Source organism: Papaver somniferum, chromosome 6, assembly GCF_003573695.1.
Source record: "Papaver somniferum cultivar HN1 chromosome 6, ASM357369v1, whole genome shotgun sequence".
Classification (NCBI taxonomy): Eukaryota; Viridiplantae; Streptophyta; class Magnoliopsida; order Ranunculales; family Papaveraceae; genus Papaver; species Papaver somniferum.
Window position 1 is genome coordinate 16,082,608 of NC_039363.1, and position 72,089 is coordinate 16,154,696.

At 37.4% G+C, this 72,089-nt stretch overlaps 3 protein-coding genes across 6 annotated transcripts; all 3 read left to right on the forward strand.

Annotated features, from left to right (window-relative positions):
• Window positions 1-34,139: 34,139 nt before the first annotated feature.
• On the forward strand, window positions 34,140-34,547 carry LOC113290548 (dirigent protein 23-like). The gene has a single exon (XM_026540139.1). The coding sequence runs from the start codon at window positions 34,140-34,142 to the stop codon at window positions 34,545-34,547; it is 408 nt and encodes a 135-aa protein (XP_026395924.1).
• Window positions 34,548-44,953: 10,406 nt separating this feature from the next.
• LOC113290549 (dirigent protein 23-like) lies at window positions 44,954-45,352 on the forward strand. The gene has a single exon (XM_026540141.1). The coding sequence runs from the start codon at window positions 44,954-44,956 to the stop codon at window positions 45,350-45,352; it is 399 nt and encodes a 132-aa protein (XP_026395926.1).
• A 2,910-nt stretch (window positions 45,353-48,262) lies between these two features.
• Window positions 48,263-52,152, forward strand: LOC113287038. 4 transcript variants are annotated; one of them, XM_026535698.1, is made up of 4 exons: window positions 48,263-48,398; window positions 48,979-49,465; window positions 49,858-49,952; window positions 50,136-52,152. In XM_026535698.1, the coding sequence occupies exons 2-4, from the start codon at window positions 49,246-49,248 to the stop codon at window positions 51,963-51,965; spliced, it is 2,145 nt and encodes a 714-aa protein (XP_026391483.1). In that variant the 5' UTR covers window positions 48,263-48,398; window positions 48,979-49,245; the 3' UTR covers window positions 51,966-52,152. The 4 variants fall into 4 exon arrangements, with proteins under 4 accessions (XP_026391483.1, XP_026391482.1, XP_026391485.1 ...); XM_026535697.1 differs by having other exon boundaries at window positions 48,989-49,465; XM_026535700.1 differs by having other exon boundaries at window positions 48,989-49,465; window positions 50,139-52,152.
• Window positions 52,153-72,089: the final 19,937 nt, after the last annotated feature.

Genomic DNA, 72,089 nt, shown 5'->3' on the forward strand with positions numbered 1-72,089 from the left:
GTGGCCAAAATTAAGGTTTTGGGCCAAAGGTTTGGCGACGTTGGACGGCTAGGATTTGCATCTAGGATGGAAGGGTGGCCGTTGATCGTCGCACACCTTCGTTTTGGTAGCGCATGGGGAAGGCTGGCATGGTATGGCGCGGAAAGGTGGTTGGCACGCCATTGACACATGTGGCATGGCATGCCTTGGCGTGGTTTGGCGTGGCCAAAACTAGGATTTTGGGCCAAAGGTTACCATGCGTTGTTTGGCGACCTTGGACGGCTAGGATTTGCATCTATGATGGAAGTGTGGTCGTTGATCGTCGCACGCCTTCGTTTTGGTAGCCGCATAGGGAAGGCCGGAATGGTGGGGCCAAGTCCAATGGCGCGGATAGCTTGGCATAGTGGGGAAATGGTTTGGTACGAACGGCTTGGCATGGTGGGGCCAAGGCAAGGTGCGGTTGGCTTGGCATGTGATAGACGCATTTATGTGTCTAATATAGCTCATTTGTATATATTGTTAGTGCTCAATTTTGTACTTATTTGGTTATTTTATTTATTTGTAGGTGTTTTTAGAAGAATAAGGATTTGCGGCGAAATTGGCTGAAAATGCGGCGTTTGGACCTCCGTTGATAGAGTACCGGAAGCGCCCCAGAAGTGTACCGGAAGTACCCCAGAAATACCCCGAAAAAAGTGCGGAAAATGCCCCAGAGGACACTTGCTATACGGATCCTTGATTTTGGATAAGGGGTAACCTAATTACTAAGGGGTGGCCCGAGTCGACTTCAGCGGTTCTTCGCCCGTCTGGTACGGGAGGTAAAATTCTAAACACCCGCGAATCTCCTGCAAGCGGGTTACTGGACTCCTTAAGGTGAATATATGCTGAGGACTTGAATATGGACTGTTTTTAAATTCCTAGTAAAGGGCAAGGACTGGACCATATAAGATAAGGGTTCGGATTTCATCACCGCTCCCTTCTTGCCCGCCTTAGGAAAACGAAACCTAAAGCGAACCTAAGCCTAAAATTTGGACTAGAAAGAGACCTATAGGGTATCGAGCTTAACAGGACAATCATTCGAAAAATATTGGTTACTCTTTTAAGCACACTTTGAAGTTCTTGACGGTTACTGCGAGTTGAATGCGTGACTGCGCCGCATTGGATCGGTGAGGTTTTGGGTATCAAAGCTCCACTGAGCTTCCCTCGCCTCGATTCAACTTGCTTTAACTCGGATTGATTCCAGAGGGGTTTGCTTAAATTGTAACGAATTCCCTTTCAAAGGATTAGAAGCTGGTCTAGAAACAATCTAAGTGGAGCCATCATGCTTGTTGTTTGCTAGAAATCTTTAGGTTTGCTGTGGTAAAGTCGAGTCAGCCTGCTGTGTGTTTGCTAGAACCTTCCTGTTAGGATTTTTATTTCTTTTTGAATTCTTTTTAGTGTATGCCCGATTTTGTTAATAGGGCTTGGAAAAGAGATACTCTAGGTCGATTGATTAGCGAAAAACCTAGTAGTTCTTCTGATTTAAGCAGGGAGCTCGAAGACTCTTCTTTGGAAAGCCCTGTTTTTGGAAACTTCAGTTTTGAGAATTTATCTCTGAGTGACAAAAGTACCCCTAGTACTCCAGTTGTGCCAACGATGGCAACTTTGAAAGATTACATGTTCCCAACTAGGACCAACCGAGCTTCATGCATTAAATTGCCAGCCACTACGGCTAATTTCGAGATAAAACCTAGTATTCTTCAGATGATCCCTATATTCTTAGGAAAAGATGATGAGAACCCTTATTTTCATATTAGGGACTTTGAGGAAATCTGTGGGACAATTAGGATAAAGGACCTTACCGATGAAGTCTTGAAACTTAAGATGTTTCCCTTTTCTTTGAGAGATAAAGCCAAGACCTGGCTTAACAACCTACCGTCTGAATCCATAGAAACATGGCAGGAACTTATCGCTGCCTTCTATATGAAATTCTACCCTAAGCATAAAACTGCAGCTGTTAGGCAGAAAATTAGTGCTAGTGTTCAACAAGAGGGAGAGTCTCTTTATAGGTTTTTAGAGCGATTCAATGATCTCCTATCTCAGTGTCCTCACCATGGATTTGATAATATGAAACTTGTACAGATTATTTATGATGGTTTAGACTATTCGACCAAAGCCATGGTTGAGTCTATGTGCGCTGGTGAGTTCACTAGTAAAAATGCTGATGATGCTTTTGCCTTCTTAGGAGCTATCGCTGAAAAATCCCAACAGTGGGAATCTTGTGTTGAACCCCCTAAAAGACTCTTGGTCAATAGAAGTAGCACCAATATGGTAGATACGAGTTTTGCGTCAGATGTTAAGTTTGCTGCTTTGTCCAGAAGGTTAGAAGCTTTAGAAATGGGTCAGTCTAAAAATAGGTCCCTTGTTGAACCTAATAGAGCCTCTCAAGTCTCTAGTTGTGGAATAGAGCCCGATAATTCATTTTGGGAAGGTCAGGTTAGTGAAGAGCAAGCCCATGCTGTCTATAACAACTCTAGGTTTGAGAACCGTCAGAAGTTTGACCCATACTCAGAAACCTACAACCATGGTTGGAGAAACCATCCTAATTTCTCTTGGTCTAAAGGCCAGAGTCAAGGCCAGTCTAGCAATTCTCAGCCTCCCCCAGGTTTTGGTTTTAAGAACTCTTCAGGTCAAACCCAGTTTCAGAACACTTCCGAGAAAAAGATCTCTACCTTAGAGGATACTCTCACTATGTTAGCAAATACCATGAAATGCTAACAAAGAACCACATGAGCTTTCAACGGGAAACTAGGCAAGAATTGAAGAATAATTCCCAGAGTCTTGCCAAATTAGAACTTCAAGTAGGACAAATAGCTAAGTTCATAAGTGAGAGAGAAGATGGAAGGTTCCCTAGTCGTACTGATCCCAACCCAAAAGGAGAGAAATCGTACAATCATTGAATGCTGTCACAACCCTAAGGAGTGGAAAGAAAGTTGACAACAAGGTCGCCATGCCTGATAGTGAACATGCTGTAGTTCACCCTGCTGAGCCAGAAAATGAGGAGACTGATAGAGTCTCCAAAGAGACCAATGAGGGTCCTGTTGAGCCCGACTTTGTTCCCAGAGCCCCATTCCCACAGCTGCTAGTTCCGACTAAGAGGGAGTCCAACTTTAATGATATATTGGAGGTTTTTAAGCAGGTTAATATCAACCTTCCATTATTAGATGCAATTAGGCATTCCTCTTATGCCAAGTTCCTTAAGGACTTGTGTACGCGAAAGCGTAAGCTCAGTGTGCAGAAGAAAGCCTTCATAGCTAGTCATGTGAGTTCTATTATTCAGAATACCACTACTCCTAAGTATAAAGACCCAGGGTCCCCTACCATTGCTTGTACAATAGGTAAGTACCGTGTTGAGAAAGCTTTGCTTGACTTAGGAGCCAGTGTAAATTTACTTCCATATCATGTGTACCTTAAGCTAGGACTTGGTGAGATGAAACCTACCCAGATAACACTTCAGTTAGCTGATAGGTCCGTTAAAGTTCCTCGTGGTGTGATCGAGGATGTTCTCATAGAGGTTGACAAGTTTATTTATCCAGTGGATTTTGTTATCTTAGATACCCAACCTGTCCCTGACCCAGAGAACCAAATACCAGTGATTTTAGGTCGCCCGTTTTTAGCTACATCCAATGCGATCATTAACTGTCGAAATGGTATTATGAATTTGTCTTTTGGTAATATGACTATTGAGCTGAATATTTTTAATATTAGTAAGCTACCCTCTGAACTAGATGACTCGAATGTAGAAGAGGTGAACATGATAGGAACACTAGTCGAGGAGTCATTACCAAACACTTTGTTAGAAGATCCATTAGAAAATGCCTAGCTCACTTTGGGATTGATTTTGATGATGATAATGTAATTAATGAGGTGAATGCTTTGTTAGATTCAACCCCTTTGTTAGATACTAGTAATGGATGGAAACCTAAGTTCGAACCACTACCAGTTTCTAAGTCTACCCTATTCCTTCTTTAGAAGAGCCTCCTAAGTTGGACCTAAAACCATTGCCAGATACCCTGAAGTATGTGTTTTTAGGCCCGTCTGAGACTTTACCTGTGATTGTTTCTTCCGACTTGGATATAGATCAGGAAAGTAGGCTAGTAACCGTCATTCAAAACAACAAGGAAGCTTTAGGGTGGACCATAGCAGACATTAAGGGTATAAGTCCTACTGTTTGTATGCATCAGATCTATTTAGAGGAAGACACCAAACCTTCTAGGGAGATGCAACGTCGACTAAACCCCAATATGAAAGAAGTAGTTCGAACTGAGGTTCTTAAGCTATTAGATGCAGGAATTATCTACCCTATTTCAGACAGTAAGTGGGTCAGCCCCGTTCAGGTTGTTCCCAAGAAATCTGGTATTACTGTAGTCCAGAATAATAACAATGAGTTAATCCCGACCCGAATGACCACGGGTTGGCGTGTTTGTATTGACTATAGGAAATTGAACAAGGTCACTAGGAAGGACCACTTTCCCCTTCCCTTCATCGACCAGATGCTAGAGAGATTAGCTGGACATAGTCACTACTGCTTTTTAGATGGCTACTCTGGATATAATCAGATCGTTATTGCCCCAGAAGACCAGGAGAAAACCACTTTTACCTGTCCCTTTGGTACCTTTGCGTATAGACGCATGCCTTTCGGGCTATGTAATGCCCCTGCGACTTTTCAGCGTTGCATGATGAGCATATTTTCTGACATGGTAGAACGGTTCTTAGAGGTCTTTATGGATGATTTTTCAGTGTTTGGTTCGTCTTTCGATGAGTGCTTGCATCATTTGTCATTAGTTTTGACTAGGTGTAAGGAAAAGAATTTAGTGCTTAATTGGGAGAAATGTCACTTTATGGTTCGTTCAGGAATTGTTCTAGGGCATATTGTATCTTCAAAGGGTATAGAGTGGATAGAGCAAAGTTGACCTTATTAAAACTTTACCGGTCCCAAAAACCGTAAGAGATATTAGGTCATTCTTAGGACATGCTGGTTTTTATCGTCGTTTCATTAAGGATTTTAGCTTGATGTCTAGACCTCTTTGCAATTTGCTTGCAAAAGATGTTAAGTTTGTTTTTGATGATGCTTGTTTAGAGGCTTTTGAGAAGCTTAAGTCATTACTCACTACCGCCCCCATAGTCCAGGCACCCAACTGGAACCTACCCTTTGAGATCATGTGTGATGCTTCAGATTATGCTATTGGTGTTGTGCTAGGTCAGCGAGAAAATAAGTTACTTCATGTGATTTACTATGCTAGCAAAACTCTGAATGATGCCCAGTTGAACTATACCACTACCGAGAAGGAACTATTAGCCATTGTGTTTGCCTTAGACAAGTTTAGACCCTATCTCTTAGGTTCTAAGATCATCATATATACTGATCATGCTGCTTTAAAATATCTTTTGTCTAAGAAGGATACTAAACCTAGATTGATTAGGTGGATTCTGTTGTTGCAAGAGTTTTCTCCAGACATTAGAGACAAAAAGGGTGCCGAAAATGTTGTAGCAGATCACTTGTCTAGGCTAGTTGTTAGTTCCCCAGATGATTCCCTTCCTATAAGGGATAGCTTTCCTGATGAACAATTGTTCTTTGTTACCCAATTACCTTGGTATGCGAATATAGTGAACTATCTTGTTATGTTTTTTATGGTCGAATGCCCCAACATTGGGGTAAACAAGATCGTTCTAGATTTTTAGCTGAGGTTAAGCATTTTTTTGGGATGATCCTTATTTGTTTAAGTATTGTCCAGACCAGATTATTAGGAGATGTATACCTGAGAGTGACCAGTCCAGTATTATTTCCTTTTGTCATGATCATGCTTGTGGGTCACTTTAGTGCTAAGAAAACTGCTGCTAAGATATTGCAGTGTGGATTCTATTGGCCTTCGTTGTTTAAAGACTCCCACAGTTACTGCGTTACTTGTGAACGATGCCAGAAATAGGAACCATTTCCCGTAGGAACATGATGCCCTTGAACCCTATTTTAATTGTTGAGGTCTTTGATGTGTGGGGTATTGACTTTATGGGTCCGTTTCCTAATTCTTTTGGTAACCTATACATCCTTGTCGCCGTAGACTATGTCTCTAAGTGGATTGAGGCGGTTGCGTGTAAAACCAATGACCATAGGGTTGTGATTGAGTTCTTGAAAAATAATATACTTACACGTTTTGGTACACCGCGAGCTATAATTAGTGATGGAGGGTCGCACTTTTGTAATGGACTTTTAGACTTCTGATGAAGAAATATGGTATTACACATAAGTAGCTACCCCGTATCATCCACAGACTAGTGGTCAGGTAGAGGTTTCCAATAGGGAGATAAAACGTATATTAGAGAAAACAGTTATCCTAATCGGAAAGACTGGTCGTCTAGGCTTACTGATGCCTTATGGGCTTACCGTACTGCGTTTAAGACCCCCATTGGAATGTCGCCTTATCGGCTTGTTTATGGCAAGGCATGTCACTTACCTGTTGAGTTAGAACACAGAGCTTATTGGGCTGTTAAGCAGCTAAATTTTTCACTTGACAAGGCAGGAGCCCATAGGAAACTCCAGCTCAATGAGTTGGACGAGATTCGTATAGATGCTTACGATAGTGCGAAGGAGTATAAGAACAAAATGAAACTTGTGCATGATAGAAACATATTACGGAAGTCATTTTCTCCAGGTCAAAAAGTTCTTCTGTATGACACACGTTTGCATCTATTCCCCGGGAAACTGCGCTCTCGGTGGACCGGTCCTTTTGTGGTCCGTACTGTTTTTCCTCATGGAGCTGTTGAGATCGAGACACTGGATGGTAGTAGTTCTTCAAAGGTTAACGGTCAGCGATTGAAGCCCTTTTTAGAGCCTTTTCCTACAGGTGATGTTGAGGAGGTCCCTCTGGAGGACCCTGTTTACCCTTGATTGACCATCGAGGCGATTTGTATGTTGTATAATTTTTGCATTCAGTTTTTGGTTTCACTTCACTCAGGTCTATCTTTCCGAACTCTCTCTTTACTATTTCCTCATGTTACTTATATTCTTGGTACTGTTCTTTCATGAGAAACATTGAGGACAATGTTAGATTTAAGTTTGGGGGTGGGGAAGAAACTTTTTGTTAGCTTTTAGTTGCAATAAATAAACTCCAGAGCCTAGAAATTTATGCCTATTGAGGATTGCACTAACTAATCTAAGTGGATGGAAGCATTTTGATTGTAGGAGTTTGAGGAACCAATCTGATTAGATGGAAACATCTAAAGAGTCTATTCATAAAAGCACAGAGCTCAGGTGTTAGAAATAACATGATAGTTTCACCATATCTCGTTGAGTCCTTTTCACTTCTATTTTATTTTGTTTTTAAACTATGTTTCTCTAAGTGATAGGTGGGGCCCACGATTCAAGTTGTTACCAATGCTAGGGTGAATTAGAGTGATTGAGATACCTGAAAAAAAAAAAAAAAAAAAGTTGAAAAAAAAAGAATGAAAAAAAAAAGAAAGATGAAAAAAAATGGTAGTTACCAAAAAAAAAAAAAAAAAAAAAAAAAAAAAAAGAAAAAAAGATTGAGACCAGACCATTTGACCAAAAGGAATAAATTCAATAAAGTCGACCACTGGTACCCTTGTATATGCCAGTTGTGTTGACCTAGAGTTAGGTTATCGACCACTGGTACCCTTGTATATGCCAGTGTGTTGATATTAGTCAGACTAGTATCTCAATCCATTAGGATAGGTTCATTTTGGCGGAGGCCTTCAGACAGATATGGGAAACGTCGTTCACTTAGTAAACATCAAAACCATCTATGTTTTCTATATCCATCTTCTTGATCTATCCATGTGATTAGTTTTGACTCCGAATATGATGTCCATAGTGCAACTATCTGAGTAGAGCTCTGTCACTTTATATGAATTTTAGTATGCTTGAGTGCAAACTCGTGTACACAATTGGAATTTCGCATCAGGGTACTTCTTCCTGTAGTCAATAAGTATGCCAACCAAGGAGATTCTTTAGTGCCTTCCAAGGTTCTGCGTAGATAGCTAAGGTCTGGAGTACAGGTTTTGTGGGTATATCTCTGGTAAGCCCTCCCGAGACTATAACTCGGCCACTAGGGCCACCTAGGGGTTTAAAGGCTTATTGCATACGCTAAATGCAATCGACGATGCCTGCGACAGTGAGTTAGGATTTTATTTTGTAGTTTTGATTTGCTCGGGACTAGCAAATAATAAGTTTGGGGGTATTTGATAGACGCATTTATGTGTCTAATATAGCTCATTTGTATATATTGTTAGTGCTCAATTTGTACTTATTTGGTTATTTTATTATTTGTAGGTGTTTTTAGAAAATAATTTGCGGCGAATTGGCTGAAAATGCGGCGTTTGGACCTCCGTTGATAAGTACCGGAAGCGCCCAGAAGTGTACCGGAAGTACCCAAAAGAAACCCCGAAAAAAGTGCGGAAAATGCCCCAGAGGACACTTGCTATACGGATCCTTGATTTTGGATAAGGGGTAACCTAATTACTAAGGGGTGACCCATTTCCAGGCAGCTGCTAAAGGGACACCAGAACTGGATAGGGGGAGGTCTTCTTCAAATTTCAAATACTGGTTTTGGCGGGAAAAGCCATGCATTTCGCTGTTGATTTTTGATCCGATTGTTGGAGCTGTTTTAGGGAGATTAAACACCGGAAATTGATTGGGCTGGACGTGATATGGATATAAAATTCTAGTATGGATGATTTCATGGGCTTAATTGGGCTAGAATATCCGGGAGAAGCAATCAAAGTTAAAACAGAGAGACGTGTCCTGTTGTGCACTTTCAAAGATTTTTGAGATATTTCTGGAGGAATTTGACGATGGATTAACATGTACATGGTCTTATTAAAGTCTAGGGAAGAGTTTGGTAGCTATTTTATAGCTAACAACACGTGAAAAAGCTCAACAGAAGGGATTATTCTCTCAACAGCGCAGAGAAGAAAAAGTCGGAATTTTTACGAGTTATTTGGGATTTGAGGGCTATATAAGAGTGGTTTCAAGTCATAGAAAAGTTTAGAAACCCTGAGGAGAGAGTTTAGAGTCCAGGAGAGCCGAGGAGAAGCGATTACAGAGAGTTATTGCTGCTGCTGCTGCTGCCATTAAAGCTTCTGAAGAACACGAAGAACAGACTGCTCAGAGCAGTCTTATTTTCTGCAGCGTCAACAGCAGCAGCGGGGTGTCGTTGTTTTACAGCAACAGAAAAGTATCGTTTAATTTTCAGCACTTACCTCTTTGTAACAGTGACGCTGTAACACTTTTACAGCGTTGCTAATTCCTATTTCATCATATAATCATCAATAAAAACACCTATTAAGCCATGAATACATCTTATGATCATGTTTTTGGGATGAGGAGCTAAACCCATTAGCCAAGGCGACGGAGGAAGCCATTGGTCCTTATTTATGGTATAATTCTAACTTTATTATTTATTTGCAATATTATTACATGATTATTTGCATGGAACTTTAATTGAAAAATTGATTTTTATTGAATAATTGTGATTCATTTTGATGGAGCATGCTTAGTTTAAGACTCTTGATGTTTCATGCTTGGTGTTTACATTTATTACTTCAAAAATCTACAAAAGGCATAATATTAGAATCACTCTAAAAGAAAAATTGCATGAATATTAATTATTAGAATTTATCAAATAATGGGTCAATGGTGGAATCCAAGTCTTGGTGTTTTTCTCTAAAGGTTTGAACTATTTTATTTATTTGTGTGTTTAATTTAAATCTAAAAAAAAAAATTGTTTTCTTCACAAGTCTGAAAAGACCCCTTTTTACCACTACTACTACAATCACTATTTGAAAATCATCAGCATGGTAAGGCCAAGGGTTTGGCATGTCATTGGCGCACGGTGTGGCTAGCATGGTTGGGGCCAAGGCAAGGTGCGGAGATGTGGGTGGCATGGTTTTCCATTAGCACAGTGGTGCGGCTGGCATGGTTGGCATGCCTTGGCGCGGAGATGTGGCTGGCATGGTTTTCCATTGGCACAGTGGTGCGGATGGCATGGTTGTCATTCCTTGGGGCGGAGATGTGGGTGGCATGGTTTGCCATTGGCACAGTGGTGTGGTTGGCATGCCTTGGCGCGGTAGCATGAGAATTAGGGTTTGGCATAGATGATGTCGGTCAATGTTAAGGGTTCTGCCGTGGAACATGACACATAAAAAAAAGGTACCCTGGTAATTCTTACATAGGCATGCTGATCGATTCAATAAATGTGCTAATGGTTATAGTGGTGTCATGTCAGTTGTACGGTTTTACGATTTTAACCCTAAGATAAAAACCACCATCAACATATGGTCAGCATGCCTTTGGCGCGAAGATGTGGCTGGAATGGTATGCCATTGGCACGGCGGTGCGGCTGACATGGTTGGCATTCCTTTGGCGCGGATATGTGGCTGGCACAGTGGTGCGGATGGCATGGTAGGAATGCCTTTGGCGCGGAGATGTGGCTGCCACGGCACGTTGGTGCGGCTGGCATGGTTGGCATGCCTTTGACGCGGAGATGTGGCTGGCATGGCATGACATCGGCACGGTTCTGCGGCTGGCATGGTTGGCATGCCATTGGCGCGGAGATGTGGCTGGCATGGCATGTCATTGGCACGTTGGTGCAGTTGGTGTGGTTGGCATGCCTTTGGCGCGGAAATGTGGCTGGCATGGCATGTCATTCGCATGTTTGGATAGCATGCGTGGTTGGCATGTGTAGAGATGGCGCCAGTCAGTACCGAGGGCTCTGCCGTGGAGCATGGCATATATAAAAAAAAAGGTACCCCGGTAATTTTATGCAGATATGTTGAATGGTTCAATAAATGTTCTAGTGGCGACATTATTACTCACGTGTGACGTCACTGCTTGACTAAGGTTTTACGATTTTAACCCTAAGCTAAAAACCACCATCAACATTAAGTCCTCTGCTTAGCTCGGAACAGGGGCTTTGTTGCGAGGTAAGCATAATATGGTGACAGACAAGGACAAAATCTAAACGGCAAGTCATGAAGAGATGGTCCGGAAGATCCGTCTAACCTTTTTTGGGAGATAAAGAGAATTCTTGATTCTTGTGTTGGTGGCTTTGCATAGATTTTTCTTGTGGTGCTGCTAGCTAGGCCGCGGAGTGGTTGTCGTTGCTGGAATGGCTTGGCAAGCCGTTGGCATGGTGTGAGTGTTGGCCTGGGCTTGGTGTGGCGTGGTGCTGGGACGACATGGTGTGGGCATTGGCACGGCGTGGCGTTGGCTTGGCGTGGCACGGATTGTTGGCACCGTGGAGCTTGTTCTTGCGGGCTCAATTACCTTTTTCCATATATATTTCAAATAGGGAATCCTTTCCTTATTCAAATTCCAAAAGTGTCACTCCTATAAAATGGGTTTGCTCTCCTTTTATCTTGTATCTTTGTTCCCACGTCCTTGTGCTAGTTTTAGAGTGGTATCAATAGAGCGGGCAAGCATATTCCAGGTATGTATTCCAGCGTTTCTCTTTCAATCTTTTTTTTTTGTACTGGTGCAAACCCTAGCCATAGGTGTATCCTACATGAATTTGTAGAAATATTTCAAGCGTGATCACCGCAGTAATGTTTGCCACCTCAATTACTATGCAAAATAGGCATGCACGGGCAGGTGACTGCCACCAATTCCTTTCCCACGAAAACCTAGGTTTTAGGGTTTCCTCATTTTCCTTGGGGTGACCGTGTGCATAGTTTCTGCGGTGTGGAGCGCTTTCTTGGCCGGGTGCGTACTTTCCGCAACAAGGTATGGCTTCGGCAAGGGGCGTGCTTTCCGCGGCAACGAAGGGTTTGCCAGTCCCCCATTTCTTCGGTTATGAGCGTTATGATTTGCAATTTAAAACAGATTGGTTCGCGTCCAAAATGAATTCTCCGTCGTTGATAAAGTGGTTTTCATGCACTTTGTAGTAACTTCTCTTCTTACCCCTTTCTTTTTTGTAGTTGGAAGCGTAAGTATCTCAAGAAGGTTTCTTTAGGATGTCTCCTGAGAAAATCCCTGCTGCGTCTTTGAAAAATATTGGCAGATCTAGGCCAAACATGGATGATGAATTTTTCACAAAGTCCGCCACAGCTAGGAGAAATCATCCTAACTTTGTGCCCGTCCTTCTGACCGCTTCAGTGGGTGAAGGAGACACCCAGTCGGTTCGACCAGGTTGTGTAATACGATTTTTCCCTCAGAGGCAAGAATATCCTGCTTCTTCAATTGACTTCAGAATCTGTCAGAGTCCATTGCGTTCTTTCGACAAGTGGATGCAATTCATGATAAGTCAGGACTGCATAAAAGCAAATTTGATCAAAGCGCAAATCATTGGCGTTGTCACAGCTTCTACGGCGCTTCAAATCAGGAAAGATATCCCGAGCTTAGTTGCTATCGTCTCTCGATGGTGTCCGGACACTCACACAGCCATATGCAGATGGGATGAAATGACTCTCTTTGGAAAGTGTGGCTGTCTTGTTGAACCTTCCCATAATAGGGAATCGTGATATCACCTTGTCTGAAGATGAAGAACAAATGCACGATTCTCTCGTTGCGAATTCAAAAGGTTTTGTTCGGAAGGAAAACGAGACGAGGTGTTTCTACAGCTGGTGGGTGTCTCAATGGTTCCCAGATGAGTCAGAGTCGGATCAAAAGAATAGTACATTTCATGTCGCGGCATTCTTGGTTCTTTGGTTATCCAGGGACATTTTTGAAGACGGCTCTGGTAGGAAGGAAATAAGAATGGTCTCATTAAATTTTCTATCAGATTAGCGAAATGTGTTGTTCTTCCCATTGGCGGCTTCTTTCTCGGTTCTCTGTACACACATTTGGATCATCTGGTTGCGGACATGCGTGCTTCAAACGGCTACATGAAAGTGGACTCGTACGTCCACGTTGATTTTCTTCAAGCGTGGTTGTGGAAGCATTTATAGAAGTGCTCTCCCAAACCGCTGGCTTTACTTCCCGAGTCTTGGGGTGGTTCTAGGATACTTCGCTGGGTGAACAGGCGCCTAAGATCTGGCTCGAACCTGGTTGACTTCCTTGAAAACTCCTACACAATCAACTTTCGTCCATGGGCTCCAGTGCACGGCTCCATAGTTCAAATAGACACTTTTTCTTCTGTTTCGAATACATTTTTGCTTTCCGAAAAGAATACGAGTATTGGCGGGGTCGTGTTCATGCGAAGTTTCACGCCTGGTTATGTACCGTCTTTCTTTCGAGGATCTTGTCAGGCAGTCTCTTACAACATTGACAGGGCGGCTCGACATGTGGGATTTGACCAAGAGGTCCCTCTCCCTCGTTAGTCGGTCGTTCCAGAAAACTTTTTGCCGACTGCTCTTGATACTAGTGCTCTTGCGCCGGGTATAAGTCTTCCCTTCTTGATATCGGCACGAAATCTGACAATAACTTCCAAGTATAACATATTCTGGCAGGATGAGTTCCTTTCCATTTATGGATTCGTGAATGACATAGTGAAAAATACCTGTGGTAAGCCTTTTTTTGCAACTTTAGCAAGAAATCCATTGTTAAGGGATCCTTCCTCGCCCAAACAGAAGTCTTCTAACACGGACACGGACAATCCCCAAAATAAGGAGCGAAGGTTGAAAGATCGCGCGGGTGGTTTTCGATGAGATTCAACGACCCTTGTGACTTTCAGTTCTTCCAACGTTCTGGTATGTATTCTTTCTCTTGCCCAACTCAATCGGATTGCACAGTTCTTTTGTTACTGAAAATATTTCCTTATTCCTTAACTAGGGCGTGAACGCCTTTGCCCAGCTTGCACGTAGTCAGAAAAAGGTGGCTCTCGCAGCAGAGGGTGGCACTTCTCAGCCTCAGAGAACGGCGGCTCTCGCGGCAGAGGGTGACAATGCCGAGCTTTCTTGTGGTGAGAAAGATCTCGAAAAGGAAGGAAGCTCGGAATCTAGTGATGATGAAAATAGCTCTTCCAACAGCAGCGCCGAGTCTTCTTCTAGTCAGCCTGAAAGTGAATCAGTGAGTCTTCCACGCGTTCTTCTTCTTCCTTTCTCTCTTTTTTTTTTTGAAAAATGTCTAAACCACGATATCGCAGGGAGAACCCGCTCCTAAGGATGGCCCTGAGGCGGAAAACCGTGGAGATACAGCTTTGTCTCCAACCATAGCAGTTGCGCCTGGCGGTCCAGAAATAGAGGTCGATCAAGATTAAGATGTTATTGCGGATCAAGTAGCGGAGAGTGCTCCAGCAACCGCTGGCGCCATTGTAGTTAGGAATCCCTTGCCAGTTGCCGGTTCGGTTGCGGGTGCCGTTTTCGCTCATCCATACTTAGTTCCTTATCCATATCATGTATTGATCGGCGGGTTCAGCGTGCCAGCCAAATACGAGATGTTATATACCAAGATATGGGAAAGGTATGGACACATTTCCACAACCGAAAAAGGTTACTAGTCAGTTTGCGCCGGTCAAGCGTGTGGATGAAGCTTTATCTTCGATTGACTATATGTGCAAAGTGACTGGCCATATCGTTTCTGAGGACGTGGTCTCAAGATGGAAGTTCCATCGTGATGTGTGCGTACACCACGGGTTCAACGTTCCCTGGTTTGTTGAAGGTTTCTCTGAGATCGAAAAGTGGAATACTACGGTAGCTAAAGGCCCTTCCACGGATGAGGTCGCACAGCAGGAGGCGCAAATCGAAAGGTTGTCCACGGAGATGAAGCTAAAACGTGCGGCTCTCGAAAGCACGAAGGTGGCTTTCACCAAGAAGAGCAAGCCATTACTAGATGGTTTTCCTTGAATGTTCTCCTGTATTTTGAACTCAATTATTTAGGCTTCTTACCCCCCCCCCTTTTTCGAAGGTGAAAAGAGCGCCTAGCTTATGGTTTGGTTTTCTAGATTCTTGGGTTGATAGATAATTGTTACCTGTGAGGGTTTTGGATTATTCTTTTGGAATGAATTGTTTTTTTTTTTTTGAATAATGTTGTTTTGGTTATGACTATATGTGGCATAAATACCCCAGGAGAGTCACGGAGTTGTGAATGTTGTGTTGTCAGTAGAAAGTATGGGATGAAACATGGGGATAGCATGGCTGTCGGTTTCTACTATCTATGTGAAAATCCTAGGTAGTAGAACATGCAACTCCTCTGACGAGACTTACTTGCTTTTTAGAGTCTCCCAACAAAATGATCTCCCTGATGTAAATCAGAGTTTGGTGGGCGGCTGACTGTGAAAACTCCCCAATCATTCCTAAGTCCCCAGTCGTTCCATAGTCGTCTGATAACGAGGCGGCGGCTAGTCTGCTTCCATCATCTTGATATCTGGGTTGAAAAGATGGAATCAGAAATCGGGAATTGATACTGTGACCGATAGATTAATCTCCCACTGTGGTCGCCAATTGTTTGAGGGTGAAAACAGTTTCTGCTGATTTTGGTAACTTCGTGTTTGTGGGTGAGAAACGAGTATAAACCCTAAACAATGTATTGCAAGGGAGTAATTTTGATTCGAGAGATCACTCTGTACAAATCCGGCTTAAACGAAGAAATTTCCGTTCCAGACTTGCTTCTCACAAAGTGAAGGAGAAGGGTTGGTCTTAGGGAGGGAAGCGAAGAGATTGTTGAGACCAGAATAGCTGATTCTGGAAAAGCAGTTTTTGACGACTTGTATCAGAAAGTGAAATGCTAGCATATGGAAATCTAACAAGTGATTTCTGAGTGTTGTATGCAAGTCACAACGAAACGTACCATGGCCTCGTAAGAATTGGAAACGGTTGAGTAAATGGAAGAAAGCGGTAACGGGTAACGCCTGGAATTGATGTTTCTATAATGAAGGGAACGTTTCACCATTACTTCTTGTATTCACTAACCGCCTCACTCTTATGACACTTTCTTGTAATGGGCATAGTGTACGCCGCACGCTATAAACCGCCAGACCAATAACCTGATGAGCATCCCCCAGTTTGTAACATGTTTTGATGTCTCGAGCGTTTTCGTGGAAAACGTGTATCATGTATCTATTGTTTGGCAAGTTAAGATTGAGAGGCTTGTCGGTTATGTGGTGACTTTCGACGGCCGAGATTTCGCATCTCGAGAGGAATGTTAGCCGTTGATTATGGTTACCTTCAGTTGGTAGACAGTGGCGTGGCAACAGTGCTGGCATGGCTTGCGCATGCTCTTGGCGTGGCAAATTAGGGTTTGGTTTCGTGACCAACGAATTAACATAGCTAAGTATGTGATGTGTCCAAAGAGTTGGCAGCGTAGCCAAAGGTTTCCACAATTCGTTTGGTGGAAAGTTTGTAAGGATAAGATCTGCATCTCAGGAGGAAGGATAGTCGTTGATTGTTGCAACCTTCCGTTTGGCAGTCAGCGACATGGAGGCATGGCCGGCATGGCTTTGGCGTGGCCAAGAGTTGGCACCGTAGACAAGAGATTTCCATAAGTCGTTTGGTGGCAAGTTTGTATGGCTAAGATCTGCATCTCAGGAGGAAGGATAGCCGTTGATTGTTGCAACCTTCCGTTTGGAAGCCAGCGCCACGGAGGCATGGCCGGCATGGATTTGGCGTGGCCAAGAGTTGGAACTGTAGCCAAGAGATTTCCACAAGTCGTTTGGTGGCAAGTTTGTACGGTTGAGATCTACATCTCAGGAGGAAGGAAAGTCGTTGATTGTTGCAACCTTCCATTTGGCATCCAGCGGCATGGAGGCGTGGTCGGTATGGATTTGGCGTGGCCAAATTAGGCGCGACCAAGCTAGGATAGGTTTTAGGGGCGGCCAAAATTAGGACTTGGCATTGGGCCAAAAGTTGCCATGTGTTTGGTGGCGAACTTGGACAGCTGAGATTTGCACCTCGGAGGGAAGGGTGGCCGTTGATTGTTGCAACCCTTCGTTTTGGAAGCCAACGGCATGGAGGTATGGCCGGCATGGCTTTGATGCGGAGATGTAGCTGGCATGGCATGCCATTGGCATGGTGGTGCGGCTGGCATAGTTGGTATGCCTTTGGCGTGGAGATGTGGCTGGCATGGAAGGCCATTCGCACGGTGGTGCGGCTGGCATGGTTGGCATGCCTTTGGCGAGGAGATGTGGCTGGCACGACATGCCATTCGCACGGTGGTGCGGCTGGCATGGTCGGCATGCCTTTGGCGCGGAGATGTGGCTGGCACGGCATGCCATTGGCACGTTGGTGCGGCTGGCATGGTCGGCATGCCTTTGGCGCGGAGATGTGGCTGGCACGGTGGTGCGGATGGCATGGTTGGCATGCCTTTGGCGCGGAGATGTGGCTGGCACGGCATGCCATTGGCACGTTGGTGCGGCTGGCATGGTTGGCATGCCTTTGGTGCGGAGATGTGGCTGGGATGGTTGGCATGCCTTTGGCACGGAGATGTGGCTGGCATGGCATGCCATTGGCACGTTGGTGGAGCTGGCGTGGTTGGCATGTCTTTGTAGCGGAAATGTGGCTGGCATGGCATGTCATTGGCACGCTTGGCTAGCATGTGTGGCTGGCACGTGTAGAGATGACGCCAGTCAGTACCGAGGGCTCTGCCGTGGAGCATGGCATATATAAAAAAAGGTACCCGGGTAATTTTACGCAGACATGTTGAATGGTTCAATAAATGTGCTATTGGCGACATTATTACTCACGTGTGAAGTCACTGCTTGACTAAGGTTTTACGATTTTAACCCTAAGCTAAAAACCACCATCAATAGTAACAAAAACGTTTTGAGTTTAATCAATAACTGATGCACGAAGAGAACAATTTCGTACTAAAAAATTTCTTACTAAGATTAGAGAGAGTTGGTAATGATTTAATAAGAAAAACAATAAAAAAACAGAAAGTGTTTGAGAAAAAAACTGAATGTTGAAACTCTCTAATAAAATTTGGAATTTTCTATTGCTAACCGATCAAGAAGATATTGCAATTTCCATATGAAATTTGGTGTTTTCTTAATTTTAAAATTTGGATCTTTGAAAGTCCTAAATTGATTCTTCAAAAAAATTGTCTTTCAACCTAACTGAATGAGACATAAAGTTTTAATGCAAAATAATATTGCGTACAATAGCTACCTTTTATATTCGAGAGAACATAGCTATCTTTTTATATTCGAGATGTTCTCTTTATTTTTTAGGAATACTGCTTTCATTTTATTGTTTTTACGAATCTAATTGTTCCTATAACATTTTATTATCTACTGAATCTACTAGTTTGCTCCAAACTTTTATTTTTATGAATTTAGTTAGTGTGTTTGGATTCAGATGTTCTTAGGGACGCTTAGTATTGGTAATGATGACTCGAATTTTCAGTTTGAAGAATATACAAATCCAGGTTGAAGAATATGCAAAAGCCAGAAGGGGTGAAAAACATTACTTCTTTACCAGTAGAAACATATGGAAGGTGTTTGACAAAAGTGCTAAACGAGTAGAACGAGTCTAATATTTGAGATGAAATTATAATTGTTGGGTCAATCCTGTCGTAACCGTAAGAATAAAATGAATAAGCTCGTATTTTTTTTAGAAATCATGTGTTAATGGAAAGTTAACGTCATTAGATAATTTATTCCTATCAATAATTACAAATCTAAAAGCTAATAACAAGTTAGGTCAACGGTTTTACTTAATGGACAACGGCAAATTTAGGTACCAACCCTTAATTTTTTAAATATTGGGTACCAAACCAATGTGTTGGACATTTGCTGGGTATCAAACGTTAAATATGTTGGATTAACTTCAACATAAAAGTCACTAACAAGCTGGTTATGACAAGATTAGGAAATTGATGTAATTCTAAGGGAATTAGAAGTCATCTAGTTCTAAGAAAAGGAAATACATGTAATAAGGTAATAGGACTAGGAAAAGGAATTCATAGTTCTATATATATATGATCACCAAAGTTGTGGTTGATCATATGAGCAAGATAAGAGCTTGTGTTTAGTTTTGAGAGATTTTCTAAACATAAATAAAGAGAGTTGTATTTATATAAGCTAAGTTTCATCTTGTAGTTGCCATTAATTGGTATCAGAGCTTGTTTCTGAGCCATGGAAAACAAAACCACCATTGTGGGTGCAAAGCAGTTCACGCCATCATCAATACAAGTTCCAATCCTCAACGCCACAAACTACACACTATGGGCCATGGGAATGAAGGTACTGATGAAAATCTACAAGGTGTGGGATATAATTGAACCAGGAACGGAGGATGCAGATAAGAACAACATCGCTATAGGATTACTCTTTCAAGCAATACCAGAATGTCTTGTTCTACAAGTTGGTGAACAGGAAACTTCAAAAAAAAATTGGGATGAAATAAAGGTACGTAATCTCGGAGCTGATCGAGTTAAAGAAGCCCGTGTGCAAACCTTAATGTCTGAATTTGAAAGAGTGAAGATGAAAGACACTGATACTATTGATAGATTTGCAGGAAAGCTATCAGAGATAGCCTCAAAAGCTGCGTCACTTGGACAATCCATTGATGAAGATAAACTGGTAAAGAAGTTTCTCAATAGTTTTCCAAGATCCAAGTATATTCATATCATAGCTTCTCTCGAACAAGTCTTAGATTTAAAGAAGACTAGCTATGAAGATATAATTGGAAGATTGAAAGCATATGAAGAGAGAATCTTTGATGAAGAAAACAATGGAGAAACTCAAGGAAAACTCTTGTACACAAACTCTTACCAACAAAACTCTGCGACAAGAGGAAGAGGTCGTGGAACAGGTGGTAGAGTAAACAGAGGCCGAGGAAGGGGAGGTAGGTCTAACTCACAAGATAGAACAACAAGTCGGAATGATCAAAATAAAGGGAAAAAAAAAAGAAGGATAGATCAAACATTATTTGTTACAGATGTGATAAACCATGACACTTCTCCTCTGTATGCCCTGAAAGAATACAAAAGATGGAAGAAGCAAACAAGAATGAAACAAGGGAAGCAGATACATCTCTTTTCATGCACGAAGTTGTATTCTTAAACGAAGGGAAACTAATACCAAAGAATTACAAATCAAAGGATGGTGAAGAAGTAATATGGTATTTAGATAATGGAGCCAGCAATCACATGACTGGTAAGAGACACTACTTTTCTGAACTCAATGAGAAAATCAAAGGACAAGTGAAGTTTGGGGATGGATCTTCTGTAGAAATTGAAGGGAAAGGATCAATTCTATTTCAGAGCAAGACCGGAGAACAGAAGCTTGTCACAAACATCTACTTCATCCCAAACTTACAAAGAAACATTCTAAGTTTAGGACAACACTACAGAAGTTGGATGTGATGTTAGAATGCGACAAGATTATCTAACAGTTCATGACCCAAGTGGAAGACTTTTAGTTAGAGTCTCACGCTCACAAAATAGACTCTACAAGATAAGTCTCATGATTGGAAGGCCATTGTGTCTGAATATGAGACAGGAAGATCAGACATGGAAGTGGCATGCAAGATTAGGACACATAAGCTTTAGAACTTTAAAGGCAATGTCTCAGAACAAGATGGTTCGAGGGCTACCACAGATAAACGATGAATCAAGGATCTGTGAATCATGTTTAGTTGGGAAACAAACGCGTCAAGGTTTTCCAAAAGCAACAACATTCAGAGCCTCAAAGACATTAGAGCTTCTTCATGCTGATTTATGTGGTCCTATTACACCACAAACCCTTGCAAATAACAAATACATATTTGTTATTATAGATGACTTCTCAATATATATGTGGTCTATTCTTATGAAAGAAAAGAGTGAAGCATTTGACAGATTCAAAGCTTTCAGAAATTTGATAGAAAAAGAGTTAAAAGAGGAGGTAAAAATGCTTAGAACTGATAGAGGAGGAGAGTTCACTTCCTTAGAGTTCAACAAGTTCTGTGAGTCAAATGGAATCAAAAGGCAACTCACGACACCATATACACCACAACAAAACGCAGTGGTGGAGAGGAGAAACAGGACTCTAATGGAGATGACAAGAAGTTATTTAAAGGCTATGCAGGTACCTGATTATCTATGGGGAGAAGCTGTACGACACTCCACATACCTAATAAACAGGATACCTACGAAAGCTCTGAAAGACATGACTCCATATGAAAGTTTGCGAAAGAGAAAACCAAACATAGATCATTTAAGAGTGTTTGGTTGCAAAGCATACACAAAAGTTGATTCTGCAACTCTTAAGAAACTGGATGATCGATCTCAGACTCTTGTGCATCTTGGAATTGAGCCTGGATCCAAAGCTTACAGATTATTCAATATAACAACGAAAAGAGTAATAGTGAGTCGAGATGTGGTATTCGATGAAAAAGCAAACTGGAACTGGAAAGAAACTAATGATGGACCAAGTAGGGATCCAGGAATGTTTCACATGAGATGGGGTCAAGTAATTGATGAAAGCGAAGGACCCATAATCATCAATACCAATGGAAACAATGATGTTAATCAAGAAGAAGAAGAGAATAATGAAAACACTGAGAATAATGAAGTAGTAGAAGAAGAAGAGGAGATCGATGAAATAACTCAACCCATTCCACTGCGAAAATCAACAAGACGGATACAAAAGCCACAGTATCTGGAGGATTATGTTCTTCAAGCTTCAAAAGAATGTGAGATTATACTACTTTCTGTTAATGATGAACCAAGGAATTTTCAGGAAGCAAAGGTCTCGACTAAATGGACACAAGCATGTAGAGAAGAAATTATTTCAATCAACAGAAACAAGACTTGGTTTCTAGTTGATAATCTAGGTGGGGTAAAAGTGATTGGCCTCAAGTGGATCTTCAAGGTTAAAAGAAATGTTGATGGAACTATTAACAAATATAAGGTAAGACTTGTAACTAAGGGATACGTTCAAGAATCAGGCATAGACTTTGATGAAGTTTTCGCACCAGTTGCTAGACTAGAGATAATTCGTCTCTTAATAGCAGAAGCTGCATCAAACTCTTGGAAAATACATCATTTAGACGTAAAGACGGCATTCTTGCATGGCGAATTAAGTGAAGATGTGTATGTTGAACAACCAGAAGGTTTCGAAGTAAAGGTACAAGAACATAGAGTTTACAAGTTGACAAAAGCTCTCTATGGTCTAAGACAAGCCCCTCGATCCTGGAATACAAAGTTAGATCAAATCTTAAAGGGAATCAGATTTTTTAAGTGCTCTAAAGAAACATCAGTATACAGAAGAGAAGAAAAGGGAACACTTCTTGTGATTGCAGTCTATGTAGATGATCTATTTTTGACTGGCAACTCCCTTAAGGTGATCAATGAGTTCAAGAGAGAAATGTCATCAAAGTTTGAGATGTCAGACCTCGGAAAACTCACTTATTACCTTGGCATAGAAGTCCATCAAGGAATAGATGGGATTCAGATTAAACAAGAAGCTTATGCAAGGAGAATTCTGAAAGAAGCAGGACTTGAAACTTGTAATCCAACTAAGATACCAATGGAGTTTAGACTTAAAGTTTCAAAGGCACAAGAAGAAGCAGAGATTGATCCAACGAGTTATAGAATAAATGTTGGATGCCTAAGATACTTATTACACACAAGACCAGATTTGGCTTTCTCTGTGGGAGTAGCAAGCCGTTATATGCAGAGTCCACGCAAGTCTCATGGTGATGCAATAAAGCAGATATTGAGATATCTAAGAGGAACAATCAGCTGTGGATTGAAGTATGGTCGAGGAGGATCAAAAGGAATTGTTGGGTATAGTGACAGCAGTCATAATATTGACCAAGATGATGGAAAAGGTACAACTGGTCATATATTTTATCTAGGAGAAGCACCTATTACATGGTGTTCACAGAAGCAAGACACTGTAGCCCTCTCATCCTGTGAAACTGAGTTTATGGACGCAACAGAAGCAGCTAAACAATCAATATGGCTTCAAGAATTATTGGGTGAAATCAAAGGAAGAGAACCTGAAAAAGTTCTCATCAAGATTGATAATAAGTCTGCAATTGCACTCACTAAAAATCCAGTGTTTCATGGGAAGACGAAACACATTCACAAAAGGTACCATTTCATACGAGAATGTATCGAGAAGGAGATCATCAACGTTGAACACATACCAGGAACTGAGCAGAAAGCAGATATATTGACAAAGGCATTAGCTCGGATCAAGTTTGAAGAAATGAGGAAATTAATAGGAGTACAAGATTTTTCACAAGCACAGATGAAGCTTAATGGGGAGAATGTTGGATTAACTTCAACATAAAAGTCACTAACAAGCTGGTTAGGACAATATTAGGAAATTGATGTAATCCTAAGGGAATTAGAAGTCATCTAGTTCTAAGAAAAGGAAAGACATGTAATAAGGTAATAGGAATAGGAAAAGGAATTCATAGTTCTATATATATATATATATATATGATCACCAAAGTTGTGGTTGATCATATGAGCAAGATAAGAGCTTGTGTTTAGTTTTGAGTAATTTTCTAAACATCAATAAAAAGAGTTGCCTTTATATAAGCTAAGTTTCACCTTGCAGTTGCCATTAAAATAATCCTTAACAAATTTTAATATCATAAACTTAATACACCTTCTGTACATGAGAACAGATTTTGAGAGCCGATTATGGCAAAGGAATTTAACAAATGTTGAGTTCCTCTCATAATTAACAGTTGTCAAAGGAATTTAAAAAATGTTGAGTTCCTCTCAGAATCAGCAGTTAGATTTGAGAGTTTACTCAAAAGGGGTAAAAATAATTGATGAGTTTAATAGTCGCAAGTTCTACAATTCAATTTGAGATCCGAACACTAAACATAAAAAATTAGGTACCAAAAAAAAATATGAAAAGAAACAAGACTGTTGAGTTCTCCTCATAATCAAAAATTAAGATTCGAGGAGAAACAGAAACAATCCAGACACAAAAGAAGAACAATGTTTGGCACTAATCAATTAAATCGAAGAAAAAGAAAGTAAGCTTACGTTTTTGATGATTTAGCCATAATCAGATCTCGATTGAGAGAGGGGTGAGAGATAGGAGAGATCGAGAGAGGAGAGGTGTGAGTGTGAGATATTTAGAGAGAGGAGATTTGAGATGTTTTTATAGAGAAAATTGTAGCCGTTATGGAATTTTTCTTGAGGTTTTGGAAGTTTATGAAATATTTGTGTAGTGGAGGAAATAGCAGTTGCTAGTAGTGATGATGGAAGGGAGGATGTACAATAATTTTTTTAATATAATACTCGATAATATAATGGTCTCATTAAAATAATAAAATTTTCTAATCCCGACTCGAACCCTTAGTGTTAAAATAATAAAATTCGATAATATTATAATATAATACATTTCAAAAGTTCTCTTAGACATTAATAGGACCATAATATTATATAAAATAATAATTCCATTAAAAAAATAAAAATTAATTTTCATACACATTAAATTTTCTTAGTGTTTGTAATGCTTGTATTTAATATAGCATTAATGTTTCTATGGTAACCATAATGCTTTTGTAACTTTAGCACTAAATCGAATGGTAAAATGAAATGAAGTGGGAAATTTGTTGTTCGGTCCAAATCCCATGTTGTTATTAATTCTAGGGTCCTACCGGATTTTATTGTTATCAAGGGGTCCAAAATACTTTGAAATATGCAAAAGACACCTCTAGCCTTGTAATGAAACGCGTGAAGCAGCCGCCTTCCCCTGAGATCCCATTTGTCTCTCCACAAAACCAAAATAAGAATCAAAACTCATTTCAAAAGAAAAAAGATAATAAAAAAAATAACTAGGGCTATTTAATGTTTGGTACCCCGCATATGTCCAACACATTGGTTTGGTACCCAATATTTCCAATATTAAGGGTTAGTACCTAGGCCTACCGTTGACTGTCAAACTAACTCGTTGACTTAACTAAATTATTATTTCCGTGAAGGAATTTACGTTTTTACCATATTAGCTTTATTAATGTTAACAATGCCTAGAATTGTTCAAACTCCTGTTTAATGAGATTGCACGTGTCTGAAATTAAACATGACACTCACATAACGGCCATGATTCAAAAAGAATTCCGAAAACCAAACCTAAAAGAATTTTCACATCATCTTCTTCTTTTCTCTCTACAACTCGATCCAATTAAGAAAATCCAGAAGGCATGCCTACTCGTATCATATCATCTTATTACTTAATCTCATCTCTAATTAAGCATTGTGGTAAAAAAAAGGATCGATCTTTGGTGGAAAATCAGTTATAGTTGAAGGCTGTAACAAAAACGTTTTGAGTTTAGTCAATAACGGATGCATGAAGAGAACAATTTCGTACTAAAAAGAGTTTCTTACTAAGATCAGAGAGAGTTGGTGGTGATTTAATAATAAAAACAATAAAAAACAGAAAGTGTTTGAGAAAGAAAACTGAATGTTGGAACTCTCTAATAAAATTTGGAGTTTTATTTTGCTAACCGATCGAGGAGATATTCAAATTTCCATCTGAAATTTGGGGTTTTCTTAATTTTACAATTTGGATCTTTGAAAGTCCTAAATAGGTTCTTCAAAAAAAATTGGCTTTCTACTCAATTGAATGAGAAATAAAGTTTTGATGCAAAATAATATTACGTACAGTAGCTATCATTTTATACTCGAGCTGTTATCTTGATTTAATAGGAATATTGCATTCATTTCATTGTTTTTACGAAGCTAATTGTTCCTAGAATATTTTATTGTCTGCTGAGTCTACTACTTTGCTCCAAACTATTATTTGTATGAATTTAGTTAGCGCCTTGGATTCAAATGTTCTTAGGGACGTTTAGTATTGGTAATGGTAACTCGAATTTTCAGGTTGAAGAATATACAAATCTAGGTTGAAGAATAAGCAAAAGCCAGAAGGGGTTAAAAACATTGCTTCTTTACCAGCAGAAGCACACGGAAGGTGTTTGACGAAAGTGTTGAACGAGTAGAACGACTCCAATATTTTAGGTGAAATTATAATTGTTGGATCAATCACGTCGTAACCGTAAAATTAATATGAATAAGCTCGCATTGTTTTTTAGAAATCACGTGCTAATGACGAGTTAACACCGTTCGATAATTTATTCCTATTAATAATTAAAAAAAGCTGACAGCAAGTTAGGTCAACTGTTTTACTTAACCGTCAACGACAGATCTAGGTACCAATTCTTAATTTTTTAAATATTGGGTAACAAATCAGTGTGTTGGACATTCGCTGGGTATCAAATATTAAATAGCTCTTAATAAATTCCAATCTCATAAACTTAATACACCTTATGTACATGAGAACATATTTTGAGAGCCGATTATGTCAAGGGAATTTAAAAAATGTTGAGTTCCTCTCAGAATCGACAATTTGATTCGAGAGGAAACTTAGAAGGACGGGGGACGGAAAAAATTATGAAAAGAAATTAGGTACCAAAAAAATTAAACAAGACTGTTGAGTTCTTAAACATCAAAAATTAGGTACCAAAAAAATTATGAAAAGAAACAAGACTGTTGAGTTCTTGTGTCCCCCTCATAATCAAAAATTAGAACTTAAGGGGAAACGGAAACAATCCAAACATAAAAGAAGAAGAATGTTTGATACTAATCAATCCAATTGAAGAAAATATTTGAGAGAAAACTCAGAAGGGGAAAGAAATATTTGATGAGTTTAGTAGTCTCAAGTTCTACAATTAAATTTGAGATTTGAACACTAACTATCAAAAATTATGTACCAAAAAAAAATATGAAAAGAAACAGACTTTTGAGTTCCCTTCATAATCAAAAATTAGGATTTGAGGGGAAACAGAAACAATGCAAATACAAAATAAGAAGAATGTTTGACACTAATCAATTAAATTAAAGAAAAAGAAATTAAGCTTACGTTTTTTATGATTCAGCCATAACCAGATCTAGATTGAGAGATGGTGAGATTTTTGAGAGAGAGGAAAGATTGAGAGAGGAGTGGTGTGAGTGTGAGAGATCGAGAGAGAGAGAGAGAGGAGATTTGAGATGTTTTATAGAGAAAATTGTATCCGTTATGAATTTTTTTTTAAGGTTTTGAAATATTTGTGTAGTGGAGGAAATACTCGTTGCTAGTAGTGATGATGGATTATGGAAGGATGTACGTATATATGTATGGATGGATGGGATGTATATGTTGTGAAAATGCAGGGGTATAACAACCACACCCAATAATTTGTTTGGCAATTTGAGATGACTTACTCCAATATACTTTCTAGAGAATCAATTAGACAGTCAGACTCAATTTACAGAAAAGTATATACAAGAGTTTATATATCTATCTCTCAATTCAATCTGCAATCAGCAAATAGAAATTTGCGAGCCCGATTGAATATAAGAGAAGTAACTTGAACGTTACCAAAGACCAATGTTCAAGGATCAATCAATTTCAATCAACAACCAATTAAAGGTTGGATTTCATAATTGTTCGATACAACACACAGCCTGTGATATTTCAATTATATAACAAAATATTATGCGGAAAAGAAATAACACAGACACTAGAATTTTGTTAACGAGGAAAACCGCAAATGCAGAAAAACCCCGGGACCTAGTCCAGCTTTGAACACCACACTGTATAAACCGTTGCAGACACTAGCATACTACTAATGAACTTCAGACTGGACTGTAGTTGAACCCTAATCAATCTCACACTGATTCAAGATACAGTTGTGTTCCTCATGTCTCTGATCCCAGCAAGATACTACGCACTTGATTCCCTTAGATGATCTCACCCACAACCAAGAGTTGCTACGACCCAAAGTCGAAGACTTGATAAACAAATTTGTCTCACACAGAAAAGTCTATTGGAATAGATAAATCTATCTCCCATAGAAATACCTATGGGTTTTTGTTCCGTATTTTGATAAATCAATGTGAACAGGAACCAATTGATAAACCGGTCTTATATTACCGAAGAACAGCCTAGTATTATCAATCACCTCATAATAATATTAATCGATTAGCGAAACAAGATATTGTGGAATCTCAAACGATGAGACGAAGATGTTTGTGATTATTTTTCTGATCTTGCCTATCGGAGATATAAATCTCGAGCCAATTCTTTCAATTGTACTCAACACGATAGAAACAACAAGATAAGATCACACAATTACAGAGAAAATAGTTGGGTCTGGCTTCACAATCCCAATGAAGTCTTCAAGTCGTTAACCTACGAGGTCTGGTGAGAAACCTAAGGTTAAAGTAGAATCGACTCTAGTTTATGAAACTAGTATCACACAGAAGTGTGGGGATTAGGTTTCCCAGTTTCTAGAGTTTTCATTTATACAGTTCAAAACAGGGTTTGCAATCTAAGTTACCTTGGTAACAAAGCATTCAATAATCGTCGTAAGATGAAAAACCTGATTCAACCAAGATAATATCTTTCAACCGTTAGATCGAACTTATCTTGTTACACACAAATGAAATATACCCTCATTTAGGTTTATGTAACCGTACCTAAACGTGTGCACCATGTTGACTCAACAAAAGTTAACCGAAGTTTTCCATATGATTACTTTAATATCAACCTTGTTCATCTTAACCATAACTAGTTCAAATGATTCAAATAAAACTAGTTAAAGAGTTGTTCAATTTCTATATTCTCATAGATGTATACAAGAACACATTTGAAGCAAAATCCGCTTGATTCACTCGAATCAATTCATGAACATTATAGCCACGGTTTGCAAAGATTGCATTTCTTATTTTATAAATGTTTAAGTTCATGAACATAACCGATTTTAGAACTTTAACCTTCAAGTATGCAAACGGGTACGCATACTTGAAATACCCGGACCAAGATTGGGTTTCGCCAGTACGCAAACGGGTAAGCGTACTTCCAATCCCAGCAGAAATATTCGGATATGAACCTTACGTCAGTATGCGAACGGATATGCATACTTAGGTTCCCGGGTTTCTCAAGCCAACAGGTACGTGTACGGGTACACATACTATGGTTCCCGGACATGGATTACATATGTGCAAGAGTGCACAACATGACATATCCAATAATGATTAAGTGTTCTAAACTCTTATTTCAATCATTGAAACTTTCTTAGAGGATGACAATATCCGTTTTCACACACTATTAGCATCAAAGCAATTTTCAAGTTATTGAAATAATCATAATGAAACATTCCAAGTTTACACCAAATGATTGTATCACACAAACCATGTAATATGTTACTAGGAAATTTTCATATGATCATCTTTTGACTTGCGTAAAGAATATAAGATGAACTTGGTTGAAGATAAAGCTTGCCAACACATATTCCAAGAAATATGTAAGCAAGTTAAACTCAGCTCAAAATCTCAAATGTGTATAATTGAAAACTATATCGTAACATGACTTATGTCTCAATATAGGAGATAGAGTAGAAATAGACTTTCCAAGTAATAGATGAGTTTCAGTTTCCACATACCTTTTGTTGATGAAGTTCCACAAGCTCTCCTTAGCAGTTATTCATCTTCAAATGATGAACGCCGTGAAGTCTAAGTCTCAACTACACAATCTATGTCCTAGTCCGAGACATCTATAAGTAGACTAGAAATCAAAAATTATAGTTTTGATCACTAATATTTAAAAACATGCTTGAGATAGAAACATATGCGAGTTCGACCGAGCACTGCTCTAACAATCTCCCCCTTTGTCAATTTTAGTGACAAAACTATCAATACATATGGAGTACAAAATAAATAAAACTTTGTAGCTTCTCATCCAAATGCTTGATCTCCTTGGCATCTTCAACATGACTCGAAATCTTCGTCACTTCCAAGTACTCCATGATTCTGAACCTGTTCAACTCAGCATCATAGTTGTTGAGGATCCGTAGTGATAACAATGAGAAAAAAAATGCTCTCAATCATTGTTATACAGTGTCATATTATCATTACACAACATCAAAGTTAAATTGTACCACAACTTTGATAACAATACTATGGTGATATGTATCACTCCTCCTTAGTCAATACTTCATCTCGACATGAAAACCACTCCCCCTTACATAATGATCCGTAAACTATATGTATTTGTAGGATAAAACTACACATCCCTCTTTTGTCAATATAAATTGGAAAATGTACGAAAACTAGTGGAATCCTCATGAAATTTTCATAGAGATACTTCATGACCAAAAGAGAATAACATACCAACTTATTTAGATGCAATCATATAGCCGAAGCTAAATGCATTCATCAAGGAGTTTATAAAGATACAATATAAACTCTATAATATTCCACAGCCGCACTCCCTGCAAAGATTTGGCAATTAGGCACAAGTTCAAAAGGAACTCTCCCCCAAAAAATCATTCCCGAAAGAACAACAAGAGCGACCTTACTTTTACGAGAAAATAAGGATTTCTTTGGACATAATCAAATCAAATGAGAACATGAATTTGTATCCAAAATCACAATTGAATTAGCTACAAAAATGATCAATTAAATTGGCCATGATCGACATAATAGAACTTACGGAGCAATACAATATTTGCACAAAGATGTGGATCAGGGAAAGACCAATACTGCGGAATAAACAAAGATTCATTCTATTTTTCATTAATATTTTCAGAATGTCATATAATAGATTTAATCTTTGTAAACAAAAGTTCATACTTTCTTCCATCAAAATAATGACATAAAAGGCTTAACTTTTGTATTCAAAAGTTCATTCTATCTTTGATCAGTACTTTCATACCGACAAAATAAAGATAACTTTTGAACGAGTATGGGACAATCAAGGTTCACGGACGTAAACAACATATCCCATAACAATTTGCAATATACGAAATCATAAAGATTAATACTGCAAAAATCATCTTCCAAATAACTTAGAATTTAAATAAATAAATCTAAAAACATTGAAGATGAAAATCGTTAGAAATAGCTATGTGTACTCACAATAATGGCTATTCCAAACCCTAGTTATCGTTCTTAAAAACACAAGAATAAAATTCTCATAAGAAATTTCCTAGACATTGAGACCTCTGAAAAATTCTTTATTGTCCCCGAACTCCTTGTCGTCAACATCCATGGGAACATACAGTTTGTGAAGATATGAGTCAATTCCAACAAACCTTTAAGGTTGATGATGTCGAACCAGGGCCTTCTGAATTTCAAGAGTTCTCAGAACAAAAACCTTTATTTGTTGAATCTCCTTCCTTATTTCCTTCAACTATTCAAGAACACCAGAAAACTTCTGAGAGTTTGAAAGAACAACTCTTGGCTTCCTCACATTCCTTCTTTTTCTTTTCAAAGTTGGAGGTAACGGAGATCTTTCTTTTTTCTTCATGATTGATGGCTTAACAATCATATTGACATCTTTTCTATCAGAAGACATGATGCTTGGATTATCCATATGTGTAGGGATTTGTGAGAGCAAATCACAATTTAAACTCAACAAGCAGTCTTATGATAAAAAATAATTTCTGAGAAGGAATAAGGAATGTAGGGTTACGAAACCTTTAAACACAGGTTCGTGCACGCACATACCTTTTGTTGATGAAGTTCCACAATCTCTCCTTAGTAGTTCTTCGTCTTCAAATGATGAACGCCGTGATGTCTAAGGCTCAACTACACAATCTATGTCCTAGTCCGAGACATCTATAAGTAGACTAGAAATCAAGACTTATAGTTTCGATCACTAATATTGACAAACATGCTTGAGATAGCAACGCATGCGAGTTCGACTGAGCAGTGCTCTAACATGTTGAGAGCACATGCTGATCAATTCTTGGATTCTATGGTAATCATAATGCTTTTGTAACTTTAGCACTAAACATGACACTCGCATAACAACCATGATTCAAAAGGAACCCGAAAACCAAACCTAAAAGAATTTTCACATCATCTTCTTCTTTCTCTCTACAACTCGATCCAATTAAGAAAAACCAGAATGCACGCCTGGGTTACGAGAACCACTTGTATCATATCATCTTATTATTTAATCTCATCTTCAATTAAGCATTGCGGTAACAAAAACCCAAAAAGGATCTATCTTTGGTGGAAAATCAGTTATAGTTGATGTTTGTAACAAAAACGTTTTGAGTTTAATCAATAACTGATATATTCTTACTAAGATTAGAGAGAGTTGGTGGTGATTTAATAAGAAAAACAATAAAAAACAGAACGTGTTTGAGAAAGAATACTGAATGTTGAAACTCTCTAATGAAATTTGGAATTTTCTTTTGCTAACCGATCGAGGAGATATTCCAATTTCTATCTAAAATTTGGGGTTTTCTTAATTTTACAATATGGATCTTTGAAAGTCCTAAATAGGTTCTTCAAAAATTTTGTCTTTCAACTCAATTGAACGAGAAATAAAACTTGGATACAAAATAATATTGCGTACAATAACTATCATTTAATATTCGAGATGTTTTCTTGATTTTTTAGGAATATTGTTTCATTTTAATTTTTTACGAAGCTAATTGTTCCTAGAATATTTTATTGTCTGCCGAGTCTACTACTTTGCTCCAAACTTTTATTTGTATGAATTTAGTTAGTGTCTTTGGATTCAAATGTTCTTAGGGACGCTTAGCATTGGTAATGGTAACTCGAATTTTCAGGTTAAAGAATATACAAATCCAGGTTGAAGAATATGTAAAAGCCAGAAGGGGTTAAAAACATTACTTCTTTACTATCAGAAACACACGAAAGATGTTTGACGAAAGTGCTAAACGAGTAGAACCACTCCAATATTTGAGGTGAACTTATAATCGTTGTATCAATCACGTCGTAACCGTAAGATTAAAATGAATAAGCTCACATTGTTTTTTAGAAATCACGTGCTAATGGCAAATTAACGCCGTTAGATAATTTATTCTTATTAATAATTAAAATTTAAAAGCTATAACAATAAGTTAGGTCAACTATTTTACTTAACGGTCAACGACAGCTCTAGATGTCAACCCTTAATTTTTTAAATATTGGGTGCTTCAAACATTAAATAGCCCTTTATAAATGGGCCTCATGGACTCAATTTGGTGTAAGATCTAAAAATTCTGGTGGCTAGATTTAATCTTTTGACTCAATTATCCATAATGTCCCTTGATGTCCACGTAAAACTCAATGTGAGCTGAGTAATCTGTTTTGTGAATAGTTTTTTATCACGAAATCGTTCTGTAATTGTGTACCCAAATTAATTTGGGATTGTTGATTGAATTAAGTCGAAATTTAACTCCTTTAGGGTACCCAATCACGCTTTTAACATTAAATAAAACTGCGTTCTTCTTGTCTCGTTACGTGGAATTGCTTTGCTCATTCTAATCCCTCCACCAGTCAGTAATTTTGACTAGTGGTTAGTACAGTACCCTTCGGTAGAATTAATGCAAAAAGGCTTTAAAGCTGAACCAATAATAGTGAATTGGCAGCCAAATGACCAGACCTATCACATGCATACGATATGACCTTTACAAAACCGTAGTCACACTACATGCCTCATAGTGACTACTTAATCGTTTTATTTTAATTATTATATGCAATATTGCAGTGCTTATAATGAGAATCCGGGGAAGCCATTATCAGGCTGATTCTAACGTCATAGTAAGGTAAAGCATTGCCATCCCTGACATTATCAGCTGCTAAAATTTGTCAGAGGTGAGTCAGGTCAGGTGACGATCTCCCAACTCCAAAGGTCACCTATCACCACAGGTCCACAAGCCTGCTGCTTCAAAATAATTAAACAAAAAAAATCACTAGCCTGCTTCCGGGGGGAAATGAAATGCACTTCATCGGTGGAACTGTGGAAGTTATAGAAATTAATTGCCGGCGAGGACCGAATCTTCCGAATGATATACATTTTCTGTTTTCTGCTGCCATTTTCATTTAAGTTCTAGCTAAACTTACGGGCCTGCTTTATATACAGTTCACTTACCCAAGGGCCCCATCACCATCATCAACAAGCATCAGCTGCAAGAAGTCAATGGAAGCAGTGTAAATTTTCTACCCACTGGTGCTTGCAGCCGTCTGCGAGTGCTGAAATGGATAATTAGGATCCTGGCAGAAACCTGAAAACCTCTTAATAAAAACCTTATCGTGGAGCTTAGCCTGCTACAACAGAAAAAGAAAATGTCGTCACATTCAAGACTTCGCCAACTACTATAAATAAAAAAAGGAGACAAGAGGTATCAACTCTTACTCATGGAAGCCTACTATAATTTTTTTAATCGTTCACATCTCTGTAACAATTTATATATAAACTAACTCATCTGATTACTCTTGCAAATAACTCGGCATCAGAAAAAAAAAGTCGACCTAAAGAGAGTAAAAATCTTTGGTGTCAATGTCGGTTAACATTCCACTTGTAGTCGCACTTGCTGTAATGGCTGCAGCTTTAGCCATTACGCTTGTACCTTCAACACCACCCAGTGATCAGAAATGGGGTGAAACAGTACGTTGCCACCGTTCAGGTCCTGAAAAAATGACAAAGTTACATTTTTACTTCCACGATATCGTCACAGGCGATAATCCGACAGCTATTCCGATTGCAAGAGCGCCGGTTACAAATTCTTCACCGACAGCCTTCGGGTTATCATACATGATGGATGATCCGTTAACCGAAACAGCAGACCCGAACTCTAAACTCTTGGGTAGAGCTCAGGGTTTATTTGGAAGTTCTTCTGCACATGATGAGATATCTCTAATCATGGGAATATATAAGTATTGTTTTTACTGCGGAAGACAGTTTTAAGGGGTCTACTATTACTGTTTTTACACGGAATCCTTACCAGCATGGAAAGCACGGGCGAGAGTTTTCAATAGTTGGTGGAAGTGGAACTGGGTATTTTCGGTTTGCCAGTGGGTTCATAAGCGCCAAAACTGTCTGGGAAAAGGGGTTGCATGTTATCGTTCAGTACAATTGTACTGTTGTCCATTACTAAATCGGAACTTGTGTACGCCTGCCTTGGTTTCAACGAGTCTGTTGGAAAACTGCAATGTTATTCACCGCAAATTGAATGCTTTCAGTAATAAATGAAAAGATTTACAATTTAGATGACAAGAATCTCACGATTTATAAAGGGGACATCAGTCCTACTAAGTGATGATATCATTTTATCGGTCCAGTAATTAGGATTGGTGGAATTTTTTTATCTTATATGAAACGATATCAACACTTAGTAAAACTGGTATCCCTTTATAAATCAGGAAGAATCCGCCTCTTACCTAAATATTTGGTCAGTAACCTAAAATATACCTTGAATCCAAAGAACTGCCCCATGTCCGTCACCCTAACCTACATTGTCCCAAGTGGTGGCGTGACCAAAATTTTCATGTGACAGTTGTGACTTTGTGAATTACCTCACGGTACAATTGGCATTTTCTTGAAACTCCGCTGGTTTTCTATTTTCAAAAACATCAAACTTATATGGCAGGAAAAGTTAAAGTTACAAAACATGATTCATGAACCAAAATTTTAACCTGGTTTAATTGGGGGTCCCTGAAAATAATTATGGGCCCTGCACTAAAGGATAAAAAGGGACATGAAATAGCAATTATGGGTTATCCCTTATTCCAAATTTTTTGAAATGGCTAAACTACCCCTAAATTATTAGTGTTAATTAAGTTAATTAGGTAAATTAAGATGTTAATTAGATTAAAATCAGATTTTGGATAAATTTTTTATGATAAAAGAAAAATTGTGTTTTTGTGTTGTGGGGAAGGAGAAGTTAAGTTTTTGGGGAAAAGGTTAGGGTTATTTGAAATGAGTGATTCTAGTGGAGGAAATGATGTTGGTGAAGCTTCAAATAACAAACATGATTGTGTTGATGTGAGATTGTCTCAACTAATCCTATGGATTGGATGTTTGATGGAGAGATGTTAATAGAGGAACCCATGAATATTGGTGCAAATGAAGATCCCATTGCTCAAAATGAAGGAACCAACCCTCAAAATGAGGAACCCGAAGCTCAAAACAATCAGGTAAACATCTTATACCCTTCGATTTATCTGTTTGTTGCTCCAAGTGGTCGAATCATCCACACTATGGAACAACTCAGTGTAAGGGTCTTCATAGTCGGGGGTGTATACCCATACGACTCTCTAATGTCGTCATTTTATTGACACTATCAATGATGACTCAAACCTGCAACTTTTCGAGGTTATGAAAAATCTTTAGGTAGTGTGATAAACATTAACGACCCTTTTCAGCTAGGTCACTTAGAGTCGTTATGTTGTTTTGTTTACACAAGAACGACTCTAAAACTAAAACTCTCTGTAAAATATAACATTTAGGGTCGTCATATATGTAGTCATATGAAATGACGATTCTTAAATACACAATGACGATTCTACTAAATTAAGATAATGATCCTTCCAGTTTTTTAGACAGAAAGGTAGTTTTTGGTCATATAGAGTCGTTAGTGTATAAAAAAGGGTCGTCAGAGTAGGATCGTCAATTGGTTCTATAATACATTGACGACTCTATTCTAGGGAAAAAAACCTTAAAACCCAGAAAAAGGATCGTTATCTCCTACACCTTAGACATCAACGATTTTTCATATCTTAAAACCCAGAAAAAGGGGTCGTTAGGGTATATAACTATCGAGGTTGACGACCCTTATTCTCTAACTGTTATTTTTCAGTTAGAAACTGAATTTTACAAACAAAAAACTTTATATTAAACACAAATAGGAAGTAGATTAGTAAGTTTTAGTTCACTTACTTTCTAATTGGGTGAAGGAAAAAAAATTCTAATCGGGTGAAGAAAAAAATAATCTTGGAGTCATTAATGGAGTCATGATGGAGAGGCGAGAAAGAAGATAGAACTTATTTTTTTTGGGTTGAGAAATGAAAATGAATTAGGACTTAGAATTAACGATTAATAGTTTTTTTGCTTTTATTATTAGGAAAGGGCAAAATAGACCTTTCACTGAATTTTGGAAACCCCCTATGAGTTATGATGAGGGTATAAATTGGTCAGACCCCTAATTGTTTTTTGGGGCCCAATTAAACGAAGAATTTTAATCTCCAACATAGAATCCTTTTCGTTAATTGCATAGTAATCCTGTATATGTTTTATGGTCCATAATTTATTCTTTGACCAAAACATTGTAGATATTAGTGGTAAAGTCATTAACTCATTAGGCGATTGAACCAATTAGACAATGGAATCAATGATTGAATTACGAAACTACTCCCTCCGTTTCTTTTTAATAGTCTGGTTTTGTTTTTAGAGAAATCGAAGGAAATTAAGAGAACTAATTATTGAAAGTGGTCCTCATGACACTTGTCAATAAAAGAAGTGAACTGAAATGGTTTTTCATGACACTTGTCAGCAAAAAAAGTGAAGTGAAATGATCCCCATAACACTTGTCGTCAAAAGAACTTAAGAAAACAGTGGTCCCAAAAAATTAAAATAACATTTGACTTTCCCAATTAGGAAACCAACTTATTTTTTGAAACATTTATTTATGGAAACCAGTCTATTAAAAAAGGAACGAAAAGAGTAGTTGCGAACACCAAATTCCAAAAAAATGTTGAATTTTTTGAGTTGGGACTCCTAAATTAAAAAAGTATTTAATCTTTTGTGACGTGACACAGATTTGCTTTACTACCTAAGAGCATCCACAGTGGGCGATTATAACCAAATTTATGGGATGAGATCCTAACACAGTGGGACGGAGTAAAGATCAAATTTGGACCAAAGATCAAATTCCAGACCAAATATGGTCGCGACCAAATCCCAAATTCTGATATAGTCGGGCGTAAACTTAAAGTACGTTTGATGTTGGGCGTAACATAAATTTACGCTTGTTAACGGGCGTAAACCAAATTTACGTATGTTGGTGGGACGGAATTTAAATTTACGTTTGTTGCGGGCGTAACATAAATTTACGCCTGATGAGACGGACAGAAAAATTCCGCACGTTGCCAGGCGGACACCAGATTTACGCCTGTCTGGGGCGGACACCAGATTTCCGCCTGTCTGGGGCGGACACGAAATTTCCGCCTGTCTGGGGCGGACACCAAAATTCCGCCCCTCCCAAACGGACTTTTTTTTTACGCCTGACAAAAATTATGAAACATGAAATTTTCGAACGTTAGAATGATAAATTTTTCGAACGTTGGCGTTGGATTGCGTAGCAGATTTTTGACCGTTGGTAAGATATTTATATCTTTCGAACGTTTGAAATTGAATGTTAATAACGGGTTTATTTTATACCTATATATACCAGATGAATTCCTTTCACATTTTCATATCATTCATTTGTATTCGTCAAGAAAGAAATAGTATCAGGAAGAAAAAATAGTTTTCCATATTTCAAATCATTTTGAAAATTTGAATCGAATCGTTTTTAATGTCAACACCACGAATAGCAAGAGGTCCAAATTTTACGACAATCGAAGATGTCACGATGTGTAAAATTCATTTATCTATATCTCAAGATCCCGGCGTTGGAGCCGATCAATCAGAGATTGCGTTGTGGACTCGTATCAAGGATGATATTGAAGCTCATTTACCGGATAAACCAGAGCGGTCTTGGAGTTCCTGGCAAAAACGATTTCAGGGAATAAGTAAAGAAGTGGCGTTGTTTTCGGCAAAACAGACGGAAGTGGAAGGTGAATATCATACGGGATGGGGTCCGGAAATGACCGTGAGTATTCTCTTTGTTTTGAAACAATTATTTTCTAATATTGAGATGCCCATGAACCTAATTGTTTTTAAAAACATTAACAGCTCGAAGAAGTAAACAAACGGTTTAAGGAATGCAATCATGGAAGAAAATTTAGGCACGAAGAGTGCTACCCAATTGTCATAGAAAATATAAAATATAATCGTCGATCGACTTTTGTTTTTGATACGACGCACGATTTGGATAGTAGCGTGAATACCGAGGAAGATGGCACTCAAGTCGAGTCCGGTAACGACACAGATAAAGGAGACATAGAGAATACATACCTTCGTCAGATGGGAAAAAAAGCAGCTAAACGATTGAAGAAAACCGGGCGAGAGAAATCCAACAGCCAAGAGGAATTGATGGGAATAATTATTACACAGCAAGAAAATTTCAATTCTCATTACCGGGAACAATCAAGATTCAAGATGGAACAAAAAAAGGCCGAGTTTGCACAAAAACAAGCTGAGCATGCGGCTAAAATAGCCAAGGAGGTCGCAGACGATGAATTTCGCATCATGATGATGGATCTTTCCAAATTGGATCATGTACAAAAGGAGTACTTCGAACTTCGAAAGGCTTTAATAGTACGGGACAAAAGGAGCCAATTATAATCGTCAAAACGGGATAGTTCGAACCTTAAGTATTAAGTCTAATAATAAGTGATAATAGTTTTAGTAGTTTATTTACGTTTTAATATGTATTAATTTTGTCATTAGTCGTATTATTATGTAATATTTGGGATTTAATTTTATCTTCATTTAATTTAATCAACTTTAACTTATTTTGTAACATCTTACTTTAATTTACCAAGTGATGAGTATATGAAATAGAGTTAATACATTTCTTCGAAATTATTCGTTAAAATAAAATCACATAATTTTTTCATATGGGAAACAACATTTAATTCAATATTTTTCCTCGTCTCCAACCTTTTAATTCCCATATTCTGCCCATATATGTTCGATTAAGTCATCGCGCAAGCGAATATGCCTATCTTTGCTGCGCATATGACGTCGGCGTTGCTCAGCTCTAATTTGGGAAAACTCCTCACTGTTGCCTCTTAATATATTAACCGGTGTCGGGTTGCTACGATGATCATAAACATGTGGCCATTCACCGGGTAGACGCTCATCCTCGACTATCATATTATGTAAGATAATACACGTTTTCATGATATAGGCAAGCACATCTGGATTCCACATTCTAGCAGGTTGTTTGATGATTCCAAACTGTTGTTGAAGTACACCAAATCCCCGCTCTACGTCTTTTCTTGCACCCTCTTGCATCGCTGAAAATATCTCTTTTTTCCTACCAAGCGGATGTTTAAACGCCATAATAATAGTAGCAATTTCTGGATATATTCCATCACCTAGATAATACGGCATGTCATAAGAATGACCGTTTACCACATAGTTCACCGGTGGTGCTTTTCCCGTGACCAGACTTCGAAAAACATATGAACGGTTCATCACATTAATATCGTTGTTAGAGCCTGGCATACCAAAAAATGCATGCCAAAACCATAGATCATACGACACCACCGCCTCCAACACGATACTTTCGCTCCCTTTATACGCGGTGTAAGCCCCTGATTCGGCAGACGGACATTTATCCCATTTCCAATGCATGCAATCTAGGCTACCTATCATCCCTGGAAATCCTCTATCTTTGTTTTGGTTGAGCAACAACTCAACATCACCAGCCGTAGGTTCACGCAAATATTCTTTCCCATACACATTGACAATCGACTTGCAGAACCTCCGAGTTGCTTCCAACACCGTGGTTTCGCCTATGCGTAAGTACTCGTCTATTGCATCTGCCGCACATCCATAAGCTAACATTCGCACCGCTGCAGTTACTTTTTGATGAGGGTTTAATCCTAAAACTCCACACGCATCGGGCCTTTGCACAAAATATCTGTCTTCGGCTGTAACACCTTCCACTATTCTGTTAAACAATTGTCGACGCATCCTGAATCTTCTGCGAAAAACATTAGGTGGTTGGTTTGGATACGGAGAAAAATAGTCGTTCCACAGAAGTTCAGCACCAGTCTCACGATCTCTTGGTATTTTGATACGAGTTTGAGGCCATTTAGAATTGGTAACAAGGACTCCCATACTAACGGCCATGTTATTTTGCATAATTGCTATTGAATCATCATCCGAGGAATAAAAACTACTATTAGAAGAAGAAGAAGAAGATGAAACAGAAGAACAATAGTGAGCGGTATTCTCATATGCTTCCATATTCTATGCGAATCAGAATAAGTGTGTGATTGTAAAAAGAGGTGTGTTGGTATTTATAGAGTGAGTGACGGAGATCACATGCTTCCATTTTGTAACATCTTACTATAATAAATAAAATAACATAAAGTATTTGACAAATTTTGTAAACTGTTTGTCAGTGAGGTGTTTGTCGTATTGAAATGACTAGTCGGTGAAATTTGATAAAGTATTGAACTGACTACTCGCTGAAATTTGATTGCCTATTGAAATGACTACTCGTTGAAATGACTAGTCGGTGAAATTTGATAAAGTATTGAACTGACTACTCGCTGAAATTTGATTGCCTATTGAAATGACTACTCGTTGAAATGACTACTCGCTGAAATTTGATTGCCTATTGAAATGACTACTCGCTGAAATTTGATTGCCTATTGAAATGACTACTCACGGACTACACATAACAAAGATAAATAACATAATAAATGTCTAGTATGACTACACATAACAAAGATAAATAACATAATAAATTCAAAGCTAAACCATATAAATAGTCATCACCGGCTAAACATTTCCCGTATCCGGAGGTGCCGATCGCGGTGGGATAAAAGCCGTTCTCGGAATGGGCCTGACCGAGGACGTTGAAGATGATCCTTGACTCATAGAACTCCACACTTGTGGGGCAATGTGGGGGAAAAGGCGCCGAATCCAATGGAAGGTTGGATGGTGTGTGGCGTTCGGAAAAGAGACAGTTGATACTCCAATTCCGTGATCTTATTATTCTGGTTTCCTATAAGTTCATCTTTCGCTAATAGACACTCCATCCTATCTTTCGTTTCTCGTAATGTAAAATCTCGAAATTGTTTAGTAAAATCAGCATATTCTTGGAATAATGCATAACTATCGCCCTGCCCTGTCATGAAAAATGAGATAGATGAGATTTTTTTTTTTTTTTTGAAATAAGCAATGTAAAGTTGAACGAACACTTACGGGCGATAATTGTTGTTGCGGTGGAATAAGAACATGTTCATCTGGTTTTCCAAGTTCGGTAGAATAGAAGTCACCGCTGTACCCAAATGTTTGGACCTCCCAATCAGGATGTGTCACATATTTTCTGAAATTAGTAACCTTTTTCCAATACTCTAAATATACTTCATACTAGCACAACTTGCACCACCTCGGTTGCATCAACAAAACCGTCCGCTAGCAGGAGTTTTGCTTGGTCATCACCCAAATGCCCAATAATTACATGTAGTCTCATGGGAACAGCAAACGAGGGATGGTTTTGCCTCCAACATCTTTCTCCTAAATAAACATTATGCTGTATAACCAAAAAGGAATATAATTGTAGTGAGTACGTTATTAATTAGATAAATAACGAAAAATAAAAAACTATGTTATTGACGATTAATATTAATGATATAATATAAAAAATCATGTCTAACTCACAACGCCATTCCAAGAAAATATCCATCTCGAGTCCGACAGCTTCCTAGCAGACTTTCCCATCTCAGAACTGAGGACGTCGGTGTATGATTCCCATGGGTGCCATGTCACTTGGTCAATCGTCAGCTGATTCAGTAAAATCCTACAACGAATAATATCATTCTGACACCTCCTTCCATTCCATCTGGAAATTACAGGCCATTTTGTTCATTACCGTTCATTGAGATGTCTGGTCGACATATGCCTAGGTATTCATACCCCCAAAACTAGTCCATAAAATTAATGAATCAAATTAATATATCCAAGGAAATAAACTTAAATGAAAATATACTTTACGTTGAAAATTAAAATAAAATCGATTACCAAAATACCTCTAATATTTGGAAGGGCCCGCTTAGTGCCTTCTGTTGTTTCCTACAAGCTTGTCGGAGACCTGCATACAATCTCGAAAAGGCACTACCGCCCCAGTCAAGGTCTTGTATTTTATCAATTTCTTCGAAAGCAGCTAACCATCCAGCATCAATATAGTTCTTTGCATTAGGAAAGAAAAATTGACCCAAAACATACATAAAAAAGGCAATTGCTATTCTATGGGCGAGGAGAGAATCTTCATTAGCCGCCACCAACTTATCTTCTTTGAAGTATGAGCTTAAATATGTAATTGTAATTGAGTTTGATATCCACGACGCGCCTCTTGTTCCCTGTGTGATATCCGGAAAAATCTTCTCACGGACATAGTCAAATTGGTATAGGCTCGAATCATACGGAACTACATAACCATCACCGATACTCAGTCCAGTTAACATGACCCAATCTAATGGCGTGAACCCCATCTCACCAAATGGAAAATGGAACGTGTTGGTTGTATCCCAAAACCTCTCAACAATATAATCAACAACGGCATGTTGGGTAACGTTACACTCTATGTTCAACAATTTTTCCCACCCCGCTTTTTCAATCAAATATTTAACTCTAGGACAATGTATTGAAATAAATTTATAATAATGAATTACCGATGCCAGACATCCACGATGTTTAAACTTAAATGTTGGTGCGTCTGAAAATGTAATGTCTTCAGTAGCGTGCGGCTTATCATCTTCCACTATAGGAAACCTCCCTAACCCGGGGACGTCGACCTCCTCAATTTGACCGGTAGAGATTAAGTTGTAATCAGCTTCGGTAGATTTTTGTCTCTTGTTGGTCTTTTGGCGACCACTAAACCTCGATATAAACTTGTTCATTCTACGCACAAACATGTTAAATACAATTTCATAATTAAAAGACCAATCCACGAACCATAATAGACATAAATTTAACCGAACAAAATTTCAACATCATAAAATTCCATAAACATAAATTTAACCAAAAAAATAATTATCCAATTAACTATATTTATAACTATTTATAATTAACAAAAAATTCAATTAAAATACGAAACTAAACTAACAAAAAGATAAATTAAATTAAATCACGTAACTAAATTAACAAAAAATAATTATCCAATTAACTATATTTATAACTATTTATAATTAACAAAAAAATAAATTAAATTACGAAATTAAATTAACAAAAAAATATATTAAATTAAATCACGTAACTAAATTAACAAAAAATAATTATCCAATTATTAATATTTATAACTATTAAATAAAACAAAAAATTAAATTAAATTACGATTAACCCAATTTTAATAAGATTTGATTAACCCAATATGAATATCCAATTAGTAATAAAGTATGATTCAATTTTCAACGTAAAAACCCTAAATAAATTCGAACAAAAAATACATTACCTGCGCATATTATTACACAAATTGAAATAAATTCGAACAAAAAATACAATACATGATATTATTATTACACAAATTGAATAAAGAAAGTAGAAAATACATACCTTATAATGGAGTTTTTAGGGGTTTTGTGGAGTTTTTAGGGTATCTGTACGGTTGGTAGATGGGAATGGAGAAGAAGAATATGAACCGAAGAGGAGCCGTGAAGCAAACAAGAATATGAACTGTGAACTGTGGAAGAAAATGAAATGAGAAGAAGAAGCCTCGTGTAGAAGAGATGGGTTGTGGTTGGGAAGGAGAGGCAGTATTGGTGGAAGGTGCGGTTCATTAAGATTACGCCCGATTTGATCGGACGGACAGGAGAGTACTCCATAACCCTAAACCCTAATGAAACGGAAATTTTGGTTACGCCCGTCTCAGGCGTAATAATTTTTTACGCCTAACAAATTCATCACGCGGACAGAAGAAGTCCGTCCGTGCAACTCATCACGCGGACACAAAAATTCCGCCCGTCTGATCTCACACGTGCTGTGTGACCGTGTTTAACTCGGACGGAATTTATATTTACGTTTCTTCGAGCGGTCATTTGGAATCCGTCTGATCAACGGGCGGAATTTAAGATTCCGCCCCTTACCAAACGTAATTTTTATTTACGCTTGATAACAAACGTAATTTATATTTACGCCCGTTTGAAACGTAATTTTTAATTCCGCCCAGAAATGAAACGTAACTAATACTTCCGCCCGTCTTCATGCGTAAAACTGTTTTACGCGCGACCAAATTTGGTCTTCTCCCCGTAACGTCACAATACAAATTAAACTCATATTTAGTCTTTTTTTTTAGTCTTTGATCTTTGAGTTTAGTCGTACCATTGCAGTCGCTCTAACAATGTATATATAAACTAGTTCATCCGGTTAGTTTTGCAAATAACTCGACTTTGAAAGAAAAATCGACCTAAAGCGGCTAGAAATCTTTGTTTTCAATGTCTGTCAATATTCTAATTCTACTCTCACTTGTTGTAATGGCTGCAGATTTAGCCATTACATTTGTACCTGCAACACCACCTACTGATCCGAACTGGGGTGAAACAGTGCGATACCACCGTTCGGGTCCTGAAAAATTGAGAAAGTTACATTTTTACTTCCACGATATCGTCACAGGCGATAATCCGACAGCTATTTCGATTGCAAGAGCGCCGGTTACAAATTCTTCTCCGACAGCTTTTGGGTTTTTGTACATGATGGGTGATCCATTAACCGAAACAGCAAACCCAAATTCTAAACTTTTGGGTCGAGCTCGGGGTTTATTTGGAGCTTCTTCTGCGCATAATGAAATTTCATTAATCATGGGGATAAGCATCGTTTTCACTGCGAAAGACAGGTTTAAAGGGTCTACTATGCCTAGTTTGGTATCGTTGTGAGTTTCAGAAAAATGCTTTTCTGTTGTGTTGTGCATTGCTGCGCTGTGCTATGAAAATAAAATGGTATCACGTTTGGTAAACTATAATTTTAAAAATGTTGTGAAATTAAAAAAAATGCAAATACTGTTTGGTAAGTTGGTATTTTAAAGTGCTGGTGATGTAACTAATGGCGAAAATAGACATGTTTTATAAATACACCATAATTACAATAAATTGTATTTTAAATTCTAACATATTTAAAAAAAATATTCTCAAATGAAATAAATATGTATATAATAGAATATAAGTATTTTATTATTATAAATTTATTAATAAATAAGAAGTGTTAATTATTATTCTTTTTTTATGATTTAATAAAGAATTTTATGATTATGATTTGCTTAAAAATATTATTATTATTGTAATTAATTATTATTATGTAAAAAAAATTAGAAACAAAAGTTAGAAATACAGTGGAATGGCTTCAAAAAGTTAGAAATACAGTGGGTCCACATCTTATGCTTTTCCAGCTTTTAAAAGCTAGTGGTGAGTAGCTTTTAAAAGCAGGCCTAAAATGGAAGTGCTTCTCTCCAAAAGCACTTTGAAAAAAATTTACCAAACACAATTTTTAGTAAAAGTTTGTTACGAATTTGTTACAAGATGCTTTTGGTAGAAAAAGGCAATCCCAAACGGGGCTTATTACTGTTTTTACGTGGAATCCATACCGGCATGGGAAGCACGGACAAGAGTTTTCAATAAAGTAGAATCTCTATATATTAATACTCTTGGGAATCCACAAAATTATTAATATAGGGAGGTTATTAATATAGAGAGGTACCTATAGAAAATGTAAAAAATTTAGTTCAATATATGTGCAATGTATTGATAGCTGTATTTAGATGACGTACACACATTTTTATAGTTCGAACATATAAGTGCATGTATATATCTTGGAATTTGTAGTTCCAAGAAGTTTGGAATCTTTAAACATGCTCGGAAAGTTGAAAATATATGGGCTTCAACGAGAACGTGTTTAAGTTAATGAAATATTATGCACCCGCAAGTTAAAAGATGTTGTAATAATCCAAAAAATCACTTCTTTTCTCAAAAAACTATAGATAAGTATTTTGTTTAATCATAAATATAATGTAACTAAATATATATATTTTTAATATAATATTGATTATTACTATTTAGAAGTAAATTCTTTAAGACGAAACTCGAAAAAGTCATTAATATTAAACTGGAGAGGTTGTTACTATTTCTCACTGGCCCAAGTTGGGACCGTAAAATTTTATTAATATGTAGAGGTTATTAATATATGGAGTATCAGTATATGGTGGTTCTACAGTAGTTGGCGGAACCGGGTATTTCGGTTTGCCAGCGGGTTCATAAGTGCAAAGACAGTCTGGGAAAAAGGTTTGGATGTTATCGTTAAGTACAATTGTACTGTTGTTCATTACTAAACAAGCCTGTTATAGGGGCGGCATTGTAATAGGACAAAAAGGGTCATTACATGATAATTCAAGTGTCCCTTATCTAAAAAAAAACTGGAAATGATAAATTAACCCTCATAATTGATAACCTAGTTTAGTGATGATAATCAAGTTTAGTGTTAATGATTAATTTCACTTATATTAACTCAAAATCAAACCAAAATCAGATTTTTAGAGTTAAAAAAAAGTGTAGAGGAGAAGAAGGTCAATCTCAATCAATTGAAGAAATTAATCAACAAAATGAAGAACCAGGACCTGAAAAGGACCAGGTATACTTCGAAATTAGTCCCAACTAGGTTTTTGTTGCTCAAAGTTATCTAAAGTACGTAAAAAATTCAATTTTTTTTTACATTTTCAAAGCTAATTACGGTTTGAATTTTGCTCATAACCAACCGTAAATCGAAGTTACGGTTCGTAAAAGATGAACTACCAACCGTAACTGGTTAAATTTGAAGAAAACCCAATTGTAAAACCAGTTACGGTTGGTAACCAAATGCTCGATACGAACCGTAACTCAGTTACGGTTGGTAACCAAATGCTCGACACCAACCGTAACTGAGTTACGGTTCGTAAACTAAAATGGTTACCAACCGTAACTGAAGAAAATTCTCAGATATAAGAACATACAGTTGGTAATTGAACTATTACCAACCGTAACAACATCAAAATCTCCAGTTACGGTTCGTAATTGAGTTAAAATCAACCGTAACTCACATAAACCCAGAAATTTCAATTTTCATCTAAAACCCTAATTTTTGATAGAAATTAAACTTAAATCGAACAAAATAAACCAAATCGTAACCGGGTTTCAAAACATACCTCATATAAGTCATTACACTACACTTGATTAATTTTCGAATCGTCGATTAATCGAAGACGATGAAATTTTGAGTTTTAATGGAGGTTATGGTTGATGGGAGGAGGAGAAGAGAAGAAAAAAGAAAACAATTTTCCAATTTAGCTTTGATTTAGGTTAAAAAATGGGGAGGCAATCTAGTCAATTTACACCTTCTATAGGACATCCCTAACCAATTAGAGAGACATTACTATCATTCTGCCGCCCCTCTAATAAACCATGCCGCCCCTATAACAAGCTTGTTACTAAGGGAACTTGTGTACACCTGTCTTGGTCTCTAGTTCGAGTCCATAATGTATTTGCAAATTGCAATGTTATTCACCACAAATTGAATGCTTTCAAAAATAAATGATTTTTTTTTAAAATTGCAATGTCTTGTGACAGCTAACGACAAAAAAAAATTAACCGATGACCACCGCAGCCGTTCAGGCCAAACGGGCATTGGCTGGGGAAGTTCCGGAGAAAATCCAACTTGTGATTATTACAAAGTGACACATAAAGAGGAACTGTAGCCCACGTCTTAAGGATCTTAAATCTACTACTAGTGTTCAAATTCAGTTATATCTTGACCAACGCCTTTCCCGGGTTTTTCCGTCAAATCTCACTCTTTCTCTTTCTAAAAATAAGTCGTTATTCCCTTTTCCCCTACCACAATCCATTCCAATCTCTGCAACTTCCCCTTCACAAAAGAAACTCTCACTTCCTCCTCTACATGGTATGAATCTGCGAACCCTAAAACTGTTTAATCAAGTTATTCTTCTTATTAGAAATTTTGTGTTTCTCACATTGTAAAACATCGAATTCTGGATCTGAATGGATATTCTTCTAAGATGCCTTGTCTGAACTTGTTTTCTTTTTGCTTGTTAAAATTGATTTTGTTTGTGTGGCTTGATTTAGTTAGATGATTTGTGATACTCTTCTTTTATCTTTTGGGATTTGTTAGGGTTTCTTTTTGGTTAGATTGGATACATGTTGACTATTTCTCTACTTGTTTAGATTTTTGTGTTTTTGATGACTTAGGTTTAGTTAGTTGAAAGATTTGTGATGCTTTTGATTTGGAGATTTTGTTGGTTAATTCACTTAATTAATCGGAAAGAAACACATTCTGGACTCGCTTCATGTATTGTTAAGCCTTTTCGATTTTACATACTTAAAAAATTAGGGTTACTTTTACCCCTTTGAAGTTGGAATGTTGTTGAATGTAATTCGTAATTTAACCGTAGCATTGATGTTGATTGTTGATTATTGATTTCTAATCCTTGCTTTTCTTTTGGATTTTTCGGTACTAATTCTAGGCTTTGACAGTGATTAGATTTCAACAAAGCAAAGGAGCTAAGTGTGTCGAAACAAGTATAAGGTTCTGTCAGATAGAATCATAAGTTTGGTAGACGGGTGGAGAGCAGTTTGGAGCGGTTAATTTTGACAGTGGCATTAGAAAGTGGATGCCACTGTTGATTAAGCTGAAAACTATTGGCGTGGACATTGTGATCCAGAGAATGGTTCTCTATCTTCTTTATTAGAAACTAGCGAGTTTTGTGATAGAGAAACCGTGTTTTACTGAGATGGATAGCAAGGAAGATAATTACTTGGCAGAGGGTGTGGATCGTCTCCAAATTGTTGCAGACGATGTGGATCCCTCTATTTCCCCGATAAAGATTACCATGTCACCAAAGTCTCCGAGGTCACCTAAATCAGTTCACGGAAAGCATGTTACGAGCAAGGGTAGCCCAGTGAAGCATGATAGGCATTCACATTCTCCAAAAGATGGACGCCCCAAGAAAGGTAACATGTTATTAACATACGTAGATGGAATTTTATGAACTGCCTATCCAGAGAGGACGTAATGTGGTTAGGGAGTCTGATCAGTTTTGCTTGCTGTTCTTCATACAAGCATCAAAGAACTTTACTAACAGCTGCATCAGATCTCATAGTCTTATTTGGAAGCCAAAAATAATTGTTTCAGGCATTAGCCTGACTTCAATTTGTGATAATATCACTTGCTGTCTGCTGTCAACGTCAACCTCGCAAATGAAAGGGCTACTTTGTGCAGCCTGCTGTTGCGTTAGATCTATGTCCACTTCTAGTTTATTATCTGACTTGCCTCTGGGTGCTTCTTTTAGTTCTTATTTTCTTGTAATACCGTTTAATGACCTAATGCGGTGTTGTCATTGCAGGTGGATCAGGCGGAAAGGGAACATGGGGAGGCATACTTGAAACAGGAGATGATAACACTGTTGATCCAAACGATCCCAACTATGATAGTAATGAGGTATTTTCTTTTAGTTAGTTTAAAACTATTATGCCTGTTTGTTATGTTTTGGTAGGCTCTTTTACCATGGACATCAAATCCATAATTTGCAACCTTTTTCGTATTAGGATTATTGGTACTTGTGTTTTTGCGTTGTTACAAAAGCAATTGGAAGTGAGTAAACTTATTTTAATTACTTGCCAGCAGGATAACAGTCATTCAAACTCAACAAAACCACTTGGCGTTTTTGATGAGTACAAGAAGAAGGCTACTGTAATAGTAGAGGAATACTTTGCTACAGATGATGTTGTGTCTACTGCGAATGAACTAAGAGAACTTGATATGCCAGAATATCATTATTATTTTGTTAAGAAGCTTCTTTCTATGGCAATGGATAGGCATGCCAAAGAGAAAGAAATGGCTGCTGTGCTATTATCTACACTTTATGCCAATGTGATCGATCCACCACAACTTTACAAAGGCTTCAGCAAATTGGTCGAATCAGCAGATGATTTGATTGTAGATATACCAGATACTGTAGATGTTCTTGCGTTGTTTATAGCTAGGGCAGTTGTTGATGACATACTTCCTCCAGCATTTTTGACGAAACAGTTGGGATTGCTACCGAAGGACTCGAAAGGGGTTGAGGTTATAACAAGAGCTGAGAAAAGCTATTTATCGGCTCCACTTCATGCAGAGATCATTGAGCGCAAGTGGGGTGGAAGCAAGAACAAAACCGTTGAGGATGTGAAAACTAACATAAACAATCTGCTTGTAGAGTATATAGCAAGTGGTGACAAGATGGAGGCTTTCAGGTGCATCAAGGATTTGAAAGTTCCTTTCTTCCATCATGAGATAGTCAAACGGGCTCTTATATTGGCAATGGAAAGGCGGGCTTCTGAAGATCGTCTCCTTGATTTGTTGAAGGAAGCTGCTGAGGAAGGTTTCATTAATTCAAGCCAAATGACAAAGGGTTTTGGCCGTCTTATTGACACAGTGGATGATTTATCTCTTGATATTCTTAGTGCAAGAGATATTCTGCAGTCCTTGATATCCAAAGCAGCATCTGAAGGTTGGTTATGTGCTTCATCTCTAAAATCTCTGAGTCTCCAAAAACAAAAGCAAATAGAAGATGACACTGCCAGGGTTTTCAAGCTCAAGGCCCAGTACATTATCCAGGAGTATTTCTTGTCAGGTGACATATTAGAGGTGATTAGTAGCCTTGAATCAGAGAAGTACAATTCTTCTTCTGAACTAAGTGCTATGTTTGTGAAAAAACTAATAACTATAGCAATGGATCGGAAAAATAGAGAAAAAGAAATGGCATCTGTATTGTTATCATCGTTATCCTTACCAGCAGATGGTGTCATAAATGGTTTTATGATGCTAGTTGAATCTGCAGACGACACTGCACTGGATATTCCAGCTGTTGTGGAGGATCTTGCAATGTTCTTAGCTAGGGCAGTTGTTGATGAAGTTCTGGCTCCACAACAGTTAGAGGAGATTGGAAACCAATTGACGGGTCAAGACTCTATAGGAAGTAAAGTACTTCAAATGGCAAGGTCTGTGCTCAAGGCTCGGCTCTCTGGGGAGCGGATCTTAAGGTGTTGGGGTGGAGGTGGGAGTAGCAGGCCTGGATGGGATATTGAGGATATTAAAGATAAGATTGGAAAACTCTTGGAAGAGTATGATTCAGGTGGTGAGTTACGAGAAGCATTCCGCTGCATAAGGGAGCTAGCTATGCCATTTTTTCACCATGAAGTTATCAAGAAAGCACTGGTAGCAGTTATGGAGAAGAAGAATGAAAGATTGTGGGGTTTACTAGAACGCGGTTTCTCCGTAGGAGTCTTTACTCCAGATCAGATGATGAAAGGTTTTGGGAGAGTTGCGGACTCTCTTGATGACTTGGCTTTAGATGTTCCAGATGCTGAACAACAATTTACACGTTATGTGGAACGAGCCAAAGCTGCAAGTTGGTTGGACTCTTCGTTTCCTGCTACACGATATGTAATACAAAATGGTGCTTGTTCTTGAGATTTTGGAAGCATATCGAGCGTGGTTTGGTCTTTCAACTCCTGCTGCATTTTTCATGTTTTCCTTTTCCTGAATCTCTGTACTTCTCTTCTCCCTATCCGATATTTACTTTACTTACAGTAAACTGTATGTTTCTTTGCATGATACGTTTTTGTTTGTTTTTTTTCTGAATGAAAAAACTTTACTTGAACAATTTTGATTTTAGATATGGCTTAGGCTTAGTGAACAGAGAGACAAGACTATGATTGAAATTATGTGTTGAGTCTGTTGACCCTGGTCTATGTTTGAGGCCGTGTGCAGGAACGCAACTTTAGAACTCATTTATACCCGTAATAACCAACTTGCAAAATGGATTTCTTTATCACAAAGAGATTCGTTCAATACTGTAGCGGTGACTAGTGGATATGCTTACCCTAATTTATGATAGAGAATAACATACTCGTCCCGTCTCAAAAAGACTGTTCTCTATTCCGTTTTTGTCAAATTATGTCCGGTTTCTATTTATAGTCATGTATTTCCAATGAACTTTCTAGTATACCGTTATTTTTTTATAATCATAAATTCGTTTTTAAAGAGATCGGATTTAAAATATTAAATAAATTTATAAGGGTAGGATCCGTTGATATGGTTATAATGACATAATCTTGACATGGCGGCGCCATTTTTTCTAAACATCTAAACGACGATGAATTTGAAACTAAGATTTTGGGGACGCGTTGCTCATATGAAACTCTACATTCATACCAAAAATGAGAGTGTTCTGAGATACAAAACTTCATCATCCACACATTTTAATTTCAACTGTTAATTTTCAACAACTGATATTCAAAATGGTAGATGGTGGTCTTATACATCTCGGAATGCTCTCATTTTTTGTTGAAATGTAGAGGCTTATAAAAGAACATGTAACAAAAAAATTATCTTCAAATTCATTGCCGGTTGTGCTCAATAGAAAAAATGACACTAAAATGTCAAGATTATATCAATATAAGCATGTCAATGGATCCTACCCCTTTATATAATTAAGGAAACAAATATATCCTTAATTCTTTTTAAGAGAATATATATTTGGCAACAAAAATTAAATTTCTTACAAAGTTTATACTGCATAAATTTAATATCCTTTCATTTCTTTTTATACTTCGTATTTATAATCCTCCAAACAATTTTAGGTAATTTTTATTAAAATAAAATAAGTAAGTAATTAAGGGTATTCAAGTGAAATACTATGGTCTCCTTAATATTTTGACAAAATCAAAGAGGACAGTCTTTTTGAAGAACGCGCAATTCGGAGATATGAATTACTACCCCAACCAATAGTGTTTGCTAAAGGGTGTTTTTGGAGGGCAAAAATACTAAAATACCCTTCCCTCAAAAAAAAATCTAATAACTTAAAATAAAAAAACAAAATCACATCCCCATTTTCATATTCACTGCCGGCATTCTCGTTAGGGTTAGGGATTTAAAACCTAAATATTATCCACTTTGAAAACGATTTTTTTTTTACATTCGGAAGTGATGAAGACCATACTGGAAGTGATGAAGCCCATGCCGAAGGTGATGAAGACCATGCCAGAATTGATGAAGACCATGCCGGAATTGATGTAGACCATGCCAGTAATGATGAAGACCATGCCGGAAATAATTTTTTTTACATCGCCGGAAGTGATGAAGACCATGCCGGAATTGATGAAGACTATGCCGTAAAATGGTGCCGACATGCTTGGTAACTAACATTCAATACCGTAACTTAACGTCGACATGCTCGATAGAATCAATGCCGGTAGTCAAGTGAATTTTTTTTCAACTTTCTTGATACATTAAGCAATATATACTATGTCATTAGCACTACCGGCATGCTCGAGAATCAACTGACTGTGCCGGCAATGGACTTTTCAAAACCAGAAAAGTTTTCAAAATTTAATACGTTTTGAATTTCGAAACCACCGGATCCCCTGGATAGCGTACCGGCATAGTTTTTTGGTTGAATACTATGCCGACTTGAATTTCAAAATGGGGGATATGCTCGATGCCGGCATGGACGTGGTATGAATACCATGCCGGTATGGCTGCTGCCGGCATAGTATTCATACTACGTCCATGCCGGCACCGAGCTATTTCAGCTGCAACAATGGTGGATTCAAAGAAAAAAAAAATTCAACACATTGGTACCTTTACCCGAGTATTGGGAGTGCTTGTACAATCATCCTCTATTTTTTCCCTCCTTCTACTCTCACCTCACTCACCCAAGTACAAATAAAAATACACACTATTATCAAAACATGTAACCGAAAAGAGTGGAATACAAGATATCATTAAATTTCACAAGATAACTGACATGAAACCATTTAAATATGATCCTCACCTATATAATTATAATACTCTTTTTATAAACAACAACTTCAAGAAGATAAAGTAAATATTTTTACAAATCAAATAGTAGGAAACTACAACAATAAGAAAAGATGGAACCGTTTTTAATAAACCAACCTGGATACATATGAATATATATGAACACAAAGTGATGTACTGACTTTGACCCCTAAATCTCAATGCACCAAGATTGAGAAAGATTACTACCTCAATCCGACCTCATACTCTGTGGGAAACAAAACAAAACAAAACAAAACAAAAGGGTGAGCCACAACCCAGTAGAGAGATAGCGATACGATAACACGAGTTCAAACAATGCCCAAATACAAATAACGATAAGATATCAAATTGATTAAAGCATAAGCAATGCGTTAAGTTGTTGATCACATCCAAATCGAAGTATCGAAGGCCTTTCAAGCCAATACACAATCGAAATCATCTTAAACCAGTGATTTCGCAATAATCTACTGTGAGGGTCCGAATAACCATCTGTCGAGGTTTATCAGAAAACCACCCCATCGTCCCGGACGATCTTCCGCAGGTCACCATTAATATGGGTTGACCCTTGTGGGCCCGACGAACTCATAAATAGTGTTTGCAATCAAGAGGATGCTCAACGCAGTTCATAAATAGCTCGCAAACATCGTTAAATACGAGTCTCGAACAAATCATCGACAAATATTGATTCATAACCATGAAAGAAACTTACCTTAGATTTTCCCACATAAAAAATATCATAAATACATTTAAATATTAAATCTTGGAGCTGGGCATAATCTCAGAATCAATATCTTCATTCAAACCAAAAAGTTTGCAAGAAAAGATCGTTTTAAACCATTTAAACTTATAAATTTCCCTGGGCTTGATTTCAAATCAAAATCCATAACATTTTAGAAACTCAAATATGCCTATTTTATTACAAAAATCATTATTAAAAGGAAGGGATTCAGTAAGCCAAAGAATAAGGGAAACATAGTGTAAAACATGAGCATAATTTTCTGAAACTTCAGTTTGGACAGCCTATGTTCAAAAATTCGTGTAGGATTCGTAGAAAATGAAAAGGAGTGGTTTTTAGATGGTTTCAAATACAAAAGGATAAAATATCTTATAAAAAATATGATCAAAAATAATAAATTCAGGAACGTGTCTAAATGATTTCAACAAAATCTGTTAGTACAATTACTTTAGAAAAACTACAGTTTTGAGAGTTCAAACTTAAAAATTCACAAAAGATTCATTACTCAACCAAATTCATTGGTTCTTGGCCTATTTTAAATAATAAAAGATAATATATTGTTTAAAAAAAACAATAAGTTCAGTAACAAGTCTAAATCACGCTATAAACCACTGACAGTAAACTTTTTGTATAGTTCCACCAGTTTTGACAGTCTTTACTCAAAAATTCGTGTAAAATTCATTGCACAACGTAATTTAGGAAACTTTGTCTTGTTAGAAATTTGGGAGACTCCTCTTTAAAATAAAAATCATAACCAGAATAAATCAGGTATATAGATGATTCGAAAAGTCCCAAATAAACAGGACAGTAACCAAGCTCTACAGAACTTACAATTTTCGAAGTCTATAATCAAAAATTTACCCAGACATCATTACTTATCGGAATCTGTTGATTCTTGTCTAGTTTTAAAGATGAAAATAAACGCTTTAACATAAAAAATACAACCAAAAACAAGAGTCAAACAAACTGGGTGAGAATTAATTCATAAAATAGGACAGAAAACTATTTCAGAACTCCTTGAATTGCTTCTAAATTAAATTTCAAGAGAAAGTAGAGATCAATTCCAATAAATTGAGAGTACCGATGACTTATTTTTGAAAGTAATATACTTAAAACATCAAATTAGAATAAAACCCTAAATTTTCACGAATCCTAGAATCAAAATCAAGTGGAACAAGTATGAATTCGTTTTAAACATCACAAATTCATCACGTAAAGTAACGTAAGAGTATGAAGAAGCTTCAAATTTCATTGAACATCAAATCAAAGAATTGAAATGATTAATACCAATTCAAAAACAGTTAGAAAGAAGAATCCCCCTACCTTTTGTGCAACACAATCTGCCAAAGCTACCAAATCCAAACCACCAATCGAAAGATGCAAATTAAGCTTCCAAAACCAAGTTTACTGAAAATATTTCTGTTGTATGAAGAAGATCAGGATTCAAGAATGAGAAAAAAAAAGATGCTCCTGTAATGAAATTATAAAGAAAAGGTTTATTAAAGAAGACAAAATATCTAAAATGCCCCTCTTTCAATTTTAACTCAGACACATACTCAAGGCAGGTGCCGCTTTGCGACAATTCGAGTATAAAAAAGACTATAATTACTACCGATACATCCTACGGGCAGGCTCACACGAAGAGAATTATAATTTTCTCAAATAAAAACCAAGTGTTTCTCAACTGAAACACTACGACAACTAGATTTCACGCACTTTATTGGGCTACTTCTAGTCTTCCAATTCAAATGAATTAGTATTGCACCCTAATATTTTGTTAATAAAAAGACTTGTGTATTACAATTGCACTTAACTAAGAAAACTAATCCTAATTAACAAAAGCAAAAGTAGTAAACGTAACACATATCTTATAGGATTCTAATTTATACAAAGCTCGAACATCACCCACTCTAGTTTAGAGAGTCAAGCATTATCATTCATAATATCGTTGTTGTTAGAGTTTACAAAAAATCTAGGAGGTAAGACTAAACAGTTTGGTCAGAATTGGTCTTCTATTATTTGCATTTTCATCTGTTAAGTTTGCTAGTGATGGAGACGATTCCATTGTAGATATCAGTACATTTGTTCCTTCTGCCTCTATTTTTCAAGAATCTTTACGAGCCCCAAGTACACAGAAGCATCAATAAGATTGGGAAGAAAAACATATTCATTCGGATGCTACTACTTCTGTGGATGTTAAGTTCTGTTTCTACCGGCCCTAATCCTCAAAGATCTCTAGAAAAATATCAAAATCCACCATCCGTAGATGTTACAGACTTATTCCTACTGGCCCAATTCCTGAAAAATCTCTAGAAACATCTCCAGATCCACCATCCGTAGATGTTAACAGATTCGTTCTTATTGGCCCTAATCCTCCAGAATCGCCAAGAGCGCCAAGTCATCCGTAACTTTTTGGAAAAGAGTTTTCTTCTTGTTTTATCGATAATTAATTTTGTCATGTTTTAGTTTTGTTCTTTACGTTTTCATCTGATGATTGTGCGGTAGGTTAATACGAGTGCTTTGTTGATATGTGTATTTTATATGTAAGGGTTTACCAGTTGGGCATAGCCACCGTTTCTCACTAGTAGCAGAGGCTAATGATGTTTGGAACCTTGGATATACTCTTAGAGCAAGGGTTGTGGCTAAGGGTGTTTAACATACTCTTAGAGCAAGGGCTGTGGACGGTGGAATGAGAGCTCTAATTTATTCGAAGGAGTATGATAAAAATAGATCACATGAGGTGCTATTGTGGGAACAGTCGTCAATAGGAGGGTGAAGATCTTAGAAAGGCCAACTTTTAAAAGCTATACAGAAATAGCTTTTAAAAGCAGTAAAAACATAAGTTGTGGATCCACTTAGTTTTAACTAATTGATTCTCTATTTTAACCTCATCATTATTTTGAAATGACTAGATTTACCCTTAAATTTTGTTTATTGTAATTATTTCACTAATAAAATCTTATTTATTTATTATATAAATTAATAATAATAAACAACAATAATATAGTAATACTTAAATATAAAGATTAAAATTAAAAATCAAATTATTATAATTAAATAATTAATTATTTGATCTCCAAAGTGGCTGCTTTCTCTGTCGGAAAGGATATGACTTCTTATTTGGGTGATTAACAATTCGGAGTTGGTGATCTGCCGGGGGTGAGAATATTTTACATGCTGTAAATGTCATACTTGAGCTGAAAGGTCACTCGGACATGATGTCAATGCTATTCATTGACTTCTCTAATGCGTTCAACATGTTGAGCGTATCTCAGCTCATCAAAGAGGTTCGTCTTCATTGTCCAGGTATTTCTTGTTGGGTTGAATTTTGTTATATGCGACCTGCTAAGCTCTACCACGACCAATATATTTTGTCTTCTGCTCTTGGAGTCCAGCAGGGTGACCCTCTCGGTCCCTTGTTATTTGCTTTGATTCTTCACCCTCTAGTGAAGACTATTGCTTCAAGTTGCAAACTCGATTGGCACGCCTGGTACCTTGATGACGGTACAATCATTAGTGATACACTTGAGGTGTCCAAAGCGTTACGCATAGTAGAAACTGAAGGGTTAGGTAGGGGTTTGCACCTCAATATACAAAAAACAGAAGTCTTTTGGCCATCTATTGATCCTAGAAATATTATTGATGGTGTTTTTCCTCATGATATTGGTAGACCATCTAATGGTGTTAAACTTTTGGGTGGTCATGTGAGTTTGGATTCGAAATTTATTAGTGATATGATGATAAACAGAGTGAACAAAACTGTTCAACTTATGTCTTCCATTAAAAAACACAAGGATCCTCAAAGCGAGATGCTTCTACTTCGCAATTGCACTGGTGTTTCTAGATTATATTTTTCTTTGCGTACTACCAATACGGTAGCCCTTCAACAAGCCACTGAGCTTTTCGATGATCATTTGCTCAAGTACTTGAGACTTCTGGTTACTGGTGATGATTTGGGTTTTGGTCATTTACAACAGAGATTAGCTACCTTGCCCATCAAAGATGGTGGCTTGGGAATCTATACCATGGCAGACACCCGCACCTACCGTTATCTTGCGTCTCAGAGTCAGACGGCTACAGTACAAAAGGTGATCCTTGGTAACTTATCCTCAACAAACAAAGGTTCTTCTTATTAGTTGGATCTTCAGAACTTCATTCAGGTATGTGGACTACCTTCTTCTTATTGTGTCGATGATTAATTTTGTTATGTTTTAGTTTTCTTCTTTACGTTTTCATCTGATGATTGTGCGGTAGGTTTATACGAGTGCTTTGTTGATATGTGAATTTTATATTTAAGGGTTTACCAGTTGGGCATAGCCACCGTTTCTCACTAGTAGCATAGGCTAATGATGTTTGGAACCTTGGATATACTCTTAGAGCAAGGGTTGTGGCTAAGGGTGTTTAACATACTCTTAGAGCAAGGGCCGTGGACGGCGGAATGAGAGATCTAATTTATTCGAAGGAGTATGATAAAAATAGATCACATGAGGTGCTATTGTGGGAACAGTCGTCAATAGGAGGTTGAAGATCTTCGAAAGGCCAACTTTTAAAAGCCATAAAGAAATAGCTTTTAAAAGGAGTAAAAGCAGAAGTTGTGGATCCACTTAGTTTTAACTAATTGATTTTTTATTTTAACCTCGTCATTATTTTTAAATGACTAAATTTACCCTTAAATTTTGTTTATTGTAATTATTTCACTAATAAAATCTTATTTGTTTATTATATAAATTAATAATAATAAACAACAACAATAATAGTAATACTTAAATGTAAAGATTAAAATTAAAAATCAAATTATTATAATTAAATAATTAATTATTTGGTCTCCAAAGTGGCTGCTTTCTATGTCGGAAAGGATATAACTTCTTATTTGGGTGATTACCAATTCGGAGTTGGTGTATCTGTCGGGGGTGAGAGTATTTTACATGCTGTAAATGTCCTACTTGAGCTGAAAGGTCACTCGGACATGATCTCAATGCTATTCATTAACTTCTCTAATGCGTTCAACATGGTTAGCATATCTCAGCTCATCAAATAGGTTCGTCTTCATTGTCCAGGTATTTCTCGTTGGGTTGAATTTTGTTATATGCGTCCTGCTAAGCTCTACTAAGACCAATATATTTTGTCTTCTGCTCTTGGAGTCCAGCAGGGTGACCCTCTCGGTCCCTTGTTATTTTCTTTGACTCTTCACCCTCTAGTGAAGACTATTGCTTCTTGTTGAAAACTCGATTGGCACGCCTGGTACCTTGATGATGGTACAATCATTGGTGATACACTTGAGGTGTTCAAAGCGTTACGCATAGTAGAAACTGAAGGGCTAGGTAGGGGTTTGCACCTCAATATAAAAAAAACAGAAGTCTTTTGGCCTTCTATTGATCCTAGAAGTATTATTGATGGTGTTTTTCCTCATGATATTGGTAGACCATCTAATGGTGTTAAACTTTTGGGTGGTCATGTGAGTCTGTATTCTAAATTTATTAGTGATATGATGATAAAAAGAGTGAACAAGACTGTTCAACTTATGTCTGCCATTAAAAAACTCAAGGATCCTCAAAGCGAGATGCTTCTACTTCGAAATTGCACTGCTGTTTCTAGATTATATTTTTCTTTGAGTACTACCAATACGGTAGCCCTTCAACAAGCCACTGAGATTTTCGATGATCATTTGCTCATGTACTTGAGACTTCTTGTTACTGGTGATGATTCGAGTTTTGGTCAATTACAGCAGAGATTGGCTACCTTTCCCATCAAAGATGGTGGCTTTGGAATATATACCATGACAGACACCCGCACCTACCGTTATCTTGCATCTCAGAGTCAGACGGCTACAGTACAAAAGGTGATCCTTGGTAACTTATCCTCAACAAACAAAGGTTCTTCTTATTAGTTGGATCTTCAGAACTTCATTCAGGTATGTGGACTACCTTCTTCTTATTGTGTCGATGATTAATTTTGTTATGTTTTAGTTTTCATCTTTACGTTTTCATCTGATGATTGTTCGGTAGGTTAATACGAGTGCTTTGTTGATATGTGAATTTTATATTTAAGGGTTCACCAGTTGGGCATAGCCACCGTTTCTCACTAGTAGCAGAGGCTAATGATGTTTGGAAGCTTGGATATACTCTTAGAGCAAGGGTTGTGTCTAAGGGTGTTTAACATACTCTTAGAGCAAGGGCTATGGACGGTGGAATGAGAGCTCTAATTTATTCGAAGGAGTATGATAAAAATAGACCACATGAGGTGCTATTGTGGGAACATTCGTCAATAGGAGGGTGAAGATCTTCGAAAGGCCAACTTTTAAAAGCTATACATAAATAGCTTTTAAAAGGAGTAAAAGCAGAAGTTGTGGACCCACTTAGTTTTAACTAATTGATTCTCTAATTTAACCTCGTCATTATTTTGAAATGACTAAATTTATCCTTAAATTTTGTTTATTGTAATTATTTCACTAATAAAATCTTATTTATTTATTATATAAATTAATAATAATAAACAACAACAATAATAGTACTACTTAAATATAAAGATTAAAATTAAAAATCAAATTATTATAATTAAATAATTAATTATTTGGTCTCCAAAGTGGCTGCTTTCTCTGTCGGAAAGGATATGACTTCTTATTTGGGTGATTACCAATTCGGAGTTGGTGTATCTGCCGGGGGTGAGAGTATTTTACATGCTGTAAATGTCCTACTTGATTTGAAAGGTCACTCGGACATGATGTCAATGCTATTCATTGACTTCTCTAATGCGTTCAACATGGTGAGCATATCTCAGCTCATCAAAGAGGTTCGTCTTCATTGTCCAGGTATTTCTCGTTGGGTTGAATTTTGTTATATGCGACCTGCTAAGCTCTACTACGACCAATATATTTTGTCTTCTGCTCTTGGATTCCAGCAGGGTGACCCTCTCGGTCCCTTGTTATTTTCTTTGACTCTTCACCCTCTAGTGAAGACTATTGCTTCTAGTTGAAAACTCGATTGACACGCCTGGTACCTTAATGATGGTACAATCATTGGTGATACACTTGAGGTGTCCAAAGCATTACGCATAGTAGAAACTGAAGGGCTAGGTAGGGGTTTGCACCTCAATATATACAGAAAACAGAAGTCTTTTGGCCTTCCATTGATCCTAGAAGTATTATTGATGGTGTTTTTCCTCATGATATTGGTAGACCGTCTAATGGTGTTAAACTTTTGGGTGGTCATGTGAGTCTGGATTCGAAATTTATTAGTGATATGATGATAAACAGAGTGAACCAGACTGTTCAACTTATATCTTCCATTAAAAAACTCAAGGATCCTCAAAGGGAGATGCTTCTACTTCGCAATTGCAGTGGTGTTTCTAGATTATATTTTTCTTTGCGTACTACCAATACGGTAGCCCTTCAACAAGCCACTGAGCTTTTCGATGATCATTTTCTCAAGTACTTGAGACTTCTGGTTACTGGTGATGATTTGGGTTTTGGTCATTTACAGCAGAGATTAGCTACCTTGCCCATCAAAGATGGTGGCTTGGGAATCTATACCATGGCAGACACCCGCACCTACTGTTATCTTGCGTCTCAGAGTCAGACGGCTACAGTACAAAAGGTGATCCTTGGTAACTTATCCTCAACAAACAAAGGTTCTTCTTATTAGTTGGATCTTCAGAACTTCATTCAGGTATGTGGACTACCATCTTCTTATTGTGTCGATGATTAATTTTGTTATGTTTTATTTTTCTTCTTTACGTTTTCATCTGATGATTGTGCGGTAGGTTAATACGAGTGCTTTGTTGATATGTGAATTTTATATTTAAGGGTTTACCAGTTGGGCATGGCCACCGTTTCTACTAGTAGCAGAGGCTAATGATGTTTGGAACCTTGGATATACTCTTAGTGCAAGGGTTGTGGCTAATTGTGTTTAACATACTCTTAGAGAAAGAGCTATGGACGGTTGAATGAGAGCTCTAATTTATTCGAAGGAGTATGATAAAAATAGACCACATGAGGTGCTATTGTGGGAACAGTCGTCAATAGGAGGGTGAAGATCTTCGAAAGGCCAACTTATAAAAGCTATACATAAATAGCTTTTAAAAGGAGTAAAATCAGAAGTTGTGGACCCACTTAGTTTTAACTAATTGATTCTCTATTTTAACCTCGTCATTATTTTGAAATGACTAAATTTATCCTTAAATTTTGTTTATTGTAATTATTTCACTAATAAAATCTTATTTATTTATTATATAAATTAATAATAATAAACAACAACAATAATAGTACTACTTAATTATAAAGATTAAAATTAAAAATCAAATTATTATAATTAAATAATTAATTATTTGGTCTCCAAAGTGGCTGCTTTCTCTGTCGGAAAGGATATGACTTCTTATTTGGGTGATTACCAATTCGGAGTTGGTGTATCTGCCGGGGGTGAGAGTATTTTACATGCTGTAAATGTCCTACTTGAGTTGAAAGGTCACTCGGACATGATGTCAATGCTATTCATTGACTTCTCTAATGCGTTCAACATGGTGAGCATATCTCAGCTCATCAAAGAGGTTCGTCTTCATAGTCCAGGTATTTCTCGTTGGGTTGAATTTTGTTATATGCGACCTGCTAAGCTCTACTACGACCAATATATTTTGTCTTCTGCTCTTGGAGTCCAGCAGGGTGACCCTCTCGTTCCCTTGTTATTTTCTTTGACTCTTCACCCTCTAGTGAAGACTATTGCTTCTAGTTGAAAACTCGATTGACACGCCCGGTACCTTGATTATGGTACAATCATTGGTGATACACTTGAGGTGTCCAAAGCATTACGCATAGTAGAAACTTAAGGGCTAGGTAGGGGTTTGCCCCTCAATATACAGAAAACAGAAGTCTTTTGGCCTTCTATTGATCCTAGAAGTATTATTGATGGTGTTTTTCCTCATGATATTGGTAGACCGTCTAATGGTGTTAAACTTTTGGGTGGTCATGTGAGTCTGGATTCGAAATTTATTAGTGATATGATGATAAACAGAGTGAACCAGACTGTTCAACTTATATCTTCCATTAAAAAACTCAAGGATCCTCAAAGCGAGATGCTTCTACTTCGCAATTGCACTGGTGTTTCTAGATTATATTTTTCTTTGCGTACTACCAATACGGTAGCCCTTCAACAAGCCACTGAGCTTTTCGATGATCATTTGCTCAAGTACTTGAGACTTCTGGTTACTGGTGATGATTCGGGTTTTGGTCATTTACAACAGAGATTAGCTACCTTGCCCATCAAAGATGGTGGCTTGGGAATCTATACCATGGAAGACACCCGCACCTACAGTTATCTTGCGTCTCAGAGTCAGACGGCTACAGTACAAAAGGTTATCCTTGGTAACTTATCCTCAACAAACAAAGGTTCTTCTTATTAGTTGGATCTTCAGAACTTCATTCAGGTATGTGGACTACCTTCTTCTTATTGTGTCGATGATTAATTTTGTTATGTTTTAGTTTTCTTCTTTACGTTTTCATCTGATGATTGTGCGGTAGGTTTATACGAGTGGTTTGTTGATATGTGAATTTTATATTTAAGGGTTTACCAGTTGGGCATAGCCACCGTTTCTCACTATTAGCATAGGCTAATGATGTTTGGAACCTTGGATATACTCTTAGAGCAAGGGTTGTGGCTAAGGGTGTTTAACATACTCTTAGAGCAAGGGCTATGGACGGTGGAATGAGAGCTCTAATTTATTCGAAGAAGTATGATAAAAATAGATCACATGAGGTGCTATTGTGGGATTAGTCGTCAATAGGAGGGTGAAGATCTTCGAAAGGCCAACTTTTAAAAGCTATACAGAAATAACTTTTAAAAGGAGTAAAAGCAGAAGTTGTGGACCCACTTAGTTTTAACTAATTGATTCTCTATTTTAACCTCGTCATTATTTTTAAATGACTAAATTTACCCTTAAATTTTGTTTATTGTAATTATTTCACTAATAAACTCTTATTTATTTTTATATAAATTAATAATAATAAACAATAACAATAATAGTAATACTTCAATGTAAATATTAAAATCAAAAATCAAATTATTATAATTAAATAATTATTTATTTGGTCTCCAAAGTGGCTGCTTTCTCTTTCGAAAAGGATATGACTTCTTATTTGGGTGATTACCAATTCGGAGTTGGTGTATCTGCCAGGGTGAGAGTATTTTGCGTGTTGTAAATGTCCTACTTGAGCTGAAAGGTCACTCAGACATGATGTGAATGCTATTCATTCACTTCTCTAATGCTTCAACATGGTGAGCATATTTCATCTCATCAAAGAGGTTCGTTTTCATTGTCCAGGTATTTCTCGTTGGGTTGAATTTTTTTATATGCGACCTGCTAAGCTCTACTACGACCAATATATTTTGTGTTCTCCTCTTAGAGTCCAGAAGGGTGACCCTCTAGGTCTCATGTTATTTTTTTTGACTCTTCACCCTCTAGTGAAGACTATTGCTTCTAGTTCCAAACTCGATTGGCACGCCTGGTACCTTGATGATGGTACAATCATTGGTGATACACTTGAGGCGTTCAAAGCGTTACGCATAGTAGAAACTGAAGTGCTAGGTAGGGGTTTGCAACTCAATATACAGAAAATAGAAGTCTTTTGGCCTATTATTGATCCTAGAAGTATTATTGATGGTGTTTTTCCTCATGATATTGGTAGACCGTCTAATGGTGTTAAACTTTTGGGTGGTCATGTGAGTCTGGATTCGAAATTTATTAGTGATATGATGATAAACAGAGTGAACAAGACTGTTTAACTTATGTATGCCATTAAAAACTCAAGGATCCTCAAAGCGAGATGCTTCTACTTCGCAATTGCACTGGTGTTTCTAGATTATATTTTTCTTCGCGTACTACCAATACGGTATCCCTTCAACAAGCCACTGAGCTTTTCGATGATCATTTGCTCAAGTACTTGAGACTTCTGGTTACTGGTGATGATTCAGGTTTTGGTCATTTACAGCAGAGATTGGCTACCTTGCCCATCAAAGATGGTGGCTTGGGAATCTATACCATGGCAGACACCCGCACCTACCGTTATCTTGTGTCTCAGAGTCAGACGGCTACAGTACAAAAGGTGATCCTTGGTAACTTATCCTAAACAAACAAAGGTTCTTCTTATTAGTTGGATCTTCAGAACTTCATTCAGGTATGTGGACTACCTTCTTCTTATCATGTTGATGATTAATTTTGTTATGTTTTAGTTTTCTTCTTTACGTTTTCATCTGATGATTGTGCGGTAGGTTTATACGAGTTCTTTGTTGATATGTGAATTTTATATTTAAGGGTTTACCAGTTGGGCATAGCCGCCGTTTCTCACTAGTAGCATAGGCTAATGATGTTTGGAACCTTGGATATACTCTTAGAGCAAGGGTTGTGGCTAAGGGTGTTTAACACACTCTTAGAGCAAGGGCCGTGGACGGCGGAATGAGAGATCTAATTTATTCGAAGGAGTATGATAAAAATAGATCACATGAGGTGCTATTGTGGGAACAGTCGTCAATAGGAGGTTGAAGATCTTCCAAAGGCCAACTTTTAAAAGCCATAAAGAAATAGCTTTTAAAAGGAGTAAAAGCAGAAGTTGTGGATCCACTTAGTTTTAACTAATTGATTTTCTATTTTAACCTCGTCATTATTTTTAAATGACTAAATTTACCCTTAAATTTTGTTTATTGTAATTATTTCACTAATAAAATCTTATTTATTTATTATACAAATTAATAATAATAAACAACAACAACAATAGTAATTCTTAAATGTAAAGATTAAAATTAAAAATCAAATTATTATAATTAAATAATTAATTATTTGGTCTCCAAAGTGGCTGCTTTCTCTGTCGGAAAGGATATGACTTCTTATTTGGGAGATTACCAATTCGGAGTTGGTGTATCTGCCGGGGGTGAGAGTATTTTACATGCTGTAAATGTCCTACTTGAGCTGAAAGGTCACTCGGACATGATGTCAATGCTATTCATTGACTTCTCTAATGCGTTCAACATGGTGAGCATATCTCAGCTCATCAAAGAGGTTCGTCTTCGTTGTCCAGGTATTTCTCGTTGGGTTGAATTTTGTTATATGCGACCTGCTAAGCTCTACTACGACCAATATATTTTGTCTTCTGCTCTTGGAGTCCAGCAGGGTGACCCTCTCGGTCCCTTGTTATTTGCTCTGACTCTCCACCCTCTAGTGAAGACTATAGCTTCTAGTTGCAATCTCGATTGGTATGCCTGGTACCTTGATGATGGTAGTACCTTGATGATGGTACAATCATTGGTGGTACACTTGAGGTGTCCAAAGCGTTACGCATAGTAGAAACTGAAGGGCTAGGTAGGAGTTTGCACCTCAATTTACAGAAAACAGAAGTCTTTTGGCCTTCTATTGATCCTAGTAGTATTATTGATGGTGTTTTTCCTCATGATATTGATAGACCGTCTAATGGTGTTAAACTTTTGGGTGGTCATGTGAGTCAGGATTCGAAATTTATTAGTGATATGATGATAAACAGAGTGAACAAGATTGTTCAACTTATGTCTGCCATTAAAAAACTCAAGGATACTAAAAGCGAGATGCTTCTACTTCGCAATTGCACTGGTGTTTCTAGATTATATTTTTCTTTGCGTACTACCAATACGGTAGCCCTTCAACAAGCCACTGAGCTTTTCGATGATCATTTTCTCAAGTACTTGAGACTTCTGGTTACTGGTGATGATTTGGGTTTTGGTCATTTACAGCAGAGATTAGCTACCTTGCCCATCAAAGATGATGGCTTGGGAATCTATACCATGGCAGACACCCGCACCTACCGTTATCTTGCGTCTCAGAGTCAGATGGCTACAGTACAAAAGGTGATCCTTGGTAACTTATCCTCAACAAACAAAGGTTCTTCTTATTAGTTGGATCTTCAGAACTTCATTCAGGTATGTGTACTACCTTCTTCTTATTGTGTCGATGATACTGCTCCCCACCTCGCTTCCATGCACTCCCTGACACTTGCTTACTTTGATGCAATTAAGAAGAAAATCCCCGACCAATTTTCTATGTTTGCAAGAGATTCCATTCTGTGGCAGTGTAACAGAGTTAAGCATGCACAAGATTATTTATTAGTTGTACCTATTAGTGGGCATAATCAATGTCTCGGGCCGAAACAATTCAGATATGTTCTTTGCTACCGCTTGGGTATCCCATTTTTTATTGAGAATAGTTTATGTTCAAGTTGCAACCGCCTTATGGATATTTTTGGAGATCACGCGCTTCATTGTGCTAAGGATGTTGGATCTAAGTTTCAACATGACTTTGTACGTGATGTAATTGCTGACATTTGTTATAAGGCTGGTGCACCTGCGTGTAAGGAAGTTTCCCTCGGGTTTTTGTCGGATGATGGCAAAGATTTACGGCATGATGATATCTTTGTTCCTCACTGGGAAAATGGTCAAGATGTTTGCATGGATGTTACAGGGGTTTATCCATTCACAGGTGAAGGTACTCGCTCTTTTGTTCAAGGAAAAGCTATTTCTAGTGTTGTTTCGCGTAAACGCACTAAATACTTGGACAAGTGTGTATCTCATGGATATGGTTTGGATGTTTTATCTTTCTATACTTTAGGGGAACTTGGGGATGATACTTTATGTTTTTTCAAGCGTCTTAAGAATTGTTTAGTTAGCAAGGACGTTAGTAGTGGTTTTGGTAGTTTTATTTTTCATAGATTAGGTATTGCTATTCAAAAGGGTGTTGGTGCCCAGCTTGTTGCTAGTTTTCCCACCAAAAGTTTGTAATTCAATAACATACAATAACAAAAAAAATAAAATAATAAATAAATAATTTTTTTTTTTTAAAGAATATCCAAAATAATGTTTTTTAATTATTAATAGGCGTCATTTAAAAATAATTTTAAACCATGTCTATTTTTTTCATTAGTCACATCATAAGCACTTCCGCATAACAATTTACAAACATAATTTACAGTTTATTGGTTCTAAAGCACTTAACGTATTATACTTTACCAAACATCTAACCAATTTATTTTCACAGCAACACACAACACAACACAATAAAAAATCTCTTTATAAAAATCACAGCAATACCAAACTCGCCTTTATATTGCCACTTTTACCATAATGGGAAAATGAAAATTGCTGCCAGCCCCCGTAGGAACCTGCCTAAAAGGGAAAAATTAAATTTTTTCTGATGTAAATCATTTTTGCTTCCGAATTTTATAATTGATTTCTGATTCTCGATCCAAACGCGTCTAATAGTTATTTTTGCTTCTCTATCCAAAATCTCTAAATATTTTTATTTTTTAATTCAAAAATTCAATTTATTAATATATTAACTTGAAAAATCAATAAAAAAAATGAAATCAATAACTTCAAATGTGATAAATATAGTAACTAAAATATAGTTCATCATGATATGGTATTATGGCATGGTATTACTCCCTCTGTTTCAAAAAGACCGTCCTCTATTCCATTTTCATCAGTTTCAAAATTGTGTCCAGCTTCTGTTTATAGGCGTATTGTTTTGAGTTATCCTTTGGTTGTAGGAAGTATGAATTCTATGTTAATGGTCTGAGAAACTGTCCCTCAAATAATTTTCTTTTGTGGTTACGTGAATAGGTAACATACCATGACTCTCTTTCTCTAATCTATGTAATTGCAATTCATATTTTACTACTACTTTGTGTCTACTGGGTTTGATACTAATTAGCTTGATTTCACACTTTTTATCTTGCAGTTGTTAGAAGCTAATGAAGAAAATTCAACACTTTGGCGACTAGTGCATGGACCTCTCTTCAAGGCGCAGTCGTACAAGAGATACCAAGTGAATGGTTTTACTTTCTGTGCTGAAGATTATGAGGGGTTGGTTGTATCCCAAAACAATGGTGTGTCGATGAGAGCCATTACAAGTTATAGAGCTAAGTCCATGGACACAAATTACAAGGAAACAGAAATGACCTATTATGGAGTCATTAAGAATATTATCAAGCTGAAATTTATCGAATTTGAAGATACAACATTTTATTGTGATTGGGTGAAGGTTGAAGACAAGACTAATGGGTGCAAGGTTGATGCAGTTACAAAATTGGTTAAGGTTAACTTGTCTAAGATGAAAAGCATTGATGGAATTATGGATGAGACATTCATTCTTACATCTGAAGCGACAAAAGTGTTCTACTCAAAGGATCTTTCTGAAAAAGGGTGGTCTTTGATGTTGCATTCATCGCAAGGATTGACTTCCTCTATAGATAGTATTGAAATTCCTAGTACTTATCAGTCAGCTCTTACTGACAAAGAGAGTTTAGAGAAGCTTATATGTGTCGATTTTGTGGTTTAAAACTATGTGTGATTAGAGATCTTTGTCTGATATGTTCTGTTTATGCTCTTTTCTCATAATTTTTGTGTTACCACTTGCACATTCTTGATAGGTTCTGTTTGATATGTTTATGTGGATACTGACAAAGGCTAGATGTTATAAGTTTAACTTATTTCTCACATAGATGTAGGTTGTTATTTTGCAGTTTATTATGACATCAGTGGAAGTAGATGAGAATGGTCTTCCCATTTCCAAAAATTCAACAACATACGGCCTCTTGAATGACGCCTTGGCTCATACTCATGTCCCCATCTCATTCAAATCATGAAAGCATGTTCCCGACACTTATCAAAGATGATATCTGGAAAGAACTACAGGTACAAATATGATTTATGTTCACACTTTTTATTAAGATATTTTGTTGGTGATGATTCGATTCTTTCCATACTGCTTTTCTCACTAAAATGATGATATAAATGTATTAGCTAGCTCTACATACTTTCTATGCATCTGAATATTCATCGATAACTCTCTTTTCTCATAGAATATATCCTTTACCCGAGTTTTCTAAGATTGTCATGTTAATTCGATGGATGCTACATGGAGGAGACGCAAGCATGAGTTACGAGGAGCTCATTATGATATTTATCCAACTCATGAAGAAAGGATTGCACATATTCCTCCTGGTGTACCTAGAGAGAAGTGGATATAATTCTTTGTGAATGAAGACAATGTTAAACAACAGGAAAGTAGAGATGAGCACAAGAGGAAGCGAGAACTATATGACCACTCTCACACCTCCAGTCGTAAACCTCATTCATTGGTCAAAGCTGAACTGGTATGTACACTGATTTCAGTAATGTTTTGATTTATGAATCTCAATTTATGGCCATTATGATTAGTCTTATCCTTCTTTAGATTTATAAATACAAATCAACTCGTCATATTGGTAGGAGCGCGTGAATCTTGATGTGGACATCAACACCTCTGATGTGTGGATTAAAGCTCATACTCAAGAGGGAGGGGCAATTCTACCTAGTGAACAAAAACACTTTGTGGATTATCTTGTGTGCCATCTGAATTTTAGTACTCATATGTATACAATCTACTATTCATTATATATTTTATATCTGACATATACACTGTTATACTCAACATGGCAGGATGAGCTTAGGAAGATGCAAGAAGACACCAAATAGAAAAAAGCTGCTGGTATTTCTGTTCCAAACATAGATGTAGTGACTAAAGCTTTTGGGAAGGAATGTAGAGGACGGATTCATGCTATTGGTCCTGTTACTCGTACACAATATGATTGTTCTGCTCCTGCGCGTGCCAAAGTACAAGAGTTGAAATATAAGGATGGAGATGTCAAGCATCAGTTGGAGGAGCTAGGTACCAAGGTGGGGGTTCCGATCACAGGTTTAGGATCACTATGTCACATTGTGAAGGATATCCAAACTGCAATGCCAGGGTCAGTTGTTGCATCAAACAACAACAGTTGTTCACGTCACGCAGCTTCACCTTCTCAAACACCTACACCTTCTCAAACACCTTCATCTGGGCAAACCATATCACCAGCTCGATCATCAATAGAAGGTACTGATCCTGAAATGCCTCCATGTTAAGCCATGGGACGTATGTGTCACGGCTCTATTGTACCATATAATCTTGGAAAGGTGATGTTGGATACAATT

What these genes read in the sequence shown, in the direction of transcription:
- LOC113290548 (XM_026540139.1), top strand. Translation starts at nt 34,140, where the DNA reads ATGTCGGTTAACATTCCACTTGTAGTCGCACTTGCTGTAATGGCTGCA.
- LOC113290549 (XM_026540141.1), top strand. Translation starts at nt 44,954, where the DNA reads ATGGCTGCAGATTTAGCCATTACATTTGTACCTGCAACACCACCTACT.
- LOC113287038 (XM_026535698.1), top strand. Translation starts at nt 49,246, where the DNA reads ATGGATAGCAAGGAAGATAATTACTTGGCAGAGGGTGTGGATCGTCTC. An exon ending in AGATGGACGCCCCAAGAAAG is followed by an intron (nt 49,466 to 49,857) that starts GTAACATGTTAT and finishes TTGTCATTGCAG; the next exon opens with GTGGATCAGGCGGAAAGGGA. An exon ending in CCAACTATGATAGTAATGAG is followed by an intron (nt 49,953 to 50,135) that starts GTATTTTCTTTT and finishes ATTACTTGCCAG; the next exon opens with CAGGATAACAGTCATTCAAA.